The sequence below is a fragment of the Electrona antarctica genome, assembly GCF_951216825.1.
Source record: "Electrona antarctica genome assembly, chromosome: 11".
NCBI lineage: Eukaryota > Metazoa > Chordata > Actinopteri > Myctophiformes > Myctophidae > Electrona > Electrona antarctica.
The window spans coordinates 703,706-766,183 of record NC_136792.1 but is presented as its reverse complement, the minus strand read 5'-3'; the positions used below and the strand labels follow the sequence as shown (position 1 = coordinate 766,183).

Genomic DNA, 62,478 nt, shown 5'->3' with positions numbered 1-62,478 from the left:
CGAAGAGGGTGGGTAGAATCATTGTAAATCTGAATTGCTTTTTTGATTATGGAGCGGTTTGTATATGTCCTGAAGTTGCAATGGTTTGTCTCCAATGATCTTACTTGCCTGGTTGACTACCTGGTGAGCTTGTTTTTCCCCCAAACCAGGACACGATGTTAAAAGTGAGAACACTCTCAGTGAGCGATCTATAGACCATGGTCAGCGTGTGTTTACTAGCATTAAAACGTAGAAGATAAAGCCGATGCGTTGCCTTTTTGTAGATGTTATCTGCATTTGTCTGAAAGGTGAGTTTATTGTCTATGGTCGTTCCCAGATATTTAAAGTCACTGACCTGCTCCACTTCCTCCCCACTCATAGTAACAGGCCTAAAGATGGACCCTGAACCCTCTGCTCCTGCCCCCCCTCCCAAACACAGCTCCTTGGTCTTAGTGACATTAAGGTCAAACCAGGTGGCAATACGGTCAATGTGCTGGGAGTAGGAGGGACGGGGAACGTCCTGCAGGCAGGCAACCAAGGCCATGTCATCAGCGTACTTTATGAGAGAGAACTCTTTGTTGTTGTATTTCAACTCATTTGTGTAAAATAACAGAGGGGATAAAACGCACCCCTGTGGAACGCCAGTGTTTAGGACAAGGCAGTCAGAACAGAGTGTTATTAATACAGACTCGTTGGGGTCTCTCTCTCAGAAACTCCCTAATCCACAGAATGACATTACTACTGAAGTCCAGGTCACACAGGCGTTTTAGGAGAAGACGGGGTTGGACCGTATTCAAAGCAGAGGAGAAGTCCATAAAAAGGACACGGACATACTGTATGTTTTAGGCTTGTCTAAGTGACTATATGTATTTTATCCAATAAAGTCAGAGTGGCAACCACTCAAAAAGAAGATAGCCACTAGGTGGCACCACCGCACTTCATTCGGTTGCCTTTTGACTCACAATGTTTTCTCATGCTGCCAATAAAGCCCTGAATAGATTTGTATTGAGAACAGAACGGACAGAACAGAACAGAACAGAACAGAACAGAACAGAACAGAACAGAACAGAACAGAACAGAACAGAACAGAACAGAACAGAACAGAACAGAACAGAACAGAGTCCAGTTAGGGCCGGGACTTAATTTTCGGACCTGTTGAGAACTCTAGTTTTCGCCGGCTGCCGGGCGCGGCTACAGTAATAACTTTGGGGCAGGCCCGTCTAGAGGTTAAATAGACATACGTATCAGTCAAAAGGGAGACATCGAAGAGGAAGGATGGATGGGGAAGGATCAACATATGGAAGGTTCTGACATATATCCATATACTAATATTGATGACATCAGGGATCTCCATATATGGGCTTATTTGCGACAGCAGGTCGCATTTATCATCCCTGAATTACTATCATACCTGATGATGTCATAGTGATGTCACGAGACCTGGGCAGAATATATGGGGACTTTCCCCATATGGGGATTTTGAGTGAGTACACTGACAGACAAAAAACGCACAATTCCATAGTTAACCTTTGGTCGCAAAAAAAATACAAAACATGCAGTTATTATGAAATTAAGTTGTTAATTGAACAACTTTCATCATCTTTTGCACAGACACATGACACACAGAGTCACAGTGTCTCTTTATCATTGGGGGACAGCAGGTGAAATTGACTCTTTAAAATAGGGGAGTTTAAGTTAATGTCTGATGAAATGCCATTTAAGGTCTTAAGAAGACCATAAATCAATAGTCTACATCTGGTCACATTGGTTCGAGAGTCTCAACTGTCCATAGACACCCAAATTATGCAATTCCATCACTGTTTAACACTAGCATGACTGAACTCAGCTCTCAGCTATACTCTGGCGGCTGTTTTTTGTGCGATTCCATTGGCCACTCTCTCCCCCCATCTCTTCTAATGCTCTTCACACCTCTCCCACCCGCAGCGGTGGGGGGGTTGACGACTTGCCATTGTTATTATAAATATTACATTCCAACTAATTTGCGACAAAGTAAACAATATGTATAGTCATATTTACATTACACAATTACTCTCAACATTTTGACTAAATGTTGTTTTAGAGGTTACAGCAGGGATGCCCACACTTTTTGGACTTGAGAGCCACTTTCAAAATGACCAACGCAACAAGATCTACCCACCAAAAAAACGATCAGATCCCATTGCTGAGATGTGTTTAAAAATGTACCTGAGGGAATTTTAGACTAGCGGCGCTGGCGGTACAGTAAGTCATAAGACAAACACACTTGGAATGGGAAATAGAGGGAACATGGTTTTAGGGTTTTTTCTTTTGTACATAACTTTGTAATGCTAGTGACGTTTGTGCACAACAATCTTGAAAACAAGGTAATACATTGTGGGTTTGAGCTGACAGGCCCTTCTAAATGTCAATCAATAAAGTCACCTTAGTTCAAGTGGCAGATGCCAAAAAGTTGATCTACCATGATCTACCATGTCATGTCATGTGATCTAAAGTTGATCTACCGCCATGTCATGTGATCTAAAGTTGATCTACCGCCATGTCATGTGATCTAAAGTTGATCTACCGCCATGTCATGTGATCTAAAGTTGATCTACCATGATCTACCATGTCATGTCATGTCATGTGATCTAAAGTTGATCTACCATGTCATGTCATGTCATGTGATCTAAAGTTGATCTACCATGTCATGTCATGTGATCTAAAGTTGATCTACCATGTCATGTCATGTGATCTAAAGTTGATCTACCATGTCATGTCATGTGATCTAAAGTTGATCTACCGCCATGTCATGTGATCTAAAAACATCTGAGAATCTTAATAAAAGACCTAAGTCCGCCATCCAGCATTGCTTTGTTTACATTAAGCAGAAACAGTGAAGTGAATGACCTTTGACCTATTATTATTATTATAACTGTCCATGTAGTCATTATGACCTGGTGACCTATTATTATTATTATAACTGTCCATGTAGTCATTATGACCTGGTGACCTTTTGACCTATTATTATTATTATAACTGTAGTCATTATGACCTGGTGACCTATTATTATTATTATAACTGTCCATGTAGTCATTATGACCTGGTGACCTTTTGACCTATTATTATTATTATAACTGTAGTCATTATGACCTGGTGACCTATTATTATTATTATAACTGTCCATGTAGTCATTATGACCTGGTGACCTATTATTATTATTATAACTGTCCATGTAGTCATTATGACCTGGTGACCTATTATTATTATTATAACTGTCCATGTAGTCATTATGACCTGGTGACCTATTATTATTATTATAACTGTCCATGCAGTCATTATGACCTGGTGACCTATTATTATTATTATAACTGTCCATGTAGTCATTATGACCTGGTGACCTATTATTATTATAACTGTCCATGTAGTCATTTACTGACAAGTTGCAGTTCAAGAAATTCAACAGAAAAATAAAGTGAGTTTGAATCTCAAGAGGGGGAAGTGCACCGGAGTGTCTGGTTGAGTCATTATTATAAGGAAAGTATTACGCACGGACGCACGCACGCAGACACGCAAACACACACACACACACGCACACGCACACACACACACACACACACACATGCACACATACACTTTTTCTGTTGAATTTCTTGAACTCCACCTTGTCAGTAAATGCCTAGACGGTTATCATAGGTCACACGTCATTCAGTTTACTGTTTCTCAACTAGGGGAAGATATATATATATTTGTATATCTCTCCCTCTCCTATTCTCTCTCTCTGTTGCTTGAGAGTGGTTCCTGACCATTCTCTATGTTGCCCGTCAATGTGTTGCTTATTTGATCAAGTATGCACAGCTGCCTCTAATGATATCCTGATTTCCCAGACCCCGCTGCACGTCTACTTTATTTAAATGTCCCACGCAATGTTGATTGTTAACTGTCCCAACACAGGCAGTATTGGGAAAGTTCACTTTCTACATGAACTATAGTTCAAAGTTCAGTTCACAAATACATAAAAATAATCCCACCGTGTGAAGTGAGGGGCGCTCTTATCATCATACATCATCTAATTCTGGCCAATCACAATTTGTGTCCTCACTTTTACGTCTTCACTTTTTCCACTTTTTTCTGCCCTCAATTTTATCTTCAATATGTAGCCTACTTTGCTCAGCCAATCAAATCATTGCTATGGGGTGATCAGCCAATCACAAGATAGGTTGAAAATGGGTGAAGTCGGTGGCACAGTTGGGAAGAAGAAAAATATCACACCCGTGTGAAATGAGGGGCGCTCTTGTCATCGTACATCAATAAGGTGATCCCTTATTGGCCAAGCGCTCCCACCAACATGTGATTGGTTTGCCGATTTGCTAGTTTACATATGAAGTTCTCCCTTCAATGTCAATGGCGTTTAATGTTTTGATGTTTTAATTTACATCATATTTAGCGGAATTCTGACGTAATTTCTCTGTTCATTGTAAATATTGAGACGTGTAGGGACAAAAGCTGTTTATAGAAGGGACAGATACAGATACAATAAGGGACAGATACAATAAGGGACAGATACAATAAGGTACAGATACAGATACAATAAGTTTTACAATAAGTTTTACAGTTACGCTGTTTGGCTGAAGGGGTTGTTTGTCAATGCATGCATTAACAGGGTCCAGAATACATAGAAATTAATGGAAATGGGATTTCAAGGGGGAGTTGTTAACCAAGCTACGGAAATCTTTGACGTTGCTTTTTTAACGTCTTCAAAAGTGGATCGAGCAAATCATATCATTGACTCATTGGGAGATCTTAAGGTCAGAGTTGACGAATGACTGTGAGCTTCAGTTCTTGAGCGATTCCCACACCCCTCTGCCATATTGCCAAATTTCGTGGAAAACGACAGCACAGAACTTCGAAAAATGGCAGATCTCGTACGAAAACAATAAGGGGTCTTCATCCCTTCAGCCTTACGTACTATTATGGTCTACTGCATGCATACAAGGTTTGACGCTGATCAGTCCAGTATGTGAGATATATGTTCACACAAATGCACACACACTTAGGCCTCACTCCGACCTTTACTGCATTGCTGTATGCTTGTTGGATGAATGTTGTGTAGTGTCATGGCCGCCCCAATGCATTTCCAATGGAAGTCACATGGTTTGTAGTCCACATTTTGGACTACAAGCTGTTGTATGGCTTTCGGCTGTGTTTCGACTGCGCCCCTCCCCCTCATACAACACAAATGTTGTGTCAAACCATGTGACTCCCATTGGAAATGCATTGGGGCGGCCATGACACTACACAACATTCATCCAAAAAGCATACAGCAATGCAGTAAAGGTCTGAGTGAGGCCTTAGACCCTCTCATAGACGGCTATAAATCATCTACTTGTATACTAATACATCTACGGACAAACTATTTTAAAAGTTGAGTGATCAACGGTTTCAATCTTCTTTTCATTCTTGAACTCTGCCTTCGTGATTTTGGACTTGGGACTCCCGGTGGATGTCAGCCATTGTTTCATCTGTTTCACCTCACTGCTCGGGCCTTGCATCTGTCCTTCAACGGTTCCTGCGTCCGTATTCCGGACCCAGCCAACCAAGCCTAGCCTTTTCGCCTCCGCTTGGGTGTATTTCCTAAAGAACACCCCTTGCACATTGCCAAAAATCTCATAATCCACTGAAACTAAATCTTTACCAGAGGACATCATGAATGATTAGTATAATCCGTGTAACGACTACAGTAAAATAACAGACAGTAAAAGTATGCAGGATTCAAGTCCCTGATGATGGAATGTGTTTAGATCAATCTGATCCATGTGGCAGCAATCACTTCACGTCAGGGTGTGTCAGGCCAGCATGAGAAGGAAGGCAGAGTTCTAAGCGGGTTATAAGCTGTGTGACATCAGGGACAGCTATCGTTGTTCTCCTGTGTATCTCTGATCAGGGACAGCTATCGTTGTTCTCCTGTGTATCTCTGATCAGGGACAGCTATCGTTGTTCTCCTGTGTATCTCTGATCAGGGACAGCTATCGTTGTTCTCCTGTGGATCTCTGTGTGACATCAGGGACAGCTATCGTTGTTCTCCTGTGTATCTCTGATCAGGGACAGCTATCGTTGTTCTCCTGTGTATCTCTGTGTGACATCAGGGACAGCTATCGTTGTTCTCCTGTGTATCTCTGCTTACATTGTTGGTTCCGGCTGGGATGGTTATAATGTGTCTCATGTTTCACACTTCCTTTTATACACTCTTGGTGTGACGTAGATATCTCCATATTTGGATCACAGATGAGACCCATTATAGCACCACAGCAGTGTTGATTTCGTCGACTAAAACTAAGACGAAAAAATGTCCGTCTTCTACTTTTTTTTGAGTGGTGTAAACCACTCCTACAACTGGCTTTGTTAGTTTACGTGTCTGTCCGTTTACGTGTCTGTCTGGGTGACCATAGCAACCATGCTCATTTTTGAGTGGTGTAAACCACTCCTACAACTGGCTTTGTTTGTCTGTCTGTCTGTCTGTCTGTCTGTGCTCAAAAAATGAGCACGGTTGCTATGGTCACCCAGTTCACACGGGTGTGATTTCATTACGTCAGACATTACGTCAGACCACAGCTGATCAGTCTATATAAGACCTTACACCACTCAGTTCACACGGGTGTGATTATTTTGGTACGGACAGACACGTAAACGGACAGACACGTAAACTAACAAAGCCAGTTGTAGGAGTGGTTTACACCACTCAAAAATGAGCATGGTTGCTATGGTCATCCAGTTCACACGGGTGTGATTTCATCATTGTTAGTTTACGTGTCTGTTCGTACCGAAAAATGAGCATTGTTGCTATGGTCACCCAGTTCACACGGGTGTGATTTCATTACGTGAGACATTACGTCATTACCACAGTTGATCAGTCTATATAAGCCTTACACCACTCAGTTCACACGGGTGTGATTTTTTTCACTGACGAAAACTAAATGGAAACTAAATGAAAACTAAGCTGTGATGACTAAAACTAAGACTAAATACAGTATACTGACAATTTCGCCAACAAATAAAAACGAGACTAAAATGTTAGGAAGGGACTAGTGGACAAGAGATTCAGTACAAGTCCTTTTACACTTAGTTGGATGCCATGGTTACTCACCACAGGACTCCATTGCTGTCATGGCTGCCATGGTTCCTCACCACAGGACTCCATTGCTGTCATGGCTGCCATGGTTCCTCACCACAGGACTCCATTGCTGTCATGGCTGCCATGGTTCCTCACCACAGGACTCCATTGCTGTCATGGCTGCCATGGTTACTCACCACAGGACTCCATTGCTGTCATGGCTGCCATGGTTCCTCACCACAGGACTCCATTGCTGTCATGGCTGCCATGGTTCCTCACCACAGGACTCCATTGCTGTCATGGCTGCCATGGTTCCTCACCACAGGACTCCATTGCTGTCATGGCTGCCATGGTTCCTCACCTCTACACATGCTTGCCACAGCCTGCCTTCATGTTCGGGCAGGGGTTCTCAACATTTTTGGCCGGGACCCCCGAAAATGCTTTGGCAACGTCTCGGGACCCCCGCCCCGCCCCCTCCCGACCCCCATTACAAATTGACTGCTACAATAACCTTATAATAGAGACAATACACCATAAATAAACCAGATATAATCATTAGGGAAGGTGTATGGTGTATGTAAACTCTTCATTAGTTGCAAAAAAATTATAATAATAATATTTGGGGACCGCCCAAAATAATTTGGCGACCCCCGAGGGGTCGTGACCCACGTGTTGAGAACCCCTGGCTTTGTGGAATTTGTTTCACTCACCACACTCCAAAAAGGATTTGAAGGTCAGTTGCCCTTCGTAGCAAATGTACGTTTCTGACGGTCTTGACACTTAACCCTTACAGCCTGCACCCTTTATGGCAAATCAATAACAAGACTAATATAAGATGATATGGGGCACAACAATTCATGAATTGAGTAGAGTTACAATTAGAAACCAATACAAAAGCCCTATCTACAGGTCGGCTCGATACCCCTTTGCATTTGCATTTAAATTTGCTGTTTGAAAGCTGTGTAGAAAGTAATTTTCTCGTGGGGTGTTTCGAATGTGTTTGCGTGCGTTTCAATTCACATACCTAACGTTACGGTGACGCTGAGTCAGCACACGTCTTTTATGACCCCCCCCCCCCACACACACACACACACACACACACACACCGCATCTCTGAGCTGCTATTGAAACAATGTGTCTTTAATTTGAGTTCGACTTACGCTAACTAACCATACTTTAGTGTGCTACCGGTTAAGATGAGCGACCGTGAAAGTGTCTGGGCGGAAACCAGTGCAGTACTTGTCTTCGTTGTGTATTGTATTGACGTCAGTTTTTGTACGGATAGTTTTATGAACACATAAAAGCATGCTCACTACAGGACTACGGATGGAAATTATCTTCTGGGCTAACTCTGGCCCATTCACATGAATGTGAATCGCTACTGCTCTTAGGTGTGTAGGCTATAGTGCGGTGCCGATCCGGAGAAGTGCTTATAGACCCTAGAGAGAAAATGGCGCGGTCAGATTAAAACATCTATAGCAGGGGTGGGCAACTTTGATGATGGAGAGGGCCACTATGTCTCCACACTCACTCCAGAGGGCCTCTAAGGCGCGATTCATACTCCTATTTTAGAGCCGAATAAAAGTCGGTTCGGCTCTGTAGAGCCTACAATGTGACGTCATTTGAGGTTCGGGGGGGGGGGGGGGGGGGTACCGTCCTAAAGTCGGCTCTTCGTTGCTACTGAAAATTTCTGACGAGCCGAAATCATTTCGGCAATACTTTTGTTGTAGCAAAAATAGCCGATCTACAAGCTCAAAACGCGATCGCACTGCGACGCGTTTTGAGCTTGTAGATCAGCTATTTTTGCTATATTTGATTTCAAATCCTGAATATTTTTTTGCTATGAATTGGAATCCTGAAAAGTAACATTTTTATTTAATTTCAAATACATTTAGTTATTTAGATGCTAGTTTAACATTTTAATACCAGTCATTAACTCTCTTTTTTCTACATATATAGACTTAAAGCGTAATTAAAGTGCAACAGCTGAAATATATCAGCAGTCTGATATTAACCTGTGGGCCGCATTAAAACCCTGTAACACCCGGATTAATTTCTACTTGCAAAAAATTGATTTCAACCTTACTACTACTTTTTGTTGTGATACTGCTACTTTTTATTTAAACAAATGAGTAGGATTTCTTCCAATGTTCATAAATAAATATTGTCTTAATTAAAAATGTGTTTTTTTTGTTCAGTGACTGAACTAACAGCACACTCTAGTGGTTACAATATGCTACAACACCCTGTTCAACAGCATTCAAGCCTGGATGAGAGAGGGAGACTCTCAGAGGCCACACAATGTTACCATTGAAACTAAATGGCAGATCTACAAGATCACATTGTGACAAGTTATGTAGTACCCTGGGAGAACAGTACCAGATCTACAAGATCACATTGTGTCACGTTATGTAATACCCTGGGAGAACGGTACCAGATCTACAAGATCACATTGTGTCACGTTATGTAATACCCTGGGAGAACAGTACCAGATCTACAAGATCACATTGTGTTACATTATGTAATACCCTGGGAGAACGGTACCAGATCTACAAGATCACATTGTGTTACATTATGTAGTACCCTGGGAGAACGGTACCAGATCTACAAGATCACATTGTGTTACATTATGTAGTACCCTGGGAGAACAGTACCAGATCTACAAGATCACATTGTGTTACGTTATGTAGTACCCTGGGAGAACGGTACCAGATCTACAAGATCACATTGTGTTACATTATGTAGTACCCTGGGAGAACGGTACCAGATCTACAAGATCACATTGTGTTACATTATGTAGTACCCTGGGAGAACGGTACCAGATCTACAAGATCACATTGTGTTACGTTATGTAGTACCCTGGGAGAACGGTACCAGATCTACAAGATCACATTGTGTTACATTATGTAGTACCCTGGGAGAACGGTACCAGATCTACAAGATCACATTGTGTTACATTATGTAATACCCTGGGAGAACGGTACCAGATCTACAAGATCACATTGTGTTACGTTATGTAGTACCCTGGGAGAACGGTACTAAAATGTGAAATTTGAAACTCTGAACTATTCATACATTTGAAAAATGTCAGAGATTCAAATATTTTTTTCACAGATTCAAAACAAATTGTCAGTCTTGCAAAAAATATTTTCAGAGATTCAGAATCTTTATTTGAAGTTAAAAGTAATGACACAAATTTCACTCATGGGCACTGTGCTATACTTCTATCATTGAAGATTCAAAGCTGAGCTTGAAGCGATTTGGACGGATACTAGATTAGGGCCCAAACTAAAGCAAGTCGGCATATATATGTTTAAGGTCTAAAGGCTAATTTTATTCTTCCCTGCGTGACCCTGTCGACAATCACTCAACAAGTGGAACAAAGTGCATTAGCCTAAATGATGACTTACACTTAGTTGTGCCACTGACACTTGCCGTAAGCTCACAACATGCATTGCAATGTGAGGCTTTGTGAGCTTGTAGATCTGCTATTTTAGGCATGCAATGCCACAGCGCAACTGAGTGTAAATCAGGCTTAAGAGAGACAATGTGACACTTGAGTACAGCCTGATGAAGACAAACAAGTTGGGTGTATAAATGAACGGAGAAAGCGGACAGGTCCAGTTGTTTTCTGCAGCAGACCAGCATCATCCTAGCAACCAGATGGCGGTGCCTTGAACTCAATAATCACTCATTCTGAGAAGGAGAGAGAGAGAGAGAGAGAGAGAGAGAGGGTCACATTGCAGCATAGCGATGCGTTGTGAACTTGTAAATCTATTTTAGCTGTGAGACACTGGCATGCAAGTATAAATGAGGCCTCTGTCTTCAGCACATTTAGGATTACAGGGAAGTAATCGTAAACGTGTAAACAGGGAAGTGAACGACAACGTCAAATGGCCAACAAAAAAAGAAAAAAAAAAGAACTTCAGAATATTTTTCTCTCTGTTGATATCAATGAAAATGCGCTAGGACGTGTACATACATCCTAGCAACCCGTCGGTTGGATTAGTTATGACGTGCCCACACGTCGTACGGTCTGAAACAGTTAAAAGTGAACCTGAACAGTGAGTCTGAATGAGTCTAAACAGCAAGTCTAACAGTGACTATGAACATCCAGTCTAAACAGTGGGCGATTTGCGTTTAAATGATAAAGGCATGCCGTTGCTGGACTGAAAGACAAAGGTTACCTGGGCTTCATTATAGGGCTCATGAGCTGTTTTATTGCCTGGGCCTATTGGAAAGGTGAGAGAAAGTCCAAGTAATCAAAGTTACTATAGTAGACATTAGGGCTGACCTCGATTAGTTGAATAGTCGACTAATCGATCGGAACGGGTCTCAGTCGACTGACAACCTCTCAGTCGATGTTCACCAAAAAAAAAAAAAAAAAAACAGTCGGGACGATTTTTTTCTTTTGGGCCGGGTGGAAAACCCCTCCGTTATAATGGTATGCTCCCAGTCCCCGCACCGCAGCATCGGGGAACACTCTGGCAGCCAGAGTAAAGGCTGGGAGGGACCGAGCCGAGGGAGGCTACTGTACTGTAGCCTACATGTTGTTTATGCTCCGGAGTCCAGACCCATGCAGTTTAATAATATACAGTCACAACAGAATGCACACTGCTGTCTCGTGTCTCATCACAATCCCAATGCGCCACCCGTGAAGTCGGGGGGAAAATAAAAAACAGGCTGCTAGTGTTAGTGTAGGGTCGGGGATCGTTAGCTTAGCGCGTAGCTACTGATTCAACCCACTGATTGAACTTCATCTCCGCCTGTAATCTAGGTTATTTTTTTATTGACAACGTGAACGAACCCCGACACCAGCGCTGCAAAAATAGACAGATCTACAAGCTCTCAACGCGTAGCGAACGGCGCTGCAAAAACAGGCAGGACGCGATGCCTTGAGAGCTTGTGGATCAGCCTCCCCGACGGTGCGGGGAGGCAAGATATCTCCGGGGAGGAGGAGAAGTTACCAGGGCAGGCTACATGTTGCTGCGGCTAACAACACTGTCACCAGCCAGTGGTTGTGATGTTAGCTTGGCTTCATGGCTTGCAGCTGCTTGTCCGTTCCAACTTCACTTCATCTCCACCTGTAACTTATTTTTTATTTTGTTACCCTGGCTGCGCAGCTGCGCTGCAAAAATAGACGGATCTACAAGCTCTCAACGCGTAGCGAACGGCGCTGCAAAAACAGGCAGGACGCGGCGCCTTGAGAGCTTATCGCCCAACCTTAATGCAAATGTGTGTTTTTTTTGGGGGGGGGGTGCAGGGGGGTGTTCTGTCGACTATCAGTCGACTAACAGCAAATTTATTCATATTAATTTCGACTATACAAATCCTTAGTCGGGGACAGCCCTAGTAGACATTAGATTAGAGTTGATTGATTGAATACTTTATTAGTCAGGAATGAAAACAACACATGGGTACAGTCACACATTTAGACTAAAAGGATAACACAATGTTTCCATTGTGGTCCCATACAGTACTGTATATTCAATTCATCAACATATGGAGCATAAAATAAATAACACCAAGATACAATATTATAAACAAATGTAAGCAGTCTAGGCCATATATCACCTTTCTATGGGAGAAGTGTTAATTACATTTACATTGAGAACACTACATTCATTGACATTTTGCTCAGGGGTATGAGTGGATGGATGGTAACCTCAAGGTTGCCAGTTCGAACCCTGTGGGCTCCCCCCCAGAGTTAGTGTCGAAGTGTCCTTGAGCAAGACTCTGAACCCCTAATTTCTCCTGATGTGCTGGTTGGTGCCTTGCATGGTTTCCGCCGCCATCGGTGTGTGTGAATGGGTAAATGTAATGCACAATCTATGTAAAGAGCCTTGGTTAAAGGCGCTATATAAATGCACCATTTTCAATTATTTACCCATTTTGGACTGAGGTCGATAAAAAAAATCATGTCTTCTAAATCCTAACAGTTTTCTGAAAAACCTGCAGTATGTTTCTAATTATCTGTATTTGAAGAAGATGTTGTTCCTGAAGATGTAGTTCCAGGGACCCCCCCAGAAGCAAAGATTTGAGTTAAAAACGTTCGCTCTGAAAGAATATATATTCAAAGATTTGCGCCACATTTTCACGATTTTTCCCGCCCAAAATGTTGCCAAATTACAACCCAAGAACACTAAACATATGTTCTTGTTACACCATCACTAAACACGGGTATATTTGACCAAAATATCGATGGAAAAAGTGCATATTAGTGCACACGCACGCACGCACGCACGCACGCACGCACGCACGCACACACACACACACACACACACACACACACACACACACACACACACACACACACACACACACACACACACACAATATCTTACTTGCACAGCTCAGTGCCTGCTTCCTCCAGCTCATCACAGGAGAAATGGGCTCCTGTCTCCCTCAGCAGTTTCACTATAGCCATGTGTCTGTGTGGCGAGGAGACAAAGAGGTTGATACGTTATTCTGTAAAACAATAATACCACCTTCATGAAAGACGAAATGCAGGGCTTAGAATGGAAGTGGATGCGCGCGCATCTTCAAAATGGCCGCGGCCACTGTCCCACTTCAACTGTTGTGCTAACGAACGGTGGCTAACGATACGATCGGATCAAAACATGGATTAAAGAATATAAACCCTGGAAAACGGAGATTCCGGGTTTAGCAGGCTATAGGGTACTAATTACATTTTTAGCGTTTTCGCCGCTTTTGTCGTACTCCGCATTTTAAGAGCGTCTGCTAAATTATGCCTAAATTGTAAATTGTACAAAGTCATCGTCCATTCATTGTGTGAGCAGTGTTACCTGAAGCGGACGGCGTTGCATAGCGGTGTGTTCCCGTAGAGATCTTTAACATCGACGGTGGCCCCGTGGCTCAGCAGGTACTGCACCACCTCCAGGTGACCCTCACAGGCAGCGATATGTAGAGGGGTGCGACCGCCATAGTCATCCAGACACAGACTGCCGCCCTGAATGACAAGATAACGCCATATTAAATATGTAGAGGGGTGCGACCGCCATAGTCACCCAGACACAGACTGCCGCCCTGAATGACAAGAGAACGCCATATTAAATATGTAGAGGGGTGCGACCGCCATAGTCACCCAGCCACAGACTGCCGCCCTAAATGACAAGAGAACGCCATTGTAAGTGCTGCTATTAAAATGCTTACTTTAAAAGGACTAAAATAGCTAAAATACAACAATTCATGGTCATAAGTTCATAAAGCATAATTCATAATAATGTTATGATACAATAATAAATATGTGGTTCATAATTGATTTCATATGAGGTTAAAAATGTAAACATGATGTGATGATAACTTTCTGAGGCAGAACCAAGTTCCCTGTCTGTCAGTAGCAACACTGGACCATGATTGATTGACTGATTGATGCATGATTGCCTGGCATTGCACACAGGTGGTACAAACATTTCTCTCACTCATTCAGACTCTGGTCTGCACAAGGAAGCACACTCGCAGCAGAGTAGTGTGTTTGAACTGTTATTAGAAACACGTCTAAAGTCAAAGACAGACGGTCAAAAGGACATTCAAAGGACTGTATGAAACTCAAGAAGCATCAAGAACCTCTTTACACAACAAGCGGCCAACGAGGTATTATTATTTGAGAGTTATCTTTGTTGTGTTGTATTGTGGTGTTTTGACGGACACGCATCGCGCATTTCTACATGTTTTGTATTTCTTTGTTTGATCAATATTATGTATTGCGACGTAATTTGTTGATTGTTTTATGTGTTTATTATTTTTGTGTGAACATAGTTCTCACGGCATGGGACAGCAGAGGGATGAGAAGAATGCCCAATAAATGCCCGTTTATAAAGAACCGACCTGTGTCGTCAATGTTGTGAGAAGAGCTACAGCCATATTAAATATGTAGAGGGGTGCGACCGCCATAGTCACCCAGACACAGACTGCCGCCCTGAATGACAAGAGAACGCCATATTAAATATGTAGAGGGGTGCGACCGCCATAGTCACCCAGACACAGACTGCCGCCCTGAATGACAAGAGAACGCCATATTAAATATGTAGAGGGGTGCGACCGCCATAGTCACCCAGACACAGACTGCCGCCCTGAATGACAAGAGAACGACATATTAAATATGTAGAGGGGTGCGACCGCCATAGTCACCCAGCCACAGACTGCCGCCCTGAAGAGAAGGTCACATTAAATATGTAGAGGGGTGCGACCGCCATAGTCACCCAGCCACAGACTGCCGCCCTGAAGAGAACGTCACAGATTTCAACCTTACTACTACTTTGTACTACTAGGACTTATGTTAACAAAATATGTAAAATAAAAAAAAAATAAAAAAGTTTAATGATTTACATTCGGTGGATATCTTTCACAATAATACATGATACATGTTCTAGACAATCTAATGATGACACAAATATATGTATTACATGCATTTTAGTTACTTTTATCAGGGTTAAAGATTAAAGGTCATAGGTCAATTTTGATTAGAAATTGCGTCCAGAGATTTTGAAGTTGTGTAAATGTGTGCCTCTGTCTCTCTAGGTCGTCCTCAGACGAGCCCTCCATCGTCGTTTCCAGTCATCCCGGTTCTCCATACATCTGGCCAGTTCGTTGGTACTTTGCGCTCCTGCATCGCACTTGAGTACATCCACATATGTTAGCGTGGGACGTCCTTGTGATCGATGCCCGTGTGTTGGTTCCCAAAGCACCAGTTTGCTGGCTGGCAGTTCTTGATGCCTTTGGCAGTGTCCTGCTAGTCTCATTCTCCTGGCTGCTATTTTCTGGCTCACCCTTGGTAATCCCTCATACAGAGTCTTGTTAGTAACATGTACAGTCTTGCTGATGTTAAGTATGCAGTACGCAGCATTCTGGTGTAGCACCCGTCAAGGGACTTCTGCAGGGTTGGCTTCAGGGTCCAGCATTCACTGCCGTATAGGAGAACAGACTCCACTGTTGCGTAGAAGAAGCTGAGTTTGATTTGTCGGGGGAGATTGGAGTTCCATACACTGGTCATGCCATTCAGGGCCCTCCATGCAAGTGCCTTCCTCACTTTCAGATCTTGCTCGGTTGAGTTGACCCATGAGCCCAGGTACTTGAAGTCCTTGACTTCCTTCAGCACAGTGCCTCCTGTTGTTGTGAGAGGTGGATGTTCCGGTGAGATGTTATAGGTGATAACCTCAGTTTTCTTGGCATTTAGCCTAAGGCCAACATTGGCACACTCCAGCTCTACTCTGTTCAGGAGTTCCTGAGCTTGTTCCACGTTGTCGGAGAGCAGGCTGATGTCATCCGCATAGTCCAGGTCTGTCAGGACTACTTTGGGATGTCGTCTCGACCTCCTTGGTGTTAGGGTGAAGCCAAGATCCTGCTCTCGTCCACTGATGGCTTTCCTGAGTGCATAGTCCAAGACTATGATGAAGAGGAAGGGAGCTAGGGTATCCCCCTGCATTACCCCAGCCCGGATATCAAACTCCTCGCTGTTGCCATCTGGGGTCACCACCTTGGCCCTTGTTCCTGCATACATGGTCACCGTAGGCCTTAAGGATCTTCACCATTGTGCCTCTGTGAATCGAGTCAAATGCCTTTTTGAAGTCGATGAAGCAGAGAACAGCAGTCAAGTTATCCTTCTTCACCTCCTCAATCATTCTCCTCAGTGCCAAGATCTGTGCTACGGTAGTTCTCCCCTCTCTGAAGCCATTTTGGTTCTCCCTCAGGAGAGGGTCGATGGCATGCCGTATCCTGTTTAGGATCATTCTATTGTAAACCTTTGCAGTGATGCCTCGGTAGTTGTCTGGCTTTGAGAGGTCCCCTGCTTTAGGCACTGGAATGATGTTAGACAGAGACCATATTTCAGGCTGTTTGTTGTTCATTAGTGCCAGGTTGCAAAACTCCAGGGTGAGGTCATCAAGGGCACAGTTCTTTAGGACCTCTGGGGGTATGCCATCTGGCCCAGCACTCTTGCCCTCCCTCACTGTGGATTTCGCCTTGGAAAGCTCACTGGTCGTGAAGGGACCATCTTCGATGTCCAGGCCCTGGAGGATTGCCGGCACATCCTCCTCAACTCCATCCGCTGCTGTACCCAGGAGCCCCCGGAAGTGGCCGAACCAGGTAGTCACCCTGTCCTCTGGGCTGTGTCCCTCCACCTGTCCCTCCTTAGCTCTCTTCCGCCCAGTCATCTCATTGATGACTCTCCAGGCCTCCCCATATTGCCGTTCACCATGCGCTGCCTGCACTCTTTGTACGCTCTCCATCAGTTCCTCTCCTTTTATGGTGTCGTATGTACTGAAGAGAAACAGCTTGGCTTCATTCAGTACAACACGTCTCTCCACGGTTGGTTCACGCTCAAAGTTGAGCCATGCTTCCTCCACCCTGCTGCGTGCAGCTACAACCTCCGGATGTCTGGACCGCATGGACACTCTGGCTTTGTCCAGCATTGGCACGTACAGCCTGGTCGCCTCCTCATTCGCAACAACGAATCTCTCCTATTCGCTGCTGGGCTCAGCTCCCTTGTCCAGCTGCCGAAAGCGCTTCCTAACCTCCTCCGTGTACCTGGCTTGCAGGCATGGGTCGGCTGCGAATGCCTTCCAGTCGTGCCGGATCTTGGGGCTTGGCTTGGGGACCCTGAGGCTCAGTCGCACCCTCATGGAGACCACGCAGTGGTCAGAGCCCACAGAGCTGAAAGTGCTGAACGATTCAGCATTCAAGATGGAGCTCTTCCACTTTTGCCTTACAAGTATGTAGTCCAGCTGACGTACAGTACCTGTGGCTCGGTCTCGGAAGGTCCATCTCTTGCCTGTTCTTTTCTGGAACATGGTGTTCGCTGCCAGGAGCTGGTGTTCCATGAGGAGGGCGTTGAGGTGTGTGCCATTGCGGTTGGTAGAGTCGTGGTATGGGAAGGGAACGTCCTCTGGACCGAGCCTTGCATTGAAGTCCCCCAGGATTGCCAGGAAGTTGTGTGCTGGGACGTCTCAGACTGCTGTTGCAAGGTCCTCGTAGAACTTCTCCACTTCCACAGATGGGTGGTTGGTGGGTGAGTACACGACTATGACTGTTGTTACTGGGTTGCCTGAGAACTCTGCGATGAGGATCCTATCGGTATGGTGGTAAACCCGACAGAGAGCCTTACGTGCCAGAGAACCCAGCATTAGCCCTACACCCCCTGTTGCAGCCTGGGCCTCGTTTCGCCACGCAGATGAAGTGATGAGCGTGCATCTCTCCACTCTGCGGTACACGATCCGCTCTTCAGTGTGCACTCTTCTGTGTTCTTGGATCCCCAGGATCTCTACTCCACACTTCTCAGCACAGTGTGCTAGCTCCACCAATCTTGCTTCTTCTCTCACTGTGCATGCGTTGAAGGTTCCCATTACAAATGGTCTCCGACCACGCAAGAGTGCATTGGACGGGGTGCTGTGATCGGACAGGGCCCTCCCTTGCGGGTTTAAGGTCCTATCGTCATGGTGTCCTCCGGGAGGAGGACCAGCACCACCGTCCTCTGCGATGTTCCTGCGGACTCCCGCCGCTGGAAGTATAGGATTTGGGATGACTGTGTTCTTCATGGTTGGCTTTACAATGCTAATTAAGGCGCAACTCCTCGCAGTCCTGGTTTTAGTTCAGAGTGTCCTTCTCCTAGATGGGTTGCCTTCCACGGCATTGAGCCCCATCTGCCCATGCTATTTGCCCATAGCTGGGACAGTGGTTGGCAGGCGCCAGGGCGTGTCCACACACCGGTGAGCCTGCGCGCCTTGCCCTGGGGCCCACTGCTGCTCCGAGATCCCCTACAGTTTGGCCTGGGACCGCAAGGTACCCAGTTACCGTGTGTGGCCACGAGGAGGCACTGCAGAAGTCTTGGCGGTGGAGCGGCTTTGTACCAGCAGGAGGAGACTTACGCACTCGGCTGCTCTTTTCACCCTCCGCGAGGAGGGCTAGCCGGCGGCAGTAGCTGAAAGCAGAGTAGCAAGCAGAAGCAGCATGCACTAACTACAAGCACTACTACAGTTCTACTGCACTACGCATCACACAGCCCTGCATGCACGCACGCACACCCCCTGTGGGGGGTATTTATATGCAAATATCATGACCAATGGCATTGCAAGACTAAACAATGAACATCAATGATGATGTTTAGGTGAAAAAAGAATAGAAAAAAATAAAAATAAAAAGTGATTAATTAAAATAAAAATGTTACTGAGAAGCATCGTTGGGTCTTACCGGGTTAAATAGCACGTATAGCTGCATATGGACATAACAATTACATTGCACAGTTGTACAAATTGTAGATGCATCGTTTACAGTGTGTTAGCACATGTGCTAGTTTTCACCACTTGTCATAAAATACCACAATTGTTTTCTACTCAGTCTGTGTCTCATGGGAGAGCTGTGGGCAGGTCAGAAACCAGTCCACCAGTGACATCATTTTTTCTTTTTTTTAATAAAATATTTAGATAGTTTTCGCATTGCAACTTTTCAGGAATAGAAAGCCTGCAGTTTCTATTAGCTTGGATTCCCCATCGATGATTCCCCATTCTATGAGACACAGACTGAGTAGAAAGAATATTGTGGTATTGTATCATGAACTTTATAGTGAGGACCAATTATATGAAGTTAGGTTGAAAAGGGATGAAGTGGTCCTTTAACACTTTGATTGCTACAAGATCTCGACAGGCCTATTTGGATGTTGCTACCGTTTAACATTGCACAAAGGCCTTGTTCGGGGGCCCACAGCAAAATGTTCTCTTATAGCGAGAATCACACGCATACAACAAAAGAAAGCTGAACTTGTCCACTTCAATTAAAAAAATACATTTTGATTTTACCATGTTCCATTCTGGAGATATTGACCTTTTTTGCAACACCTGCATTTGCCTGGAAGTGGTTATCTTGAACAGCGAGCAGAGTTATGGATGGTTTAAAGTCAGAGACATTGACAGGCAGATATAAAATTGAACCCAATAAATATCCTATACATCCTACACCGAATGAAAGCCCTGAATGTGTACTTTTACGAGGAAAACAGTAAACATTGATCCAATCTACAGTTAGACAGTAATTGGTTATTGAATGCAGCTTGTGCCCACCAGATAACTTCAGAGAAGACATGGACGTGAACTCCTCAATATTCACAAAATAAGGCCTATAGCGACATATAAATACTATATACCGTATGAAACAGAAGACTCTCTGCTTTCATAAGAAAAAAACTTCTACTGTAGTAATAATAAAAATCACACCCATGTGAAGTGAGTGGTGCAATTCTGTCCCATATTCTGTTCTCTGCTTATTCAATACAGCTCGCTATATACGGACTGAGGCAGAAAGTCATGTAAACCTTTTATTTACAGTTTGGTCTGTAAACTTCTACTGTAATAATACAAATCACACCCCTGTGAAGTGAGCGTTGCAACTGTTCTGTACTTATTCACTACAGCTCGCTATATACGGACTGAGACAGAAAGTCATGTAAACCTTTTATTTACAGTTTGGTCTGTAAACTTCTACTGTAATAATAAAAATCACACCCCTGTGAAGTGAGCGGTGCAACTGTTCTCTACCATTGCACCGCGCAACTGTAGAGAACAGTTGCACCGCTCACTTCACAGGGGTGTGATTTTTATTATTACAGTAGAAGTTTACAGACCAAACTGTAAATAAAAGGTTTACATGACTTTCTGTCTCAGTCCGTATATAGCGAGCTGTAGTGAATAAGTACAGAACAGTTGCAACGCTCACTTCACAGGGGTGTGATTTTTATTATTACAGTAGAAGTTTACAGACCAAACTGTAAATAAAAGGTTTACATGACTTTCTGCCTCAGTCCGTATATAGCGAGCTGTATTGAATAAGCAGAGAACAGAATATGGGACAGAGTTGCACCACTCACTTCACATGGGTGTGATTTTTATTATTACTACAGTAGAAGTTTTTTTCTTATGAAAGCAGAGAGTCTTCTGTTTCATACGGTATATAGTATTTATATGTCGCTATAGGCCTTATTTTGTGAATATTGAGTTCGGGTCCATGTCTTCTCTGCAGTTATATCTGGTGGGCGCAATGTGCATCCACCCAGTATCCAATTTATGACAAACTGTACATGGGATCAATGTTTACTCTTTTCCTCGTAAAAGTACACATTCAGGGCTTTCATTCGATGTATAGGATGTATAGCATATTTATTGTGTTTATTGTTATATCTGCCTGTCAATGTCTGACTATAAACCTTCATAACTATGCTTTCTTTTTGATGATGATGATGATGATTGCCGCCTCGCCTAATCTATCTCACTGCTTTCATTGTTTTGATCGCAGTAACATTGGGGGGGGGGTCATGGGCACATTGGGCAGCAAAAGTCTTGATCCGTACGGCTATAAAAAGTCCCATTCCACCGTTCGGTTCAGAACTATAGTATAACGGTGAGACGCGTTGTCATCAGCTGATTTTGTTTTTCAAGCTAGTGTAGGGGAACATGCCTGGGCATGCTAGCCTGGCACGGCCAGACTCATAGCGAGGGTTCACTGATGTTTCCTCCGGGGAAGAATCTTCAGTGAATCCCCGCTATGAGGCTGGCCAAGCCAGGCTATGGGCATGCAGCTTGGGGGCGATGGAGGGGAAAAAAATCGTCACCCGGCTGTGATGTCGACGAGAAGGAAAAAATGACTTCCACAGATGACAACACCACGGTTTAGGTCGCGGAAAAGTTCGTTATACATTACACCCGGGTCGATTACGTCCCCGACGCGTTCATTGCGGTCTTATCACTACAATTATAATGAATAAAAAAGCGTTACAATCACACGTCTGAGCGATCTCCGATTATGACGGCTCTGCATGGCGATACGTGATCCACCAACGGAACACTGTCTTGTCGTGGCGGCCCCTCGATACTGTGGTTAGTTCGTAGTATTGTAGGCTCGGGGATCGTTTGGTCGCTACAGTATGAAGAAGGAAACATGCATCTGTCCATGTGTGTTGCAGACGTTGCATTGCAATGCCGATCTGGTGCATATGTGTTCAGGCAGCGTTCCGTTCAGCGTTCGTCATGTTTTTTTCCGAGAGACAGAGGAGAGCATGTACCCCCTCGCAAGATCCTCCTCCTGGAGAAACAGGAGGGGAGGGGGGAATCAAATGTCCGAGGTGGAAAGCCTGGTGAGGCGAGGTTAGGTGAAATTTGATTCTTTTCAAACACAGACTAGATCGGCATGGGCGCAGCCATTACACTGGCTTCTACACGTAAAGCGGCCCGCCCTCCTGTTTTCAGGAGGGGAGGGTTTTTTTTTTTTTTTCTTTTTTTTTTCTGATCACGTGAGCTGGACTAAGCAGCAATGATAGGGCGATGGTTCTTCATTGTCCGGGTGGGTAAAAAGATGAATGAAAGTATGCTATAAAAAAGTGATTGAAACGTATTGATACGTGATCCGCACCCGACGTTTGATTAATTGATAACGTATTGATACGCGATTCGCGTCGGCTGTGTTAACAGTGGCGTGCACAGACATTTAGAGGGGCAGGTGCTCAAGTTAAAAAAGGGCACCTTGTGCAGCGCGTGGAACCGGCCGGTTGCCTTAATATATTTTGGGCGGGAACCCCTTTTGGTGTTAGCATTATGTTATGCTTTAGCTATTGAAAAATAGCAGATCTACAAGCTCATAGCGCGCCACCGAGTGGCGCGCTACGAGGTTGTAGGTCTGCTATTTTTGAAAAATCAAAAAAAAAAAAAAGGAAAAAAAAGAGAGGTTTTTTTTTTTTTTTTTTTTTTCAAAGGGGCACATTGCCAAAAGGGCAGGGGGTGCTCTAGCACCCCCTAGTGTCTATCTGTGCACGCCACTGTCCTTTAATGATTAATGTCTTGCTCACCATCTCCCTGATGGACTCCAAAGCCTCCACGTCTCCGATCTTGGCAGCGGCACATGCCAGGGGTGGCGTCAGGGCGTCGCGGAAAGCTTCCAGCTCCTACGTAGAGAGACCAAGTGTGTGCAGGATATTAGCTGACTGAATACATGGAAATGTGCCTATATTTTTGAACCACATGAGCTCTATTTTCAAAGAAATGGGTAAATGTTTGATTTTTTTTGTTTTGTTAATCCATCTACAAGCTTGCAGCACGTTGCATGTGCTATTTTCAAAAACCCTGGGCTATCTTCTGAGAATGTTGGCCTATAATGACACGCCCAACCTGGTGCCTTGTCAGTTAAGACCTGAGACCAGATTCTATAAAATGTCATCTAAATCATGACAGATTTCTGAGGTACTTCTCAAACTATATTCATGTCAGGGACACCAAAAATTATAATGTAATTGGCTGCCGAGTCCCATCTCAAAATGTGTTCCTTCCAGGGACCCCCGGAAGCAAAGATATGAGTTAAGAAAGCGTTTGCTGTGTGAATGAATATATGTATATTCAAAGATGTGCACACGTTTTCACGATTTTTCAATAATAGCAGATCTACAAGAACCGAGTGCCATGAGCTATTTTCAACAGCTAAAGTTAAAATAAATAATGGTTAAAAACTGTAAGGAGACACTGATGTGTCCTCAGGTCTAAATGGTTTAAAGGTCAGAACATGATGAAAAACTGTGTGTGTGTGCGTGCGTGCGTGCGTGCGTGCGTGCGTGCGTGCTTGCGTGCGCACGCACGTGCGTGCGTGCACGCGTGGGTGCGTACCTCCTTGCAGCTGATGCTCAGAGTCATGGCAATGACCTGAATGAACCGGCTGTCACTCAGAGAGAGCTTGGCTCCCTTCAGGTCAGAGACCATCTCACCTCTGAGGTTCTTCTCCATCATCTGGAAGAAAATGGTCAAATAAAAATGGTGCATTTATAAAGCGCCTTTATCCCAGGCGCATTACATTCACCCGTTCACACACCGATGGCGGAGGAAGCCATGCAAGGCACCAACCAGCACATCGGGAGCAATTTGGGGTTCAATTTCTTGCCCAAGGACACTTCAACATGTAGACAGGAGGAGCAGGGATTCGAACCACCGACCCATATGGATCATTGGACGACCTGCTCTACCTCCTGAGCCACAGTCGTCGGAATGAGACGCACGCACGCACGCACGCACACACACACACACACACACACACACACACACACACACACACACACACACACACACACACACACACACACACACACACACACACACACACACACACACCTTCTTGGCCTGTAGGTCCAGCTTCAGCTTTGACTTGGCGAGGACATAGGACAGCTTGGACAGGCCGGCCTCTGGAGTCATGTCGAGGCCACTGATCACCCCTGCATCGAACAGAACCTGATGGAGAGTTACCAAGTGGAAAGTCAATTATTTTCTTCTATCTCTAGAGTCTAGATAGATACTTTGTGTGTGTGTGTGTGTGTGTGTGTGTGTGTGTGTGTGTGTGTGTGTGTGTGTGTGTGTGTGTGTGTGTGTGTGTGTGTGTGTGTGTGTGTGTGTGAGAGAGTGAGAGAGACGCGGCTTGGCCTGTTGTCGCGCCACCATGAGGCTGATTTGAAAACTGTCAAGTGGCATTTCTTCCTCAGCCTAGTGGGAATATGCATGCACAGTTTCACCGCAATCGGACGCTGCGTTGAGTAGTTGTGGCGATTTGTACAAAACGGGTACAAAGCGGGCTACTCCTGAAAAGTTTAGAAGCCAATCGTAGCCAATGAGGGTGGATTATGAGGAATTAAACAAACCCGTCTTTATCACATGACTATGGAGAGCATGTGTACCGATTTGCGTGAAATTTGGATAAAATCTGAAGGAGTAATATTAGAAAATGTGTTTTACATATGTCGGCCTCCTGGTGGCGCTATAAAGAGCAGATGTGAAAAATTCCACATCTGGTTTTTCCTTGGCCTCTAGAGAGTTGGCATACAAAGTTATCCACAGATCCGTGCAGTTAGAGGTAAAAACACTTTTCGGCCAGTTATAGCGCCACCATGAGGCTGAGTTGAAAATGTTCACGTGGCATTTCTTCCTCGGCCTAGTGGGAATGTGTGTGCAAAATTTCACGGAAATCACACGATGTGTTCATGATTTGCAGCATTTTGTTTGAAACTGAGCACTCCTGCGAACTTTGGAAGCCAATCTTAGCCAATCAGGATGGAGTCTGAGAAATCTGAAAGACCTGTTTCGTTGAATGGCTCTAGAGAGACTGTGTACCAATTTGTGTGATGTTTGGACAAAATCTGTAGGTGTACTGTCCAAAAACTGGTTTTGCACAAAGCGGCCTCCTGGTGGCGCTATAACAGGCCGTTCTGGAAATGTTGGGGCAGAGGTTCATCGTTGGCATCCAGGGAGTGTGTGTACAAAATTTGGCATCGACCGGGTTAATAGTGCCAGAGATTAGCTGTTCACAGACGGACACACGGACACACGGACGGACGGAGTGCAAAACATACTCTCTCCCCATGCCTTCGGCCTGGTGGAGACAATAAAGAAACAATGCCAACAGAAGGCCACCAGTCATAGTTCCAAGAGTTCCACACTTTATGCACGGAACTGAGACGGGCCTGCTTGTTCATAAGTCCTATACTTATAGAACTGAGACGGGCCTGCTTGGTCATAAGTCCTATACTTATGGGAACAAACGATCTTGAGGCCCTAGCCTGCAGAGAAGGTACCATGTACCGTCACCCTGATGGTGGTAAAAGATGGTATTGGCTGTGTAACGGGTGTGTATTGTCCCTAGTATTTTTTTCCCCTTCCTGAGTACCCAGGTCTCATACATTGAAGTCATATTCTCAAATCGTACCCCAGCTATTTTGCTGGACACGTTGATGATTTTATGGAGTTTGTTCTTATTAACCAATGCTCTCACGACCTGCAGTATACTGTTACTACAGTGAGAAGAGTCCTTGCCTGGCCGGTGGCGTACGTCATGGACACCGTCCCCCTCAGACACTGGGTGCAGTTGACGATGATGACGCCGCGGTCTGTGGCCTCCTTCAGCGCGTCCAGCAGGTCTTTGCGGTTGTCTGGGCAGTTCCCGCTGCCGTACGTCTCCAGCACTACGCCCTCCATGGGCGGCTGCAGGAACGCCCTCACCTGCACACCCAGATAAGCACAAATAACCTCAGTTAAAACACCCCACATACACACCCCACAAACAAAACACACACAGTTAAACACCCCACATCCATCTAACCGAGCTAGACCTATGGACCATTTGCAGACCGCGGCTATGTTGCCGTCAGAGTTTGGAAGCACTCGTTGTCAGTAAAGCAACGTCTTGCTGCCTCCTGCATTATGTGCTAATTCAATGTGGTGCGCATGCAGGGCAGTTGAGTGATATCTAACGAGCACTTCCAAACTCCAGCACTTAGAAAAAGAATCACCTGCAAGGACACAAAGTAACTCATAACATGTCTACGGTGGATTTTTATGAAACAATTACTTTGAGGATAGAAAGAGAATAATTCAAGCTTTCCGTACAGCTTCAATGTTGGTGAGTTTGTCGTTGTTTAATACAATCAGATAGGACTTTTCTGTTTGGATGAATGGGCTGCCAATGGGAAGTTGCACCTAGGTAGCACCTTGCCATTAACTTATATGGTAAGATGGCCGCGGTCTGCATATGGAGAATAGTAACTGCTTTTGGGCTTAATGTTTTCAGAAGAAAAATAAAACTGTTTGCTCATTTCTCTCGCGAGATCTGGCATTAACAGTGACTCACCGTAGCAGCAGAGATCTGGCATTAACAGCGACTCACCGTAGCAGTAGTGATCTGGCATTAACAGTGACTCACCGTAGCAGCAGAGATCTGGCATTAACAGTGACTCACCGTAGCAGTAGTGATCTGGCATTAACAGTGACTCACCGTAGCAGTAGTGATCTGGCATTAACAGTGACTCACCGTAGCAGCAGAGATCTGGCATTAACAGTGACTCACCGTAGCAGCAGAGATCTGGCATTAACAGTGACTCACCATAGAAGTAGTGATCTGGCATTAACAGTGACTCACCGTAGCAGCAGAGATCTGGCATTAACAGTGACTCACCGTAGCAGTAGTGATCTGGCATTAACAGTGACTCACCGTAGCAGTAGTGATCTGGCATTAACAGCGATTCACCGTAGCAGTAGTGATCTGGCATTAACAGTGACTCACCGTAGCAGTAGTGATCTGGCATTAACAGTGACTCACCGTAGCAGCAGAGATCTGGCATTAACAGTGACTCACCGTAGCAGCAGAGATCTGGCATTAACAGTGACTCACCGTAGCAGCAGTGATCTGGCATTAACAGTGACTCACCGTAGCAGCAGTGATCTGGCATTAACAGTGACTCACCGTAGCAGTAGTGATCTGGCATTAACAGTGACTCACCGTAGCAGTAGTGATCTGGCATTAACAGTGACTCACCGTAGCAGTAGTGATCTGGCATTAACAGTGACTCACCGTAGCAGTAGTGATCTGGCATTAACAGTGACTCACCGTAGCAGTAGTGATCTGGCATTAACAGTGACTCACCGTAGCAGTAGTGATCTGGCATTAACAGTGACTCACCGTAGCAGCAGAGATCTGGCATTAACAGTGACTCACCGTAGCAGTAGTGATCTGGCATTAACAGCGACTCACCGTAGCAGTAGTGATCTGGCATTAACAGTGACTCACCGTAGCAGCAGAGATCTGGCATTAACAGTGACTCACCGTAGCAGCAGAGATCTGGCATTAACAGTGACTCACCGTAGCAGTAGTTATCTGGCATTAACAGTGACTCACCGTAGCAGTAGTGATCTGGCATTAACAGTGACTCACCGTAGCAGTAGTGATCTGGCATTAACAGCGACTCACCGTAGCAGTAGTGATCCCAGGGAAGAGCCTGAGCAGACCCACGTTCGGGTTCAGCTCGGTGCTCACATGGAACGGTTCAGTGGTGTTGTCCCTTCGCACCGTGTCCCAGTTGACTGCAGTACAGACATAGAGAACAGGTCAACAAAGGCAAAATAATAATAATAATACGTTGTAATAATAATAATAATACTAATAATAATAACTGGAATTTATATAGCACCTTTCATGAACCCAAGGACGCTTTACAAAATGCACCAACAACAATCAACAACTATATTCCTTAAGCCTGAGAGACTATGATATTTAGTTGACTAAAACTAGACTAACACTAAAACATTCCGCAGGTGACTAAAATGTGACTAAAACTAAATGAAAACTATTCAAGAGACTATTGACTAAAACTAAAATCAAAAATTGCTGCCAAAAACAACACTGGTTGGCACTGCACAACATACAGCACCCATTCCCCAGATCTCGGTTACCTGTGATATCCACTATCTACAGAACCCATTCCCCAGCCCTCGGTTACCTGTGATATCCACTATCTACAGAACCCATTCCCCACCCTTCGGTTACCTGTGATATCCACTATCTACAGAACCCATTCCCCAGCCCTCGGTTACCTGTGATATCCACTATCTACAGAACCCATTCCCCACCCTTCGGTTACCTGTGATATCCACTATCTACAGAACCCATTCCCCACCCTTCGGTTACCTGTGATATCCACTATCTACAGAACCCATTCCCCAGACCTCGGTTACCTGTGATATCCACTATCTACAGAACCCATTCCCCACCCTTCGGTTACCTGTGATATCCACTATCTACAGAACCCATTCCCCAGCCTTCGGTTACCTGTGATATCCACTATCTACAGAACCCATTCTCCAGACCTCGGTTACCTGTGATATCCACTATCTACAGAACCCATTCTCCAGACCTCGGTTACCTGTGATATCCACTATCTACAGAACCCATTCCCCACCCTTCGGTTACCTGTGATATCCACTATCTACAGAACCCATTCTCCAGACCTCGGTTACCTGTGATATCCACTATCTACAGAACCCATTCCCCAGCCCTCGGTTACCTGTGATATCCACTATCTACAGAACCCATTCCCCAGACCTCGGTTACCTGTGATATCCACTATCTACAGAACCCATTCCCCACCCTTCGGTTACCTGTGATATCCACTATCTACAGAACCCATTCCCCACCCTTCGGTTACCTGTGATATCCACTATCTACAGAACCCATTCCCCAGCCCTCGGTTACCTGTGATATCCACTATCTACAGAACCCATTCCCCAGCCCTCGGTTACCTGTGATATCCACTATCTACAGAACCCATTCCCCAGCCCTCGGTTACCTGTGATATCCACTATCTACAGAACCCATTCCCCAGACCTTGGTTACCTGTGATATCCACTATCTACAGAACCCATTCCCCAGCCCTCGGTTACCTGTGATATCCACTATCTACAGAACCCATTCCCCACCCTTCGGTTACCTGTGATATCCACTATCTACAGAACCCATTCCCCACCCTTCGGTTACCTGTGATATCCACTATCTACAGAACCCATTCCCCAGACCTCAGTTACCTGTTATATCCACTATCTACAGAACCCATTCCCCAGACCTCAGTTACCTGTTATATCCACTATCTACAGAACCCATTCCCCAGACCTCGGTTACCTGTGATATCCACTATCTACAGAACCCATTCCCCACCCTTCGGTTACCTGTGATATCCACTATCTACAGAACCCATTCCCCACCCTTCGGTTACCTGTGATATCCACTATCTACAGAACCCATTCCCCAGACCTCAGTTACCTGTTATATCCACTATCTACAGAACCCATTCCCCAGACCTCAGTTACCTGTTATATCCACTATCTACAGAACCCATTCCCCAGACCTCAGTTACCTGTGATATCCACTATCTACAGAACCCATTCCCCAGACCTCGGTTACCTGTGATATCCACTATCTACAGAACCCATTCCCCAGACCTCGGTTACCTGTGATATCCACTATCTACAGAACCCATTCCCCACCCTTCGGTTACCTGTGATATCCACTATCTACAGAACCCATTCCCCACCCTTCGGTTACCTGTGATATCCACTATCTACAGAACCCATTCCCCAGCCCTCGGTTACCTGTGATATCCACTATCTACAGAACCCATTCCCCAGCCCTCGGTTACCTGTGATATCCACTATCTACAGAACCCATTCCCCAGCCCTCGGTTACCTGTGATATCCACTATCTACAGAACCCATTCCCCAGACCTTGGTTACCTGTGATATCCACTATCTACAGAACCCATTCCCCAGCCCTCGGTTACCTGTGATATCCACTATCTACAGAACCCATTCCCCACCCTTCGGTTACCTGTGATATCCACTATCTACAGAACCCATTCCCCACCCTTCGGTTACCTGTGATATCCACTATCTACAGAACCCATTCCCCAGACCTCAGTTACCTGTTATATCCACTATCTACAGAACCCATTCCCCAGCCCTCGGTTACCTGTTATATCCACTATCTACAGAACCCATTCTCCAGACCTCGGTTACCTGTGATATCCACTATCTACAGAACCCATTCCCCAGACCTTGGTTACCTGTGATATCCACTATCTACAGAACCCATTCCCCAGCCCTCGGTTACCTGTGATATCCACTATCTACAGAACCCATTCCCCAGACCTCGGTTACCTGTGATATCCACTATCTACAGAACCCATTCCCCAGACCTCGGTTACCTGTGATATCCACTATCTACAGAACCCATTCCCCAGCCTTCGGTTACCTGTGATATCCACTATCTACAGAACCCATTCCCCACCCTTCGGTTACCTGTGATATCCACTATCTACAGAACCCATTCCCCAGCCTTCGGTTACCTGTGATATCCACTATCTACAGAACCCATTCCCCAGCCCTCGGTTACCTGTGATATCCACTATCTACAGAACCCATTCCCCAGCCCTCGGTTACCTGTGATATCCACTATCTACAGAACCCATTCCCCAGACCTCGGTTACCTGTGATATCCACTATCTACAGAACCCATTCCCCACCCTTCGGTTACCTGTGATATCCACTATCTACAGAACCCATTCCCCAGCCTTCGGTTACCTGTGATATCCACTATCTACAGAACCCATTCCCCAGCCCTCGGTTACCTGTGATATCCACTATCTACAGAACCCATTCCCCAGCCCTCGGTTACCTGTGATATCCACTATCTACAGAACCCATTCTCCAGACCTCGGTTACCTGTGATATCCACTATCTACAGAACCCATTCCCCAGCCCTCGGTTACCTGTGATATCCACTATCTACAGAACCCATTCCCCAGCCCTCGGTTACCTGTGATATCCACTATCTACAGAACCCATTCCCCAGACCTCGGTTACCTGTGATATCCACTATCTACAGAACCCATTCCTCAGCCCTCGGTTACCTGTGATATCCACTATCTACAGAACCCATTCCCCAGACCTCGGTTACCTGTGATATCCACTATCTACAGAACCCATTCCCCACCCTTCGGTTACCTGTGATATCCACTATCTACAGAACCCATTCCTCAGCCCTCGGTTACCTGTGATATCCACTATCTACAGAACCCATTCCCCAGCCCTCGGTTACCTGTGATATCCACTATCTACAGAACCCATTCCCCAGCCCTCGGTTACCTGTGATATCCACTATCTACAGAACCCATTCCCCAGACCTCGGTTACCTGTGATATCCACTATCTACAGAACCCATTCCCCAGCCCTCGGTTACCTGTGATATCCACTATCTACAGAACCCATTCTCCAGACCTCGGTTACCTGTGATATCCACTATCTACAGAACCCATTCCCCACCCTTCGGTTACCTGTGATATCCACTATCTACAGAACCCATTCTCCAGACCTCGGTTACCTGTGATATCCACTATCTACAGAACCCATTCCCCAGCCTTCGGTTACCTGTGATATCCACTATCTACAGAACCCATTCCCCAGCCCTCGGTTACCTGTGATATCCACTATCTACAGAACCCATTCCCCACCCTTGGGTTACCTGTGATATCCACTATCTACAGAACCCATTCCCCAGCCTTCGGTTACCTGTGATATCCACTATCTACAGAACCCATTCCCCAGCCCTCGGTTACCTGTGATATCCACTATCTACAGAACCCATTTCCCAGACCTCGGTTACCTGTGATATCCACTATCTACAGAACCCATTTCCCAGACCTCGGTTACCTGTGATATCCACTATCTACAGAACCCATTCCCCACCCTTCGGTTACCTGTGATATCCACTATCTACAGAACCCATTCCCCACCCTTCGGTTACCTGTGATATCCACTATCTACAGAACCCATTCTCCAGACCTCGGTTACCTGTGATATCCACTATCTACAGAACCCATTCCCCAGCCTTCGGTTACCTGTGATATCCACTATCTACAGAACCCATTCCCCAGCCCTCGGTTACCTGTGATATCCACTATCTACAGAACCCATTCCCCAGCCCTCGGTTACCTGTGATATCCACTATCTACAGAACCCATTCCCCAGACCTCGGTTACCTGTGATATCCACTATCTACAGAACCCATTCCCCAGCCCTCGGTTACCTGTGATATCCACTATCTACAGAACCCATTCCCCAGCCCTCGGTTACCTGTGATATCCACTATCTACAGAACCCATTCCCCAGACCTCGGTTACCTGTGATATCCACTATCTACAGAACCCATTCCCCAGCCCTCGGTTACCTGTGATATCCACTATCTACAGAACCCATTCCCCAGCCCTCGGTTACCTGTGATATCCACTATCTACAGAACCCATTCCCCACCCTTCGGTTACCTGTGATATCCACTATCTACAGAACCCATTCCCCAGACCTCGGTTACCTGTGATATCCACTATCTACAGAACCCATTCCCCAGCCCTCGGTTACCTGTGATATCCACTATCTACAGAACCCATTCCCCAGACCTCGGTTACCTGTGATATCCACTTCAGCGTTGGCTAGTGGCTCCAGGTTAGGAGAACTGAAGGCATTGAAGCTCCGTGCGTCCACCTTAGTCACACGGTTTCCCCTGTACAGTTTGTTATGGAAATACAGGCAGACCTGCAAGACACATGAAAATGATATCTCATTTAATGCACAATTATACAACAGGTCGTTTCGAGGAAGCAATCTGATTGGTTGAAGTAGCCTTCTAGCCGTGGTTCAAACGAGCACCACTCCACACCTAATCAAAACAAATAATTCAGCTGCTCTGTTATCAAAACAAATAATTCAGCTGCTCTGTTCTCCCAGAGTGCAGCAAATTCGGTGGCTAGGCTAGCTAGTTTATTGGGACATTTTGTGGTCGTAGTGACTACATCTGTCATTAAAAAATATGTTTTTTCAGTGATTTTCTTAGTTTTAAGGGTAACTGTTGTATAATTGCAATATTACACTCGAGGGGGTGGTTTAACGTCATTGATGAACTTCTGCGTTGCTTTCGGAACTCGCCTTGCGGTCTCGTTCCTTCAGCATCGCAGGCGTGCATTAATGACGTTAAACCACCCCCTCGAGTGTAATATTGCTTAATTAAATGCGCACACGCAAATGCCAAAGCAAATCAAATGTGTTTTTACACAATGGCAAAAAAAAATATCTGAATCTGAGCACAAAACCTTGACCTGTTACACCTTTACCTTCTATACTTAACCCCATTTAGACCTGATTCTAAATGTCTTCTATAAATCATGACAGTTTTCAGAAAAAAACTTGTGTTTCTATGTCAGTGGTTCTCAAACTCGTTCATGTCAAGGAGCCCCAGAATTATTGGGGTCCCGGACCCCAATCTCAAAATATGTTGTTCCAGGGAATTTTCAAAAATAGCAGATCTTTTTTTCAATAGCTAAAGTATAACATTAATACTTAAAACACCAAAAGGGGTTCCAGTCCTGAATGGAAATATTGCATAATAATTAACTAACTAAAAATAACAGCAGGAAGTTATTGTTCAGAATCATCCACAATTTCACGTTCACAAGTCCCATCTCAAAAAATGATCACAACGTCTCCAAATGATCCAAGAGCACGCAGGTGATCTGCATCCCAATAATTCACTCACCTCAGGAATGGCAAATTGTCCGGCGATCAACAGCGCCCCCAGCAGGTTGTCTCTGCCATCGTTCCTCAACTCGTAGATTGGCACCTGAAAAAAAACAAGCCTTTAATTACCTTGTCAGCAGGCTGTCATCTTTAACCCATCTGGACCTGAGAAGTGATTCTACAAAATGTCTTCTAAATCATGACGAGAAAAACTGGTTCACAAACTATTTCATATCAAGGACCCCCAGAATTATATGTAATTGGGCCCCAGACCCCAATCTCAAAATATGTGGTTCCTTTTGGAAAAAAGGATGAAGCTTCCCTTTAACACTAGCATAACTAGTAAAGTTCGCCCTTTTTTGCAAAAACAATGTTGATGTTAATGACGCTTAAAAGAGTGCTTAAATTCATATTTAGAAAATGTTTCAGATGTAAAAAATGTCTGAGATGATGGCAAAGATAATCAACTTCAAAATCTAAAAAAAGAAGAAAACGGTCAAAATGACCTCATACAGTCATGCTAGTGTTAAAACATTATAGTCGTCCTGAATAGAGGGCGACTATAAACGACTATAGATCCAAGGAGATGTTTTTCTTGGCCTGCCCTGTGAAGAGAGAGGAGATGTTTTGCTTGGCCTGCCCTGTGAAGAGAGAGGAGATGTTTTTCTTGGCCTGCCCTGTGAACAGAGAGGAGATGTTTTTCTTGGCCTGCCCTGTGAAGAGAGAGGAGATGTTTTCCTTGGCCTGCCCTGTGAACAGAGAGGAGATGTTTTTCTTGGCCTGCCCTGTGAAGAGAGAGGAGATGTTTTTCTTGGCCTGCCCTGTGAAGAGAGAGGAGATGTTTTTCTTGGCCTGCCCTGTGAACAGAGAGGAGATGTTTTTCTTGGCCTGCCCTGTGAAGAGAGAGGAGATGTTTTTCTTGGCCTGCCCTGTGAAGAGAGAGGAGATGTTTTTCTTGGCCTGCCCTGTGAAGAGAGAGGAGATGTTTTTCTTGGCCTGCCCTGTGAACAGAGAGGAGATGTTTTCCTTGGCCTGCCCTGTGAAGAGAGAGGAGATGTTTTCCTTGGCCTGCCCTGTGAACAGAGAGGAGATGTTTTTCTTGGCCTGCCCTGTGAAGAGAGAGGAGATGTTTTTCTTGGCCTGCCCTGTGAACAGAGCCGCTCTCACCTGTGAGCCAGTGAGGACGATGGGCTTCCCCAGGTTCTCACACATGAAGGAGAGGGCTGACGCCGTGTACGCCATGGTGTCTGTCCCGTGGAGGATCACGAAACCCTCATACATGTCGTAGTTTCTCTGCAGCCAAACACCACACACACACACACACACACACACACACGCACGCACACACACACACACACACACACACACACACACACACACACACACACACACGCACGCACGCACGCACGCACACACACACACACGCAAGACACGAGTATTGATTTCGTCGAATAATACTATGACAAAAAATGTTCGTCAACCTTTTTTCACTGACAAAAACTAAACGGAAACTAAATGAAAACTAAGCTATGCCGACTAAAACTAAGACTAAAGATATTGACAATTTCCTCAATAATTAAAAACTAGACTCAAATGTTAGGAGGGGTCTAGTGAACAAGAGATCCAGTATAAGTCATTTTACACTTGGTTGTAAGAAAATAGCCGATCTGCTATGTGTAAAGAATAATTTTTCATTACGACGGCATCAAGGCCCGTCAAAATACAATTAGTCGACTAAATCAACCGTATATTTAGTCGACTAAAGCTAGACTAACACTAATACATTCCAGGTGACAAAAATGTGACTAAAACTAAATTAAGAAAAAACTATTCAAGAGACTACGACTAAAACTAAGATCAAAATTTGCTGTCAAAATCAACACCACGTTGTGGATTATGGAATCTGTCACATGCTACATGACATCATGCACAATGACAACCAAGTAAAGCATGTTGATGAAACATATTGCCTGTTGATGCAATGTGAATGGTTTCTGGGTTTAGTGACAACATGCTTTAAAATATAATAACTATAAGGGCGTGTTAAATTAATGTTGGAGCTATGGAGTGTGAAATGCAATTATTACCTCAATAGACTTTCCGATTTTCCCCCAGTCATCCGGTGTCATGTTGGATGAGTCCAGCAGGGGGCTGAACTCTATAATGGTGTACACGATCCGTTTGTTCTTCTTATTCAGCCTGGATTAAGAAACAAGTTTAATATAAGTTCCAAGTCTTTCATGATTTTGGCATCATGTTTGTTTATTTGTTTATTTGTTTATTTTCTATTATTACAAACACAAAAACGCATGTTAATCACTTTTGTATTGACTGTGTTCACTTAATAGAGTTGGACCAGGTTATGTTTTAAATGAGAGGAACAGCGTAGAGGTCACTTAGAGGTCACTTAGAGGTCTTATAATGGTATAATTTAGGACTAACCCATTCACACTAAAAACAAGGGTAGCCGATATCTGGTGGTTAGTGGCTATGGAGGTTAGACCAGATGATCAGACTGAATATTTACACATCCATGTTATATAATCATGTTCAGCACATGAAATGTAACTAAACTGAAAATAAATAATATTCCTGTAAAGCACATTTGGGGAGTTACTCGGCTTTCAACCAAAAGTTACACAATGAAATAACAGCAGTGGTGTGCAAAAAAAGAAAAGTTATGAAAGAAAAACAGCAGAATAAATGATTGATACAAGTTTGCAGAGACTGTGGCGACGGACGGGGTCAGTTTACTTACGGAAGGACCAAGACGTTCTCTGGGTCGTTATGGTGATCATACAAGCATGTCGTCTTGGCATATTCTTCATCATGGAGGATAGGAAGCTTGCGTAGGAACTTCACTAAAGCATTGGGTTCAGGGGCCAACACTATGGGGTCACAGAAACACAAAAGAGATCATTGGCTTCAGGGGCCAACACTATGGGGTCACAGAAACACAAGAGAGATCATTGGCTTCAGGGGCCAACACTGTGGGGTCACAGTAACAAGACAACAAGAGAGATCATTGGCTTCAGGGGCCAACACTGTGGGGTCACAGAAACACAAGAGAGATCATTGGCTTCAGGGGCCAACACTGTGGGGTCACAGAAACACAAGAGAGATCATTGGCTTCAGGGGCCAACACTGTGGGGTCACAGTAACACAAGAGAGATCATTGGCTTCAGGGGCCAACACTGTGGGGTCACAGTAACAAGACAACAAGAGAGATCATTGGCTTCAGGGGCCAACACTGTGGGGTCACAGAAACACAAGAGAGATCATTGGCTTCAGGGGCCAACACTGTGGGGTCACAGTAACACAAGAGAGATCATTGGCTTCAGGGGCCAACACTGTGGGGTCACAGTAACAAGACAACAAGAGAGATCATTGGCTTCAGGGGCCAACACTGTGGGGTCACAGAAACACAAGAGAGATCATTGGCTTCAGGGGCCAACACTGTGGGGTCACAGAAACACAAGAGAGATCATTGGCTTCAGGGGCCAACACTGTGGGGTCACAGAAACACAAGAGAGATCATTGGCTTCAGGGGCCAACACTGTGGGGTCACAGAAACACAAGAGAGATCATTGGCTTCAGGGGCCAACACTGTGGGGTCACAGAAACACAAGAGAGATCATTGGCTTCAGGGGCCAACACTGTGGGGTCACAGAAACACAAGAGAGATCATTGGCTTCAGGGGCCAACACTGTGGGGTCACAGTAACAAGACAACAAGATAGATCATTGGCTTCAGGGGCCAACACTGTGGGGTCACAGAAACACAAGAGAGATCATTGGCTTCAGGGGCCACCACTGTGGGGTCACAGTAACAAGACAACAAGAGAGATCATTGGCTTCAGGGGCCAACACTGTGGGGTCACAGAAACAAGACAACAAGAGAGATCATTGGCTTCAGGGGCCAACACTGTGGGGTCACAGTAACAAGACAACAAGATAGATCATTGGCTTCAGGGGCCAACACTCTGGGGTCACAGAAACACAAGAGAGATCATTGGCTTCAGGGGCCAACACTGTGGGGTCACAGTAACAAGACAACAAGAGAGATCATTGGCTTCAGGGGCCAACACTGTGGGGTCACAGAAACAAGACAACAAGAGAGATCATTGTGATTATATTTCCATTGTCTTTGTACCATCAGTACAGTTACTGCTAGTATAATTGTATGCCCATGAAACTAACCACCACCACACATCAGTCTCATACTGAACCATAGTGGTAAAATTGTGCATAAGGTGTAGCTCAATCAGATAATCATCCATTCAATGTACTAATAAACCTTGTGTGTCTTGGCTGCTGTAACAACTTCATTTCTTCCTGTGGGATGAATACATTAAGAAGACCACACAGAAGGTGTGGTCTCTTACTAGTGAAACTCCTAATATACCAAAACCCTGCATTCATAGCACATTGCCATAGATCAGTATCTGCCCTGTCTGATGTTGGTGTCATCTCACATTCTTCAGCAGCAAACCAAGGAACCAAAAGAAAGAAGAATCAGAAAACAATAAATAACAATACCGTTATCATGGAGGGTCATTCCAATGGTCCCTCCGGTGTTGATGACAAGGACTCTCGGCACAACACAACGTGCTGTGATGCTGGACTCGACGCCATTTACAGCAGGGGAGCTCTGTGGATTAAAATAAAGGTTCAGTAGGGGAGCTCTGTGGATTAAAATAAAGGTTCAGTAGGGGAGCTCTGTGGATTAAAATAAAGGTTCAGTAGGGGAGCTCTGTGGATTAAAATAAAGGTTCAGTAGGGGAGCTCTGTGGATTAAAATAAAGGTTCAGTAGGGGAGCTCTGTGGATTAAAATAAAGGTTCAGTAGGGGAGCTCTGTGGATTAAAATAAAGGTTCAGCAGGGGAGCTCTGTGGATTAAAATAAAGGTTCAGCAGGGGAGCTCTGTGGATTAAAATAAAGGTTCAGTAGGGGAGCTCTGTGGATTAAAATAAAGGTTCAGCAGGGGAGCTCTGTGGATTAAAATAAAGGTTCAGCAGGGGAGCTCTGTGGATTAAAATAAAGGTTCAGTAGGGGAGCTCTGTGGATTAAAATAAAGGTTCAGTAGGGGAGCTCTGTGGATTAAAATAAAGGTTCAGCAGGGGAGCTCTGTGGATTAAAATAAAGGTTCAGCAGGGGAGCTCTGTGGATTAAAATAAAGGTTCAGCAGGGGAGCTCTGTGAATTAAAATAAAGGTTCAGTAGGGGAGCTCTGTGGATTAAAATAAAGGTTCTGAATGTCTGAAGATACTTTTGCAAAACTGAAAATTGTTTTGAATCTCTGGAAAAATATATTTTAATCTCTGAAATAAGTTTTGATAGGCCGGAAGGTATTTTCAAATCTATGAAAAAAACATTTTACAGTGTTTCGCCCCCACACATTTTCAGAGTTTCAAATTTGTCACATACACAGTTTCAGAATGTACATTTTGACACTGTTCTCCCATGGTATTACTTTGTTTTCCATGTTTGAAATCTGGTAAACTCCTAACTTAATAAAAGGGTTCAAAAGCTTGAAGAAAATCTTTGCATGACTGAAACTGAACACAGACTGAGTAGTAAAGAATTGTGCCATTTTATCATGATTATTAGTGAGGACCTATTGTATGAAGATAGGTTGAAAATTGGTGAAGTGGTCCTTTAAGCAATAATCAGGTTAAAGCAGTTCATGATTTTGAATAAAATTGTCAATTAAATTAAGCATTTGATTGATAATCAACAACAGTTCAATAAGTCAGAATATTAACCACCCGCAGAAAATACCCCACCTTGATGAAAATCAAAAAACAAATAGAAGCAATTACATGTTAAAGCTCTTACCATATTGTCTTTTGCCTACTTCCTGATGTTTCAAATTAAGCGACTAAAATAAATCCCTATTGTGGGTAAAATAGCTAAGTGTGCACCTAACAGATCTCTAGGTTTCTAACTACAGAATGCGAGTTGTCCACTTTCTCATCTGTGCATGAGTTTATAAAGGCCCAGTTTGGCATCAGTCAGCATCACTGATTCCTGGAATCTGTTTCCTCATCATCACTTATTCTCTGGAATCTGTTTCCTCATCATCACTTATTCTCTGGAATCTGTGTTTCCTCCCACACCCCTAGACTATGGAGGGCTAAAACTGCCATATCTAAAAATAAATAAATAATTGAATGAATAAATAAATGCAAAAATAAATAAATAAATATGCAAAGAAATATATAAATCAATAATTAAATGTATTTAAGTGACTATTTATTTATTTATTTTTATTTATCTACACATTTTAAAGTACATTTAAATGTACATTTAAATATGCATTTAAATACGCATTTAAATACGCATTTAAATGTACCTTTAAATACGCATTTAAAGCTGCTTTCAAGCTGCTTTTCCCAAAGGTCTATTTCATGAACCATAATGTTAATGAGGGGGTGGACCTTGATGATGTCACTCACTGACCGGGTGGAACTTGATGATGTCACTTAACAACCATTGGATAATCTATGTAGGAGCTCACAGATCGACTGTACTTGTCTGTTTTCCCAGGAAATGATGATAAATAAATACAGATACAATATTATCATATGGTGGTAGTAAAGGTAAACAAGTGATGGTGTACAGCATGGGTTTTCAACAAGTGGTCCGTGGACCACTGGTGGTCCGTGAAGGTGTTGCATGTGGTCCCTGGACCCTGACCCTGCATTTAGTAATGTAGGAAAGTGAAGATTCGTATTTGAATTTATTGTATTGACCACAAGTTGAGAAACAATGCAGTAAATTATCTGGTGACAAATGATGACGCGTCGATGTTGTCAGTTACTGGGAAGTCTGATGTCAAGAACTTCCACAGAAAAGTGAGTTTGAATCTCAAGGGAAACCGGATTGCCTGGTTGAGTCACCATTAAGGAAATGTGCCCATAATCAATCGCAAGTGTCTGCTTACTCATAGAATAAGTTACAATGAACAGCAACATGAGTTCAATATGGAAGGTTAATTTCTTTCCCCCACACCACAACCATATCCCCCCTCCCAACACAACAATGGCCCCCAGGTTAATTCTCAGTCAGGGTGGTGGTCCCCAGGTTGATTCTCAGTCAGGGTGGTACGTGGTCCCTGGTTCATAATCAGTTGAAAACCCCTGGTGTACAATGGTGTGCAAAATGCTTTAAAAAGTTAAACCTTGACATCTGAAGAGCACTTACAAAATGTCTGCATTAATATGTTTGCCTGGGCATACACATACAGTGTGCAATCAGAGATATATGATGTCCAATTTAGGCCAATACTTAATCTCACTGCACACAAGAAGAATGTTACTGAGAATAAAATGTACTGATGTCAATGGTGCCCGACTGCCCACCTTTACCCAGTGCCAAGTTGTCCAGGTGCCCAGTTATCCTACCCCTAGGTGCCCAGTTGCCCCACTAAGAATTACTACTGAGAATAAAATGTACTGAGGTCAAAGGTAATCGACCAAGGTGCCAGAAAAACTACAACCCTGTACCTAGTGCCCACTCATCCAAGGTGTACAAGTGACCTGTCGATCCACTAAGTGTCCACTTGACCTGTAACCCTGTTACCCGTCTTTCTGATAAATTGAAAATGGAGGACCCTGATGTAAACAAACAAGTCTTAGTGTTTTTTCTGGTTTCATCCTCATAGCAGTTTTTGTCCTGTACCTTCGTTTGAACTGTACCCAAATTATACAAACTGTGAATACAATTTTCAATCAATCAATCAATCAATCAATCAAACCCTTTCTTGTGTTCAATATTTTTATCATTGTATTTGCAGTGGTGGAAAATATCTAGTACATTTACTTAAGTATTGTACCTAAGTAGGCTACAAGTTTGAGGTATTTGATATACACAGTTTAATATGAAAACCTGCATATTCCGTCAGTCAGCGTCACGCCTCCATATATAGTCATCAGTCCACACCTCATGACATCACACCTCGTGACATCATGCCTCGTAACATCACGCCTCGTGACATCACGTCTCCATATATGGCCATCTCCATATATGAAGATCATGACACTGACCTCATCAAACCCTGGATAGGCATACATGGAGAAGACTGGATCATCACCTAGATCTCCATATGGAGCCGGCCAGCAACTCTACATCTGACCTCAAACTCAAACCCTTAGTTCTCTATATGGAGCTGACCTGTTCTGACATTCCATATGTTGATCCTTCTCCACCTGTCCTTCCACTTCGATGTCTCCCTTTTGACTGATACCTGTCCATGCAACAGGCGCGAAGATTAAGGCCCGTACACTCAAGACACTGCCCCCGCTGCCACCCTTATATCTCCATATATGGAGTTGACCTGTTCTGACTGGAGTTGTCCTGTTCTATATGTTGATCTGACCTCTGACCTCATCAAACCCTGTACACTCAAGATACGCTCCATATATGGCCAGTACAGAATTCATTCCATATGTTGATCTGACCCCCCATGCCAAAGCGCCAGCGGCCCAGCAGTCTGCCGTCACCCAGGCGGATGCGTGCAAGGAGGTCTTTACTGGTACTTTACTTGAGTATTTTCCAATACCAATACTTTTACAAATCCCAAAATTGTAGCCTACTTTTACTCCATTACATTTATTTGAAAACTTTAGTTACTAGTTAATTTGTAGATTTTGATTATATATAAAACGTACATACAATAGCCCTAGCATATATAGATTTTGGGCATTTAAAAATAGCCGATCTACAAGCTCACATGGGCCGCGATGCGACACATTGTGAGCTTGGGGAGATCTGCTATTTTCAAAAGATTTTTATACATTTAGGACACTTTTACTTTGGGTACTTTAAGTACATTTTGATGCCAATAACTTAATTAAAAAAATATATATATTCAAAACAAACTAAAACTAAACTAAAATTAAATGTAAAATCCAAAACTATATGCTAGTGGCTGGATGGGATCTTTTGGTGTTTGATTGCTCTGGGTTAGATTGCTAATGGCTGAATAGGAAAGACACGCCCCCTCATTAACATACGGTTCATGAAATACACCCTTGGGAAAAGCAGCTTGAAATACACATTTAAATGCACATTTAAATGTGTATTTAAATGCGTATTTAAATGCATATTTAAATGTGCATTTAAATGTGTATTTAAATGCATATTTAAATGCGTATTTAAAGGTGTATTTAAATGCGCATTTAAATGTGTACATAATTAAAACCAATAAATACATTTAATTATTCATTTCTTTGCCTATTTATTTATTTATTTATTTTTGCATTTAATTATTGATTTATATATTTCTTTGCATATATATTTATTTATTATTTTATTTATTCATTTATTTATTTATTTATTTTTAGATATGGCAGTTTTGGCCCTCCATACTAGACACTCGCCATAATCAGGTTACATCATTGTTGTCCAGCCTTTGGTGAGAACCGGCCACCAATACCCCAATTTATCATCAATATGATTACTCCATCCTTTACTATGTGGTGCAACCAGATGCCCATGCACGAGTCTCGGAGCTCAAGTCTGAGTCGAGTCTGGAGTCTTTAGCCACGAGTACGAGTCGAGTCTGGAGTCTTTAGCCACGAGTATGAGTCGAGTCTGGAGTCTATAGCCACGAGTACGAGTCGAGTCTGGAGTCTATAGCCACGAGTCGAGTCTGGAGTCTATAGCCACGAGTACGAGTCGAGTCTGGAGTCTATAGCCACGAGTACGAGTCGAGTCTGGAGTCTATAGCCACGAGTACGAGTCGAGTCTGGAGTCTTTAGCCACGAGTATGAGTCGAGTCTGGAGTCTATAGCCACGAGTACGAGTCGAGTCTGGAGTCTATAGCCACGAGTACGAGTCGAGTCTGGAGTCTATAGCCACGAGTCGAGTCTGGAGTCTATAGCCACGAGTACGAGTCGAGTCTGGAGTCTATAGCCACGAGTACGAGTCGAGTCTGGAGTCTATAGCCACGAGTACGAGTCGAGTCTGGAGTCTATAACCACGAGTACGAGTCGAGTCTGGAGTCTATAGCCACGAGTACGAGTCGAGTCTGGAGTCTATAGCCACGAGTACGAGTCGAGTCTGGAGTCTATAGCCACGAGTCGAGTCTGGAGTCTATAGCCACGAGTCGAGTCTGGAGTCTATAGCCATGAGTACGAGTCGAGTCTGGAGTCTATAGCCACGAGTACGAGTCGAGTCTGGAGTCTATAGCCACGAGTCGAGTCTGGAGTCTATAGCCACGAGTACGAGTCGAGTCTGGAGTCTATAGCCACGAGTACGAGTCGAGTCTGGAGTCTATAGCCACGAGTACGAGTCGAGTCTGGAGTCTATAGCCACGAGTACGAGTCGAGTCTGGAGTCTATAGCCACGAGTACGAGTCGAGTCTGGAGTCTATAGCCACGAGTCGAGTCGAGTCTGGAGTCTATAGCCCCGAGTCGAGTCTGGAGTCTATAGCCACGAGTCGAGTCTGGAGTCTATAGCCACGAGTCGAGTCGAGTCTGGAGTCTATAGCCACGAGTACGAGTCTGGAGTCTATAGCCACGAGTACGAGTCGAGTCTGGAGTCTATAGCCACGAGTACGAGTCGAGTCTGGAGTCTATAGCCACGAGTCGAGTCTGGAGTCTATAGCCACGAGTCGAGTCTGGAGTCTATAGCCACGAGTACGAGTCGAGTCTGGAGTCTATAGCCACGAGTCGAGTCTGGAGTCTATAGCCACGAGTACGAGTCGAGTCTGGAGTCTATAGCCACGAGTACGAGTCGAGTCTGGAGTCTATAGCCACGAGTACGAGTCGAGTCTGGAGTCTATAGCCACGAGTACGAGTCGAGTCTGGAGTCTATAGCCACGAGTACGAGTCGAGTCTGGAGTCTATAGCCACGAGTCGAGTCTGGAGTCTATAGCCACGAGTACGAGTCGAGTCTGGAGTCTATAGCCACGAGTACGAGCCGAGTCTGGAGTCTATAGCCACTAGTCGAGTTTGGAGTCTATAGCCACGAGTCGAGTCTGGAGTCTATAGCCACGAGTACGAGTCGAGTCTGGAGTCTATAGCCACGAGTACGAGTCGAGTCTGGAGTCTATAGCCACGAGTACGAGTCGAGTCTGGAGTCTATAGCCACGAGTCGAGTCTGGAGTCTATAGCCACGAGTCGAGTCTGGAGTCTATAGCCACGAGTCGAGTCGAGTCTGGAGTCTATAGCCACGAGTACGAGTCGAGTCTGGAGTCTATAGCCACGAGTACGAGTCGAGTCTGGAGTCTATAGCCACGAGTCAAGTCGAGTCTGGAGTCTATAGCCACGAGTACGAGTCGAGTCTGGAGTCTATAGCCACGAGTACGAGTCGAGTCTGGAGTCTATAGCCACGAGTCAAGTCGAGTCTGGAGTCTATAGCCACGAGTACGAGTCGAGTCTGGAGTCTATAGCCACGAGTCGAGTCTGGAGTCTATAGCCACGAGTCGAGTCTGGAGTCTATAGCCACGAGTCGAGTCTGGAGTCTATAGCCACGAGTACGAGTCGAGTCTGGAGTCTATAGCCACGAGTACGAGTCGAGTCTGGAGTCTATAGCCACGAGTACGAGTCGAGTCTGGAGTCTATAGCCACGAGTCGAGTCTGGAGTCTATAGCCACGAGTACGAGTCGAGTCTGGAGTCTATAGCCACGAGTACGAGTCGAGTCTGGAGTCTATAGCCACGAGTACGAGTCGAGTCTGGAGTCTATAGCCACGAGTACGAGTCGAGTCTGGAGTCTATAGCCACGAGTCGAGTCTGGAGTCTATAGCCACGAGTACGAGTCGAGTCTGGAGTCTATAGCCACGAGTACGAGTCGAGTCTGGAGTCTATAGCCACGAGTACGAGTCGAGTCTGGAGTCTATAGCCACGAGTACGAGTCGAGTCTGGAGTCTATAGCCACGAGTCGAGTCTGGAGTCTATAGCCACGAGTACGAGTCGAGTCTGGAGTCTATAGCCACGAGTCGAGTCTGGAGTCTATAGCCACGAGTACGAGTCGAGTCTGGAGTCTATAGCCACGAGTACGAGTCTGGAGTCTATAGCCACGAGTACGAGTCGAGTCTGGAGTCTATAGCCACGAGTCGAGTCTGGAGTCTATAGCCACGAGTACGAGTCGAGTCTGGAGTCTATAGCCACGAGTCGAGTCTGGAGTCTATAGCCACGAGTACGAGTCGAGTCTGGAGTCTATAGCCACGAGTCGAGTCTGGAGTCTATAGCCACGAGTCAAGTCGAGTCTGGAGTCTATAGCCACGAGTACGAGTCGAGTCTGGAGTCTATAGCCACGAGTCGAGTCTGGAGTCTATAGCCACGAGTCGAGTCTGGAGTCTATAGCCACGAGTCGAGTCTGGAGTCTATAGCCACGAGTACGAGTCGAGTCTGGAGTCTATAGCCACGAGTACGAGTCGAGTCTGGAGTCTATAGCCACGAGTACGAGTCGAGTCTGGAGTCTATAGCCACGAGTACGAGTCTGGAGTCTATAGCCACGAGTACGAGTCGAGTCTGGAGTCTATAGCCACGAGTCGAGTCTGGAGTCTATAGCCACGAGTACGAGTCGAGTCTGGAGTCTATAGCCACGAGTACGAGTCGAGTCTGGAGTCTATAGCCACGAGTCGAGTCTGGAGTCTATAGCCACGAGTACGAGTCGAGTCTGGAGTCTATAGCCACGAGTACGAGTCGAGTCTGGAGTCTATAGCCACGAGTACGAGTCGAGTCTGGAGTCTATAGCCACGAGTACGAGTCGAGTCTGGAGTCTATAGCCACGAGTCGAGTCTGGAGTCTATAGCCACGAGTACGAGTCGAGTCTGGAGTCTATAGCCACGAGTCGAGTCTGGAGTCTATAGCCACGAGTACGAGTCGAGTCTGGAGTCTATAGCCACGAGTACGAGTCGAGTCTGGAGTCTATAGCCACGAGTCGAGTCTGGAGTCTATAGCCACGAGTACGAGTCGAGTCTGGAGTCTATAGCCACGAGTACGAGTCGAGTCTGGAGTCTATAGCCACGAGTCGAGTCTGGAGTCTATAGCCACGAGTCGAGTCTGGAGTCTATAGCCACGAGTCGAGTCTGGAGTCTATAGCCACGAGTACGAGTCGAGTCTGGAGTCTATAGCCACGAGTCGAGTCTGGAGTCTTGTGTCTCAGTAATAAAAAAATAAAGTAAAACAGACATACAAGATGTCGACAGCTTGCAGATCTGTTCTTTTGGGCACACAATCAATGATGCACAACGGCATGGAGTAGGCCTGTAGGCTACAACTAAACACAACGGCATGGAGTAGGCTTTGATTGATTGATTGAAGAATTTATTAACAGTTTGCAGAATTACAGTACATTTCAAGCACAAACTCAATACAAAGGCTGTTAACTGTGAGTGGACGACCCAATTAAGCATTACACTTGTTTCCAACAGGGTCCACCATGTTCAAATCATCAAAACATTTAGAGGCGTACAAATAGACACTTCTATAGACAGAACAGGAATTCATCAAAAAGGAGGTAAAAAGGGAAAAGAAATATATACAGTGAGGGGAAAAAAGGGGGGGGGCGGGGGGGGATTCAGATTTTACGGGGGCCAGTTTCGAATTGCAGCCATCCGTAGGTGCCCTTTGAGAGCGGTTTTGAAGGAGTCAAGGGATTCGCATGTCTTAATGACAGTTGGTAGGGCGTTCCACATTTTGGTGGCATAGGAGCGAAAAGAATTTAGTCCCTTGTTTGTGCCGAATCTGGGTTGTACATGGTTCGTTGCACTCCCTCTGGTGTTGTGGGTGTGGACTTCGTTAACATTAAGGAAGTATCTAGACAGGTACATGGGTATCTTGGTGGTGTATCGAATCTTGTGGACCAGACCCATTGCAAGTTGCTGTACTCTGTCGTCGACCCTAAGCCATTCCAGCCTGTCGAAGTGGGCAGGGGTGAGGTGGGTTCGGGGGGCTAGATCAAGTAGGAGCCTGACCAGTTTGTTTTGGGAAGTCTGGAGCCTGGTTTTAAGGGCCTTTGAGGTGCTGTGGTACCAGGAGGTGCATGCATAGTCAAAGAAACCCTGTACAAGGGCTCCTGTTAAGGTCTTCAAGGTGTTTTTGTTGACCAGTGTAGGCCTGTAGGCTACAACTAAACACAACGGCATGGAGTAGGCCTGTAGGCTACAACTAAACATTTACATGGAGTAGGCCTGTAGGCTACAACTAAACATTTTGTAATCTAACCAAATAAGCCGGCGGCACTGTAACATGACTGCAACATTATTGTAACATTACTGTAACATTACTGTAACATTACGTTGGCATGGTGGGCAACATATGTGTTTACGAGGTCATCAGCCGCAGCGCACATTAACCCATTTTGGGCGGGAACGCCTTTTGGTACATGTTTTAAGCATTATGTTATGCTTTAGCTGTTGAAAAATAGCAGATCTACATTTAGACCTTGATTAGCCAGGCTAATCACAGTTTGCCGGCCACTGCTACAGAGCTGACAATGAGTTCCCTGATGTCATCGCTATAGGGACACATGCATCAGTAAGCAGGAACTGGGGATGGCAATGAAGGACCGGGAAGTCTGGCATTGTGGCATTGTTAAATCCATGATCTGGACTTTGGTCGAAAAAACAGTGTGTTGGTGTAAATTGATTAGCCTGGCTAATCAAGGTCTAAATGTAGACCGTCTATATATAGACTTTGAAACGACGTTGTTTCAACGTCTAATATAAGCCTAGACTGCTAAAACACTTTCATTTTTAGACTATTTTGACCCCATTTTTTAGACGGTCATTTAGATGTCTAAAAGCCGAAAATTGCTCAGTGGGGTGCCACTGTGCATCAGTTTGTGCTTGCCTCGCCATCTCTGGGTGCAACTAGCCCCTAATAAACCTTCCCTTAAGTCCTGCATCTGCACAGTTCCAGTTTACACAGAGGTTACATAATTCACTCTCTGCCTGATCAAGATCCCTAGGTCCACTATGTACGTAAGATTTAATTCCTAGAAACCCTAGTAACCCTTTAAACATGTGTATAATATACATGTTTAACACATTTGTTGCTATTGACAGATATACTCGGTATGCAGACAATTGCACGAGTCTCTCCGATCCGAGTCCGAGTCGAGTAGCAAGTCATTTGGTCCAAGTCTCAAGCAAGTCTCAAGTTTTTCTGTTGTGGGCAAGTCAAGTCAAGTCGAGTCTCAAGTTTTTACCCTCAAGTCCAAGTCGAGTTGCAAGTCGTCAAATCAATGACTCGAGTCAGACTCGAGTCGAGTCATCGAGTCTCGAGTCCAATACTCTGCCGGACAGGCTGGTTACTTAAGTTGTCCGAGTCAGCTTGTCTCAAGTCGAGTCGAGTCTGGAGTCATTGTCTTCCAAGTCAAGTCGAGTCTCAAGTTTTTACCCTCAAGTCCAAGTCGAGTTGCAAGTCGTCAAATCAATGACTCGAGTCGGACTCGAGTCGAGTCATCGAGTCTCGAGTCCAATACTCTGTCGGTATGTAGTCACTAGCTTTGTTAGTATGCCCTAATGCCCTATGGCCTCACTACTTTCTGCAATCACTCATTAGCTTTACTTCTCTCATTTACACCAACACACATTTTTCGACCGAAGCCCAGATCATGGATTTCACAATGCCACAATGCCAGACTTCCCGGTCCTTCATTGCCATCCCCAGTTCCTGCTTACTGATGCATGTGTCCCTAGCGATGACATCAGGGAACTCATTGTCAGCTCTGTAGCAGTGGCCGGCAAACTGTGTTCTGGATCGGACTAGTGAAGAAACACGGGGAAGGTTGCCCTATATTAGATTAGTCGATGGGTGGCTCTTCCAAGACAGATTTAGCGCTCTCATTCGAAGGCGGGTATAAGTGCCAGCCAACCGTTTCTCTAATTGAAAGTGTCCATGTTCTCGGATCTCGGAGCCATAGAGTAGAATATCGGCTCAACGGTCGTCCTCAATATGTTTACTTTGAACATCTTACTAAGCTGTGATGACCAGATCTTATGCTCACACTGTTGTATTCAATGTTCATTATTTAAGCTGTGATGACCAGATCTGATGCACACACTGTTGTATTCAATGTTCATTCTTTTCTCAAGGTACAGGTCTGTAGCAGTCTAGCGCAGGGGTTCTCAACCCGTGGGACCCCTTTTCTTTTTTTTTTGCAACTGAATGGCTGGAAAATGGAAATGAGGAGTTTACATATAGTACACATAGTACATGCATACACCTTCCCTAATGATTATATCTGGTTTCAGTATTTATTTATGGTGTATTGTCTCTATTATTAAGGTTATTGTAGCAGTCAATTTATATTGGGGGTCGGGAGGCATTGCCAAAGCATTTCCGGGGGTCCCCGGCCAAAAACTTTGAGAACCCCTGGTCTAGCGGAGGCCTCTGGCAGTTACAGGTCTGTAGATAGCACTTTTAGACTTAGATAGCATTTGAAACAGACTTATAGCATGTCATGTAGACAGCACAATAATTGCATTGTATGTAGTCATAGCACATCATAGTACATATGTATAGCATAGTATAGTATATATGTATAGTTTATATGTATAGTGTCATTATATAGATATGTTCTAGTTACGTTCTTAGCTTACACATGTTTCATGATAAATGCATTTTATATATGTGATGTATTCCATGCTTTGGTTCTTGCCTAATGTAAGTCGCTCTGGATTAAGAGCGTCTGCTAAATGCCTACATTGTATTAATTGTAATTGTAGCAGTCTCTAGAGCCTCTGGCAGTTACAGGTCTCTATAGCAGTCTCTAGATCTCTTACTCTAACTAGTCTTACTACATCTCTCTGCTGTGCACTTCCCCGCCTGCTCTCTGCACAGCAACTCCTTGGATACGAGCCTTGTGCACTTCCTGTCTTCTGAGAGGCAGGCTCTTATGCAACGCTGCTAGAAGTCACACTTCTCCTCTCTCTCTCTCTCTCTCTCTCTCTCTCTCTCTCTCCTCTCTCTCTCTCTCTCTCTCTCCTCTCTCTCTCCCTCTCTCTCTCTCTCTCTCTCTCTCTCTCTCTCTCTCTCTCTCTCTCTCCCTCTCTCTCTCCCTCTCTCCCTCTCTCCCTCTCTCTCTCTCTCTCTCTCTCTCTCTCTCTCTCTCCCTCTCTCTCTCTGTCTCTCTCTCTCTCTCTCTCTCTCTCTCTCTCTCTCTCCCTCTCTCTCTGTCTCTCTCTCTCTCTCTCTGTCTCTCTCTCTCTCTCTCCTCTCTCTGTCTCTCTCTCTCTCTCTCTCTCTCTCTCTCCTCTCTCTCTCTCTCTCTCTCCCTCTCTCCCCTCTCCCTCTCTCTCTCCCTCTCTCTCTCTCTCTCTCTCCTCTCTCTCCCTCTCTCCTCTCCTCTCTCTCTCTCTCTCTCTCTCTCTCTCTCTCTCTCTCTCTCTCTCTCTCTCTCTCTCTCACCGTCCAGAAAAACACTGAGTCATTATAGAGTCATTATTTTCCTGTGAAATAGCCATACTGTATATTTACTCCTTTGGGGGCATAATCATCTCCTGTTGACCAATAGTCCAGTAATAATGTAATTTGACCTCTAACTAATTGCACAAAAAAAAACTCAACTGATTTTGCATCTTCAATATATCCTGAATAACAGAAAGAATGTTGCCTGGAATTGTCTGAGGGGAAAGTGTTGAAAATGGCCTGTACAGTATGGCCACCATTGACATCCTATTATAAGGCAATATTTTCTAAATTTCCTTATGCTTTAAGTAGCATGTGACATATCAAACTAGGTGGTTGTCATGATGCTGAAGCCATTCCAATCATTAGTTTTGCATAAAAACACTCATTGGGCTAAATTTGGCCATAGCAACTTGCCAAAATGTAATGAGGTCAGCACATTTGGGCAAGTTGCTATGGCCAAATTTAGCCCAATGAGTGTTTTTATTCAGCATCATGAAAACCCCCTAGTTTGATATGTCACATGCTACTTAAAGCATAAGGACATTTATAAAATATTACCTTATAATAGGATGTCAATGGTGGCCACACTGTACAGGCTATTTTCAACACTTTCCCCTCAGACAATTCAAGGCAACTTTTTTTCTGTTATTCAGGATATATTGAAGATGCAAAATCAGCTGAGTTCGTTTTTTTTGCAATTAGTTAGAGGTTGATCCTGTATTTTCCATAGATTTCCTGTACTACAATAGAGTGAGAGTTCCAGAAGAATTTCTATTGGAGTAATACAGCATGGCCACGTCTACTATATGCCTATAGAATAGATTTATAGTTTGAATCTGACCGCGCCATTTTCTCTCTAGGGTCTATAGGCACTTCTCCGGATCGGCACCATCCAAATAAGTAGTAAAGTGTGCCGCTTGGGATATTATTTACATTATGAAGAGAGGATAGGCTATATACAAAAACATTATAATTTTGAGCGATGGAAATCGCACTCAGAGTTACAGACCCATAAGGGTCCATTTGGTTCCAAACTATAATTTAACTGGGGGATCCCCTGGAACTCCCTCAAGTACCCCTAGGGGTCCTCGGACCCCACTTTGGGAACCCATGCTCTGGAGAAACGGTGTAGAGGCGAGGAACCATGACAGCAACGGAGTCCTGTGGTGAGGAACCATGACAGCAATGGAGTCCTGTGGTGAGGAACCATGACAGCAATGGAGTCCTGTGGTGAGGAACCATGGCAGCAATGGAGTCCTGTGGTGAGGAACCATGACAGCAATGGAGTCCTGTGGTGAGGAACCATGACAGCAACGGAGTCCTGTGGTGAGGAACCATGACAGCAATGGAGTCCTGTGGTGAGGAACCATGGCAGCAATGGAGTCCTGTGGTGAGGAACCATGACAGCAATGGAGTCCTGTGGTGAGGAACCATGACAGCAATGGAGTCCTGTGGTGAGGAACCATGACAGCAATGGAGTCCTGTGGTGAGGAACCATGGCAGCAATGGAGTCCTGTGGTGAGGAACCATGGCAGCAATGGAGTCCTGTGGTGAGGAACCATGACAGCAATGGAGTCCTGTGGTGAGGAACCATGGCAGCAATGGAGTCCTGTGGTGAGGAACCATGACAGCAATGGAGTCCTGTGGTGAGGAACCATGACAGCAATGGAGTCCTGTGGTGAGGAACCATGGCAGCAATGGAGTCCTGTGGAGAAAGGGTGTGAAGCTCCACTGTGGTGCAGTGTTGTTTTTGGCAGCAAATTGTATTCATATAGTCTCTTAAATAGTTTTAATTTAGTTTCAGTCACATTTTAGTCACCTGGAAGGTTTTAGTGTTAGTCTAGTTTTAGTCGACTAAATATCATAAGGTTTTAGTCGACTAAATCTACAGCTGATTTAGTCGACTAAAATGTATTTTGTCAGGCCTTGATACCGTCATAAATGTTTTTACACTTGCATGCTGAAAATAGCTGATCTACAAGCTCACGGTTGTGAGCTTGTAGATCTGCTATTTTCAGCATGTAACTAAGTGTAAAAGGACTTATACTGGATCTCTTGTCCACTAGTCCCTTCCTAACATTTTAGTCTCGTTTTCATTTGTTGACGGAATTGTCAGTAGGCCTATACTGTATTTAGTCTTAGTTTTAGTCACAGCTTAGTTTTCATTTAGTTTCCAATTTGTTTTCGTCAGTGAAAAAAAGGTAGTCGACGAAATCAACACTGCTGTGGTGCTATAATGGGTCTCTGTGATCCAAATATGGAGATATCTACGTCACACCAAGAGTGTATAAAAGGAAGTGTGAAACATGAGACACATCATAACCATCCCAGCCGGAACCAACAATGTAAGCAGAGATACACAGGAGAACAACGATAGCTGTCCCTGATCAGAGATACACAGCAGAACAACGATAGCTGTCCCTGATCTCACACAGAGATCCACAGGAGAACAACGATAGCTGTCCCTGATCTCACACAGAGATACACAGGAGAACAACGATAGCTGTCCCTGATCAGAGATACACAGGAGAACAACGATAGCTGTCCCTGATCTCACACAGAGATACACAGGAGAACAACGATAGCTGTCCCTGATCAGAGATACACAGGAGAACAACGATAGCTGTCCCTGATCTCACACAGAGATACACAGGAGAACAACGATAGCTGTCCCTGATCTCACACAGAGATACACAGGAGAACAACGATAGCTGTCCCTGATGTAAGCAGAGATACACAGGAGAACAACGATAGCTGTCCCTGATGTCACACAGAGATACACAGGAGAACAACGATAGCTGTCCCTGATGTCACACAGAGATACACAGGAGAACAACGATAGCTGTCCCTGATGTCACACAGAGATACACAGGAGAACAACGATAGCTGTCCCTGATGTCACACAGAGATACACAGGAGAACAACGATAGCTGTCCCTGATGTCACACAGAGATACACAGGAGAACAACGATAGCTGTCCCTGATGTCACACAGAGATACACAGGAGAACAACGATAGCTGTCCCTGATGTCACACAGAGATACACAGGAGAACAACGATAGCTGTCCCTGATGTCACACAGAGATACACAGGAGAACAACGATAGCTGTCCCTGATGTCACACAGAGATACACAGGAGAACAACGATAGCTGTCCCTGATGTCACACAGAGATACACAGGAGAACAACGATAGCTGTCCCTGATGTCACACAGAGATACACAGGAGAACAACGATAGCTGTCCCTGATGTCACACAGAGATACACAGGAGAACAACGATAGCTGTCCCTGATGTCACACACCTTATAACCCGTTTAGAACTCTGCCTTCCTTCTCATTCTGGCCTGACACACCCTGACGTGAAGTGATTGCTGCCACATGGATCAGATTGATCTAAACACATTCCATCATCAGGGACTTGAATCCTGCATACTTCAAACTTTTACTGTCTGTTATTTTACTGTAGTCGTTACACGGATTATACTAATCATTCATGATGTCCTCTGGTAAAGATTTAGTTTCAGTAGATTATGAGGTTTTTGGCAATGTGCAAGGGGTGTTCTTTAGGAAATACACCCAAGCGGAGGCGAAAAGGCTAGGCTTGGTTGGCTGGGTCCGGAATACGGACGCAGGAACCGTTGAAGGAGAGATGCAAGGCCCGAGCAGTGAGGTGAAACAGATGAAACAATGGCTGACATCCACCGGGAGTCCCAAGTCCAAAATCACGAAGGCAGAGTTCAAGAATGAAAAGAAGATTGAAGCCGTTGATCACTCAACTTTTAAAATAGTTTGTCCGTAGATGTATTAGTATATAAGTAGATGATTTATAGCCGTCTATGAGAGGGTCTAAGGCCTCACTACACAACATTCATCCAACAAGCATACAGCAATGCAGTAAAGGTCTGAGTGAGGCCTAAGTGTGTGTGCATTTGTGTGAACATATATCTCACATACTGGACTGATCAGCGTCAAACCTTGTATGCATTTAGTAGACCTTGGTTAAAAACTCCCCCTTGAAATCCCATTTCCATTCATTTCTATGTATTCTGGACCCTGTTAACACTAGCATGTCTGAATTAAAATCACTACTACTATGACGGCTAACGGTCAGGCTGACCGGTGTTTTTCGTGCAATTCCATTGGCCACTCTCTCCCTGCATCTCTTCACACCTCTCCCCCCGTGGCGGGGGGTTGACGACTTGCCATTGTCTTCTAAATGTCACATTCCAACTAATTCAAGGCAGCGTTTCAACTCGACAGGACAACTCAAAGTTATTTTTCAACATGTATTTATTTAGCTATGCTCAATAGATAGGTGGAAACAATACGCCAGTCAGTCAACACACCATATTTCACCATATTTTTGATGCGCTGATATATGAAATGAATATGCGCGACAGCTGTGCGTGCGTGCGTGCAAATCAGAAAAGTTTAGGCTACAGACAAAGGAGTTGGGAGTTTGGGAGCGGCCGGCTAGCCACATATTAGCCTATATATATTTTAAAAATACCCAGCATAATTGTTGGGAAGGCTAAGCCTGGCCTAGCCGCCGCCTATGATCGATGTCATTTATATATATTTGATTTATTGTGCCAGCAGAGAGATCCGTAGCAGCAGCACGGTTTATATATACATTATACCAAACTATAATTATAGTGACGATGTGAGCGCTATATATTCAATATAGCGCTAGCTATAGCTAGTTTCTGTACCATACCACGTTCCTATGTCGCGCATTTCATATCAGCGCATCTTACCGTCTCGTTTCTGTATTGAATCAACCAAATTTGTACCGTAGTAAAAAAAAACAATGTCTGTTTACTTGGATCCATGAACATAAATTATAACATAATTATGCTAAAGATGGCGTGTATAGTCAACATGTATTTATATCTATTGAGCTATGCGCTTGGTGGAAACAATACCACACACCATATTTCTTTTTCCGTTTCGAGAAATAAAGTCAGACATGAATACTTTGTGTTAATTCAAGAATGTTTATTGTTTCTTAGTGTTACACAATATAACAATATAAAGCATGCAAGGTGTGACATAAAATCAGGAAAACATCCTATGGCATTAGTTTCTGTACATTTATCTGGATGGCACACAAAATGTTGTCTTTCTCTTCTTTCGCTTAGATACACTTGACACATGTCATAGTAAATGTACCAGTGCATGTTCCACACGCCCGTTTGTCACATTTATGGCAGCTGATTAGCGTCTTGTTTCCACATCCGTCAAGCTGACACTGCCTTCTCTTCTTGGGGGTAGGGGTGTCTGGTGTCTGTGGACCATTCTGGGCCCTCTTGGCAGCTCTTGGCGTTGTAGGCTGGTTCTGTGGTGTGGTCGGCAGCGGCTGCAGTGCGCTGCGCTGCTGGCGCCGAGGTGTGCGTGGTGGCACTGACGCAGAGTCCTTTTCATCCATGTGTTCCTTACGGAGCTGTAGTGCCAAGTCCTGTAGGAACTCCCTCCTGGTGAGCTGCGGTTTGTCCAAGCACTGTTTGAACAATACATAGGCATTGATGGCAGCCAGGTCCAGCATGTTGTAAAAGACAGCCACTGGCCAGCGACTGGTGCCAACTCTGACGCTGTAGTTTCGTGCCATCTGATCCAAAATGTCCACTCCCCACTTGGTGTGGTTGTAATCAGTTACAGACTCTGGCTTTTCTTTGGGGTCTGTACCAATCCCGATGGAACGGTGCATGGTGCTCAGGATGCAAACGTTTTTGTTGGGTTTGCTCTGGTAGATGGTGAGCGTGGCATCATTGCTCTTCATCAGTTGCGTGTGGAATAGCCTTTCTTTTCCATGTACGCATGGAGGCAACTCTCGCCTCTGTCTGTTCACAGTTCCAAGTATCGTTGTGTTTCTTGCTCGGAGAGACTGCCCCAACTTCATCGAAGTGAAAAAGTTATCCATTGTGATGTTCCGCCCTTTGTCGAGGAATGGTTCCACCAGCCTCTGGACAACATCTTGAGACAGCGGCACGCCATCACTGCAAATGACAGGGAGAAGGTGTAATGGTTATTACAACGCAAAATATATACATATAGGCATTGATGTAAAGACATTTTAAATACATGATTATTATTATTATTAGAGGAAAATAAATTACCTGCTGCGGTACTGGCCCTTTCCAAGGTAGGGAAATCCATTTAGGAAGTATTTGCTGTCCAGGTCAGCAGCAATCCAGAACTTAATTCCAAACTTGTCTGGTTTATTGGCCATGTATTGCGTAAACCCACATCTTGCCTTTGAGGGGAAGAGCTGCTCATCCACCGTGATGTTCACTCCAGGCACATAGCAAGATTTGCAGTTGTCTGTGAACTGATTCCAAATGTCCGTTATTGCCGCAAACTTGTCTGCTTCTTTGCGAGCGAGTCTGGTGTTCTTGTCATCAAATCGCAAGTAGCGCATGATGGATTTGAAACGGTCACGAGACATTGTTTCTTTTACCATCTCATTTCCCCATTCGTTGGCCCACAGTTGATTCAATGGATAACCACATGTCGTCAACGCACGAATGAAAAACACACTGATGAATGCTTTCAGTTCTGTAACAGACAAATCCCAATCTTGATTCTGTCCATCACTGCGGGCAAACTTCACTGTGCAGTCTCTGACGGTTTCCCATATGTTGGGGTCAAACATACACAGAAAACTGCTCAGCTCGTCGTGGATTCTGACCTTGGCAAAAGCAGTGGGACCTGGTCTGGCTGCGAAGATATTACGCATGGGCACTCTGCCGCGGCCAGCCCCAGGTTGCATAGATGACCATATGGTTCCATCTTTACTTGTCTCAGTCGTGGTAGACTCGGGCTGAGACGTTTCAGGTAAGTCCTCTGTGTCACATTCAGACTCACTATCTGAAGCTGGCGGGTAGTACACTTCAGCCTGTGGTGCGTCTCCTCCGAAATCCCCAAACGGTGCGTCATCATCGCTGTCTACATCGCCGAAAGCAGTCTGCCGTTGAAGGAGGTTGGCTGCTTCTGCTGCAGTGTAACGTCGTTCTCTTGTCCTTCTCATCATGTCGTCTGACGGTTATGTTTCTGAAATGACCAGTGACTGTGACTTTATACACATTTTCTGCATCAAAGTTGTATAGGCTAATTTAAATGTCAATTGATTTCTGATTGGGCTATTACAAATAATGGGGGGAGTTTCCCCGCAAGGTGACAAGAGCAGGAATGTGCAGAATTATTTATACTGATTGATTCAATAGTTCAAACACAATCAACACAATAACAATCGAATTGATTTCTGATTGGGCTATTCTGCACATTCCTGCTCTTGTCACCTTGCAACTACGATGCAAAAAATGTGTATAAAGGATTTGATGTCACACATGCATGTATGTAACACCAAACATTTCAGGCCTACATGGTAATATTCGTTCAAAAACTATAGCCTACGGTACAAAATAAATGTAGGATGTAGCATTTATTCATATTATACACAAGTCATTTCATTGAAAACAGCCAACAGGAAATGTCATGCACAGCTCAGTCACAATGCTATAAACTTTATTATCCCATATAATTATGCTAAAGATGGCGTGTATAGTCAACATGTATTTATTTAGCTATGCTCAATAGATATAGGTGGAAACAATACGCCAGTCAGTCAACACACCATATTTTCTTTTTCATTTCAGAAACTATAATTATAGTGACGATCTGAGCGCTATATATTCAATATAGCGCTCACATGTCACTATAATTAATTACCCTTGCGCAGCAATTACACTGTCCATCTTTGTATTGAGACAATAAAATAAATACGACATTAGCGTTATATATTGTCATTTTTATATAGAGGGGATACATTATAGGGAAGGAGGCAGCGGTGGCCGAACGGATAGCGGCGCGGTCTTGATACCGGAAGGTTCCCAGTTCGAACCAGCCGTCCGACACGTTAAAATTACCACCGCTGAAATGCCCTTGAACAAGGCATCAACCACTACGATGAAATGTGTTCTATGAGCAGGGCCTGGCTGGAAACAAGTTCTTGAGCTTAGCCCAGATACCCTGGGTAAATATAGATTTCATTTCATTTCATTTCATCGCGTTGGAATGATTCATGTCATTAATTACCCTTGCGCAAGGTGACAAGAGCAGGAATGTGCAGAATTATTTATACTGATTGATTCAATAGTTCAAACACAATCAACACAATAACAATCGAATGGATTTCTGATTGGGCTATTCTGCACATTCCTGCTCTTGTCACCTTGCAACTACGATGCAAAAAATGTGTATAAAGGATTTGATGTCACACATGCATGCTTGTGATGTAACACCAAACATTTCAGGCCTACATGGTAATATTCGTTCAAAAACTATAGCCTACGGTACAAAATAAATGTAGGATGTAGCATTTATTCATATTATACACAAGTCATTTCATTGAAAACAGCCAACAGGAAATGTCATGCACAGCTCAGTCACAATGCTATAAACTTTATTATCCCATATAATTATGCTAAAGATGGCGTGTATAGTCAACATGTATTTATTTAGCTATGCTCAATAGATATAGGTGGAAACAATACGCCAGTCAGTCAACACACCATATTTTCTTTTTCATTTCAGAAACTATAATTATAGTGACGATCTGAGCGCTATATATTCAATATAGCGCTCACATGTCACTATAATTAATTACCCTTGCGCAGCAATTACACTGTCCATCTTTGTATTGAGACAATAAAATAAATACGACATTAGCGTTATATATTGTCATTTTTATATAGAGGGGATACATTATAGGGAAGGAGGTCTATCGCGTTGGAATGATTCATGTCATTGATTCATGTCATTTTTACACTGTTCGTTTAGCGTGCCCTCCGAAAAATAAAGTAAAAATATTTTTGATGCGCTGATATATGAAATGAATATGCGCGACATAGTCACAATGCTATAAACTTTATTATTCCAACATAATTATGCTAAAGATGGTGTGTATAGTCAACATATTTCTTTTTCCGTTTCGAGAAATAAAGTCAGACATCGTTATTTCTGCAAACCGCATATAAGAAATATAACATCTAAAACAACATTTAGTTTATGTAAGTTTGTAATGTAAGTTTGCCTACATGTGGACTTCCACATGTAGGTTGGAATGCAAATGACACATTAGCTTGAACAATGCCCGTCTCCAGCCGGGAGGAAGGTGTGAACAGCACGGCTTGTGGGGGAGAAAGGGTGAGGGCTCTAAGAGCGGTCCCACGGACCGCAAAAGAGCAGACATTTTAGTAGAATTATGTCTAAAATCATATTTCCAAAACGTTTCAGATGAAAAAAAAAACAGAGATGGTTTGAATCGAACATTTAGAAAAAGTCATGCAAGGGGAACTTTCTCAGGACTTCATGGGCAAAGAAAATCCACTTCAAAATTTCAAAATCGGTCAGCCTGACCGCTCCGACGCGCTAGTGTTAATGCATGGTTGGTTGTGGGAGTACAGCGTTGACAGACAACCCCTTCAGCCAATCAGCGTAACAAAAAAACGTATTGTAAAACATATTGTAAAACGTATTGTATCTGTATCTGTCCCTTATTGTATCTGTCCCTTATTGTATCTGTCCCTTCTATAAACAGCTTTTGTCCCCACACGTCTCAAGACTTTCCATTGCCAATGAAAGGGGAATTCAGGTCAAATGTCTGCTAAGGTGTGACCATAACAGCTCAATCTGCCTCCGTTGTCCCCACATGTCTCAATATTTGCCATTTGCAATGAACGGAGAAATTACGTCAGAATTCCGCTAAATATGGCGTAAATTAAAACATCAAAACATTAAACGCCATTGACATTGAAGAGCAAATCAGCTAACCAATCACAGGCAACAGGCATTCTGATTGGCCAGTATGAGATGATGCATGATCATGTATGACGATAAGAGCTGATCATTTTCCGCTAAATATGACGTAAATTAAACATCAAAACATTAAACGCCGTTGACATTGAAGGGAAAACTTACGTCATGTGTAAACGAGCAAATCGGCTAACCAATCACATGTTGGTGGGAGCGCTTGGCTAATAAGGGACCAGCTTATGTATACCTTATGTAGCAACGTCCAATGTCCACTAACATGAATTGATGTACGATGACAAGAGCGCCCCTCATTTCACACGGGTGTGATTTTTTCTTCTTCTTCTCCTTCCGCCAACAATTGCAGTTCTGTTTTTTTTGAGTGGTGCAAACCACTCCAACAACCAGCTTTGTCTGTACCCGTGTACCTGTACGTGGTACCTGTACGTGGCCCCACGCACAGGTGAGCATGGTTGCTATGGTTAGTGTGTGACCACTCAGTTCACATGGGTGTGATTTTTTTATTGTCCAAGCCCAAATTGTCCCTTATTGTATTTGTCTTTTTTGAGTGGTGCAAACCACTCCAACAACCAGCTTTGTCTGTATGTACCTGTGTATGTGTGTACCTGTATGTGGCCCCACGCATGGTGAGCATGGTTGCTATGGTTAGTGTGTGACGTCACTGCACCACTCAGTTCACACGGGTGTGATTTTTTCTTCTCCTTCTTCCGCCAAAAATGCAGTTCTGGCTTAACTGTAGAGTCGGTTTTAATGCAACTTGGCAATATGAATAGAGGGCTAGGATGCAAAGCTCACAACCATTGGCCAAAGGGTGGCGCTATAGCACTCAATTGAAAATGCTAACTTTGAACAGGCATAGCTCAAACCCCACACCTGACAATTGATTAGCCTACTTAACCAGTCCACTTTTCACAGTCTGTATTAGTACTGTGACAATGGCCCCCAGAAATTGGCATACCCCTACCGGGCTTAGGACCAAACACAACATAGTTTTTCCTCATCTATAAGGCCTCCCATACATGAAATGGATTCTTGTATAAAAATATTTTACTGCAAAAGTGGTGAAATTGATATTTAAAGTTATACACCTCAAACTAAAAATGAAGCCTGTCCGTCTGGGGGTTGATGAATATAAACTCATGTAGAGTCACAATGGAAGCTCTGAGAGGTTTAAAATTTGGCATATTGGAAGCCAGGACATCCCTCTACATTCTAGAAAAAGAATAATGTCAATATGTGAATGTAAATATGAGATATAGTCATTCGAACACATACCTACAATAGGCGGATATGTAAAT

At 44.3% G+C, this 62,478-nt stretch overlaps 1 protein-coding gene across 1 annotated transcript; it reads right to left on the bottom strand.

Moving 5' to 3' along the window:
* Positions 1-10,360: 10,360 nt before the first annotated feature.
* LOC306932279 (60 kDa lysophospholipase-like) lies at positions 10,361-39,923 on the bottom strand. Its single transcript, XM_079514026.1, has 16 exons — positions 39,818-39,923; positions 38,520-38,631; positions 36,740-36,869; positions 36,069-36,180; positions 35,149-35,274; positions 34,001-34,084; positions 32,877-33,003; positions 27,836-27,948; positions 25,906-26,091; positions 24,217-24,333; positions 23,719-23,838; positions 22,911-23,006; positions 13,873-14,036; positions 13,411-13,497; positions 11,254-11,297; positions 10,361-10,762 (listed from the first exon to the last, which is right to left on the bottom strand). The coding sequence occupies exons 1-15, from the start codon at positions 39,818-39,820 to the stop codon at positions 11,285-11,287; spliced, it is 1,590 nt and encodes a 529-aa protein (XP_079370152.1). The 5' UTR covers positions 39,821-39,923; the 3' UTR covers positions 10,361-10,762; positions 11,254-11,284.
* Between the last annotated feature and the right edge of the window lie 22,555 nt (positions 39,924-62,478).

Bases quoted from the DNA above. Each gene is read 5' to 3' on its own strand.
- LOC306932279 (XM_079514026.1), bottom strand. The intron at 34,085-35,148 runs GTGAGAGCGGCT...GTTTTTTTTCAG, and splicing joins TCGTCCTCACTGGCTCACAG to GTGCCAATCTACGAGTTGAG. The intron at 23,839-24,216 runs GTGTGTGTGTGT...ATTTTCTTCCAG, and splicing joins TGGACCTACAGGCCAAGAAG to ATGATGGAGAAGAACCTCAG.